Below are 72,089 nucleotides of genomic sequence, written 5' to 3' on the forward strand. Positions count from 1 at the left end.
AGAAGAAAGGTCTTATGGCAACCTGGGATGAGTCAGAAGATGATTCAGACTCTGAAGATGAGCAGGCTAACTATGCGCTGATGGCGACAGAAGATGACGGATCAGAATCTACATCAGAATCAGATTCTGAAGAGGTATTTTCTGAACTTACTAGAGATGAGTTAGTTTCCAGTCTAACAGAACTTCTGGAATTCAAGTCTCAGATTAGTCTCAAATACAAAAAGCTGAAAAAGCTATTTGAATTTGAAACAAAGAAGCTTGAGTTGGAGAATTCTGAATTAAAAGAAAAACTTTTAAAATTATCCAATAATGTTGGATCTCCTTCTGATTCAGAAAAATCCACTCCTAGTCTAAACCATATTCTGAAAGAATATGATTTAAGTTTCAGGAAGTTCTTATCTAGAAGTATTGGCAGAAGTCAGCTAGCTTCTATGATATATGCTGTGTCTGGAAACAAAAGAGTCGGCATTGGTTTTGAGGGTGAAACCCCATACAAACTTGAACCTGTTGATGAAATGAAAATCACATACAAGCCATTGTATGATCAGTTCAAGTATGGCCACTCCCATGATATTAGGCACACTTCACATGCTCAAAGTTTTCACATAACACTCACCAAAAAGCATGTGACACAACCTAGAAAATATCATGAAACTCATATTAAGAATTATCATGCTGTTCCTCCTTCTGCTTACAATGTTAAACCTAAGTTCAATCAGAACTTGAGGAGAACTAACAAGAAAGGACCCAAGAAGATGTGGGTACCAAAGAAAAAGACTATTTCTTTTGCAGATTCTCTTGGCGACAAAGAAGATAAAAGTCAACATGTCATGTCACCTGGACTCAAGTTGGTCTCAACACTTGAAGGGAAGAAGGACTGTCTTCCAAGTTCTGGTACTTAAATCTGTTGAAGAAACTATGTTTGTAGGAGATCAGAAAAGAAAGTTTATTAGTCTTGGAACCATCTGTTTTGTTTGTTTCTAAAGCAATGGTGTTTCGTTCTTGATTATTCTGAATGCTCTAAATGCTACAGAATATACAATATTGAAACATGATTGTAGAAGAATCAATCAATATCTGGTTTGATGGTAAACTTGGTTCCGATGAATCAAAGCAGCTTAAGAATTTCTGCAGATACAGTTTTGTCTTATCAGAAGCTGCAGAACAAAGAAGTGAATCTCCAGAAGCTGTGTATATCAGAAGTAATGGATCAGAAGATCATTCAGATTTACATCAGCACACTTCAGAAGGAGTGTTTCCAGAAGAGAAACTTGATCAATTCAGAAGCAGTGATCGGAATCAGAAGGCGTAAAGCCTATTGAATATTTCACACCTGTCATCCATTATCTGATGATGAACACGTGTCTCTACGGTCAGTACGAAGCGTGCAGTTGAAAAGACGCCGACCTAGGTAACTGCTTTAAATCATTTCTTTTACCACGATCTCTCTCCTCACGTCACTCGTCATTTAATGAAAATGATTTCTTTTGATTCTGAAACTATTCATTTTGTTTATTTATTCTTTTTCATTCTCTATTTTATATTCGTCTCCTTATATTCTTTTCAAATCATATCATATATCTTTTTCGCTCCCTTGTCTCTCTTTCTTCTTGCATTCTCTCGTTTGAAAAGTTCTTAGCCGTTTTCTAAAACCCTAATCGAAAACCCAGTTTTTCTTTTCTTGTTCATCTTTTGTTCATTCTGCATCCATGGCTGCCTTCTCATCCCAAAATGTTGATACATCTGTTCCTCACCATCTCCAAGAAGAAATTTTGCAACTTACTCCTGTTGTTGCATGCTCTATTCCCAAGGACAAATTAGAAGTTCTATGTGAACTTATTGTTGATTTTGACAACCTTGAAGAACATGAATTTCATCTTAAAGAAGACATCATCTTTCAAGGATGGACCTCGTTGTTTGCTGAGTTCGTTGGCCCAGTTTATCCGGATCTTGTCAAGGAGTTCTGGGCACATGCTGTGGTTGCTCCAAAATCAATACTTTCTTTCGTCCATGGAAAGTTTGTTGTTATTACTGAAAACATCCTAAGAGTGATGTTTGATCTGAAAAACCCTGAAGGGGCTTTTGAGATTGATCAAAGGGCAGATTGGGGAGATGTTCTATCCACTCTCTATCCAAATGTCAAGAAAACAAAAAGCGTCAAGGATTTGAGAGATGTCTACAAAATCTGGACAAAGATCCTTCTTGGGTGTTTCTACCATAGGAAAGGAACACATGCCTCGGATTTCATCAATAGTGAGCAAAGGTATATTCTTTATTGCATTGCCACTAAGAAGAAGGTTGATGCGATCTACATCATCTTCAACCATTTGTGGAAAGCAGTAAAGGATTCCAGAAACGCTTTCAGAGAAAAAGGTGGAACAATCATTCCTTTTGGAAGGATTATTTCAAATCTTTTGGTGCATTCAAAGATTGTTGAAAGCTTGGAATCTGAAGGTATTGTGAAAGACCTTGCTGTCACATCTGGGGCTTGTCTGAATGCATTCACTTTGAAGAAGATGAAAGTAATTAAGGCTATCAGTAAGACTCCCCAACCTCTTGCTGATACAAGAATCAGAAGAGCACCTGTTCTTGCTGAGTTTGAAACTTTCTTCAACTGTGAGGTACCTGTAGTCAGAACTAAGTATCTGTTATCACAAGAAGAAAATAAATATCTCAAAAATCAAGAGAAGGGTGCTCCAATGAAAATAAATAAGAAGAAGGAAGAAAGGACTAAAAGAAAGCATGATTATCCTTCTGCTGTCTCTAAGAAACAAGATGTTTCTAAAGAGGTCATTGCAAAGGTTGCTAAGTCTGTCTCTGATGAGTTTGAGAAGAAAGGGAAAGAAGCTGTTGAGAAGAAGAAAACAAGAAAAAGGAAGATGATTCTTCAAGAGTCTGATGAAGAAAATGTCTCTCAAGAGGCTGAGAATCAATCAGAAGTTCTGGCATATGTCAGAAGGAAAGAAATCTCTAGCGGCAAAGCAAAGATTATTGAAGAGCCGAAGAGTAAGAAGCAAAAGAAGACTGAGGATGTGGCCAAAGCTTTTCTGAGAGGTTCCAAAGGTATATGCATTTCTGAACCTGATTCTGCTCCTGCTGTTCGTTCAGAAGTTGCACCAATAGAGGTTGTCCCTACACCTGAACCAGAAAAAGCCACATCAGAATCACCTGTTTTTGTCCATGTTCTTACACGTCCATCTTCTCCTATAACCATTCCTTCCTCTCCACCTACCATCAATCCTGTTCTGGATATACCACCCCTTCAAACTCTCTTTCCATCTCAACCTTCTCCCAATGCCACCTTTGAACATACTCCCTCCACCTCTCAAAACAACCTTTGTGATTCTCCTCTTCCAACCTCTGCATCACATGAGCAGCTGCTCCGTGATTGCAACTACACTCCCAAGCCTCGTCCTGAAGCTGAAGTGGTAGTGTTAGATTCTGATACTGAAGCAGAATCTTCTTATAGGTTGGATAGAGAACCTCATCCGTACTTCACTTCCAACCCTGCCTTTTCAAAAACCCAAATAAAATTCCGCCCTGTATACCCTATTGGTGTAGTTTTTGAAAAAATAAAGAGGAATCTCAGAAGTATCTTTGATACTCTCAGAATTGCTGAAAGTTCTGGATTGAATGATGTTGCTATGCGGAACTTCTGGAGGATCTTTCGCAGAGAATCAGATGCTCTGTTTTTAGAACTTCAGGAAGCCTGTGTGGCTGCTGCCCCACGGCCTCGTGGAATTCTGAGGAATTATGAAGACTTCTGGTTTGCTAGTCTCAAAGGAAGACATCTGTTGGAAGAGAAGCCCTTCTTGGATGAGATGGAACAATTAAGACTGGCTGCTGAAATGGAAGCAAATCCATGCAGGGATATTGTTATCTTTATTCCTGATTATCCTGTTCTGCTCGGAGACTTCAAGACTCTCTTTAACTATCTGAGGGAACACCCTTCTGAGAAAGACCCAAGCTTGGTCATTCCAGAAGTTGTTAACCCACCAGAAGTTGAAGGTCCTTCTGCTCCCAGAAATCTAGCTGCCATTCTTCAGGCACTTGAGAATGGAGACTCGGAAATTCTTGCTGCAGAATATGGAGATGCTTCTATGCAAGAAGCAGATGTTGAAGATCATGTTGCTGAATCAGATCCTGTTGAGGAAATCCCTGCAAATGATCTATCCATGGAAGCTACAGATCAAGTTGCTATTCCTGTGGTTGAAAGCGGTGAAGCTTCTTCTGATGAATCTTCTCGTCTTGCAAGGACTCTGGAAGAAATTCAGAAGAGACAGGATGAGCAAAGCTCACTCAATGCTGAGTTTAGAGCTTTCATGGTGAGGCAAGATGGACACAACAATGAGGTTCAAGAGATGCTGGCCAAGATCCTGTCAAGGCTAGGGCCATCTTAGATTGAGTCTGTGTTGTTTCTTTCTTTTCGTTGCATCTGTTTTTTTGTGCATCTGATCTTACTTATCTTCATGTACTTCTGTACCTGATGTTTGAACTTCAATGAAATCATCTTCTTCCTCCGTGTGTTTCTTTTTGTTTGTCTCTGAATCTTTTCTGCTTTTTGATGATATGACAAAAAGGGGGAGAAATATGTGATAAATGATTTGATTAATCTATCAGTTGCTGGGTAAAGCTCCCACACATTTACTAACAAGAACTGCAAGTTCTATATGGTTTAAGTGTTTTGCAGGTGTAAAGAAGTGAAGAGAATCTTCAAAGCACACAAGAAGCAAAACCATAAGAAGCGTTATTCTGTAAAAAGAATAAGCTCATGGAAACTGAAGCAAGCTGAGTGCTGTCAAGCTTCAGAATCAGAAGCACTGATAATAGAATTTGATCCATATTTGTCTATTTGTTCTGACAAAATTCTATTTGCTCTGATACATTATTTTAGCCTATATGGCTCTGATACATATTTTGTGTTCTGATACACATCTTATGTTCTAACTCATTCATGCTGACTTTTGTCGTTTAGTTTTGTTCTGTAACATTTCAGGATGTAGAGATGCTCTGATGATGCTCTGGTACATTCAACAATGTTCTGATACAAATCTAGCATGAAGTGATGTTGGTAGAAATTCAAAGCTCTGAAGCTATCCGAGGGAAGCAGAAATCAGAAGCTGTGAATGTTCTAAAGATCCAGAAAACTCAAGTTCTGAAGCTGTCCTAAATGGAAGCAGAAATCAGAAGCTGTGAATGTTCTGAAGATCAAAGAAATTCAAGTTCTGAAGCTGTCCTAAATGGAAGCAGAAATCAGAAGCTGTGAATGTTCTGATGATCAAAGAAATTCAAGTTCTGAAGCTGTCCTAAATGGAAGCAGGAATCAGAAGCTATGAGTGTTCTAGGGATCTAAAGAAATTCAAGTTCTGAAGCTGTCAAATGGAAGCAGAAGTCAGAAGCTATGAATTCTCTGAAGACAGAAGCTTATGTGATCGTCTCTACCGAAATAATCAGGGAAGTCTTTTATTAAAGTTCTTCGAGTATTTATTTCAGGGGGAGATTATTTATCTCAGGGGGAGATTGTTAATCTCAGGGGGAGACATATTCACATGCTTATGCTATAGCTGTGTAATTTGTCTTTTGCCGTCTGCTCTTTCTGATCGCAAATTCATATCATTTATATATGTTTTTGTCATCATCAAAAAGGGGGAGATTGTTAGAACAAGATTTGTTCTGATTAATTATCTTAGTTTTGATGATAACAATAATATGAATTTTGCTTAAGATAATATGGTACTCTAATCCAATGCAATTTCCTTTTCAGGAAATATATAAAGAGTATGCATAATTCAGCGCTCAGAAGCTTTGTCTCAAAGGGTTCAGCATGCAACATCAGAACATGGTCTGGCAAGACATCAGAAGATGGTCGAAGCAGAATCAGAACATGGGTCTATGGAAGCATCAGAAGAACATGAGATCAGAAGCACTGAAGTTCTGATGGTATCACGCTCAGAAGCACTTCATGTAACATCCCAAAATTTATTATTTAATTAATTTAATTAAGTTTTAAATTAATTATTCGAAGTTAGCATTTTATTGAGATTAATTGGAAATAATAAAATGTTAGTTGTTGGGCCATTGGTGGAGTTAGTAATGTGGGGGTGTTAATATGAAGGAGCCCATTACTAAATTATATGCTATGTTTTCATAAAATAAGAAAATAAGAAGAATTTGAGAAATAGAAGAGAAAAACCTAACATGGAGAGATGGAGAAGTCATGGACAAGAGCATTTTCGTATTCATGATGCAGCCCTCACAAAATGGGTCATAACTTTCTGCTCGTAACTCCAAATCAGGGAGGTTCTCTATGAGGGAGAAAAGCGGGTTTAAAGATTGGAGATTCTTGCTGAAAGTGAAGAAAAGAGGCTTACGGGTTTGATGGAGAAGAAGGGAAAAAGTCCAGATTCTTGGCTAAGGTAAGGGGGGACTCTTCCGGTTAATATCTTTTATCGTATTATAGATGATGGGACTGATTTAGATGCATTGTTTGTGTCAAATTGTTATATGTTAGGTTGGGGTTTTGGGATGACTTTGATGGGAATTGTTTGACGTGATGAATTGTATGATCATATGGCTGTTATAATGATTGAATGATCCTCTTTGTGTGTTATATTTGTGTTATAACATGTATGTGGCTGATATGGTGGTATTTGAGGTTCATGATATAACTTGATTTGGGTTTTGGGGATTTTGGGATGAATCCCGTAATGCTGTCAATCGATGTGAGATCTCTGGTTTTTGCCAGTTCGCGCCGCGAAGGTGGGTGCGCGCCGCGAAGGCGGAGTAATTTTCTCGTTCCGCGCCGCGAACCTGTGTTGCGCCGCGAAGGCGTGTTTTCTATTCGTTACGCGCCGCGAACTGTGTGTGGCGCCGCGTGCTGTAGCGATAATTAATTTCTTTGAAAAATGTAAAAATGTGTAACTTTCAAACCGTAAGTCCGTTTTAGACGCCGTTTTGGACGTTGTTCCTTAAAGTGAATGTTCTACCATATGAAATGAATAAAACAATAACAACTTGATTTTATTTTAAAAAGTATCATTTTCTTCAAATGTGGTTTATTCTGGTTTTGCATAGCTGATGAGGTGCAATGGTTGTTGTGTGCATAGTTGAATATGTGCAATGATGTATGTTGTGATAATGTGGTTGCTCCTGTTAATTGTGCAAATGGGTGTTGTTCATGGTAAATATGGCTATCATGTGTTTTGATGAATGATGAGGTAAATACTCTGTCGTTGACGAGTTGCTTTGTTGTACTTGGTACACGATTGTAAGGGATGTTATTGTTGTTGCACTGTATGATGAATGATTTACCTGTTATGATGTTGTGGTTGTAATTGGTATTTGTTATACATATATGGTTGATGTAAAATATGTATTTTATTATGGTTGAGAAATGGCATAACTGTGTATGGCTATTGATTATTGTGGTGGTTGATGATTATGACATTTGGTTGATTTATGTGGGTGATGAGCATGTTATGGTTGATACATGCATTCATAATCATTATGTGGCTGATCCTTGACGATGGTGGATCAGTGGTAGCTAATTCCCATTGTGTGGAATTAGTGAGTGGGTGTTGCCGTATCCTTGACGATGGTGGATCGGTGAGTTGGGTTATCCCAGATTTTGGTACCACATGCATATAGTTGCATTTGCATTAGGCTACTTGTGTTATTATAACATGAATGGAAGATTGTCCAATGTTATAATATGTGATGAATGTGTAATGGTTATGATTTGTTTGGATGAATTATGGTGTAGTCTCTTGGTAGTGTATTCTATTTGTTGTTATGTGTTGATGAGTACTTCCTGACAATCTGAATATAATGAAATTGGATGAATAATGTGACTATGACGTGTTATTGTTTATGATTCGATAACATTTGTTAATTGTGAATGAGACTCACCCTTACTTTGATGATTTCAGATTGGCGAGTAGCGGCTTTTGGCTTTGGTGAGGATAGCTCATAGGCCAGTTTGTTTAAGTATAGTGTCGGTGTCATGCTCTGATATTGTAACACTGGGGGAACGCTAGTTTAGAGTTGATGATGATACTCTATTTTGTTGTTATTGGAGTAATTTTGTGAGATATTGCATAGATGATGTTATGCTTATCTGTTGATTAATTTTCCGCTGTGTAAACATGAGATGTTTATGTATTATGACAGATTGTTCCTTAGTGAAAGCATGACAATTGATTTATGATAATTTGTTTTAAATTTTATTGTGGCACCCTTGTTTTCATGTTTTACTCTGAATTATTTTATTAATTTCCGCGGGGTTTAGAAGGGTGTTACACTTCAAGGTCAGAAGATCAGAAGATGCTTTGCACCAAGCTGTTTGACTCTGATGATATTCAAACGTTGTACTCACAAACATCAGATCAGAAGGAAGTACATGTGGCAGGCTACGCTGACTGACAAAAGGAACGTTAGAAGCTATTAAAGGCAACGTCAGTAGACACAGCGTGAACAAGGCTCGAGGTAGTTGACAAAAGCGTATAACATTAAATGCGATGCTGTACGGAACACGCAAAGCATTAAATGCACTCAACAGTCATCTTCTCCAACGCCTATAAATATGAAGTTCTGATGAGAAGCAAGGTTAACGATTCTGAACAAAACAACTCATATTAACTTGCTGAAACTCTGTTCTATTCAAAGCTCAGAATCTTCATCTTCATCAAAGCTCACTACATTGCTGTTGTAATATATTAGTGAGAATAAGCTTAAACGATAAGAGAAATATCACAGTTTGTGATTATAGCTTTTAAGAAGCAATTGTAATACTCTTAGAATTGATTACATTAAGTTGTAAGGAACTAGAGTGATCGTGTGGATCAGAATACTCTAGGAAGTCTTAGAGGTTATCTAAGCAGGTTGTAACTAGAGTGATCGTGTGGATCAGAATACTCTAGAAAGTCTTAGAGGGTATCTAAGCAGTTGTTCCTGGAGTGATCAGTGTGTGATCAGAAGACTCTGGAAGACTTAGTTGCTGACTAAGTGGAAAACCATTGTAATCCGTGCGATTAGTGGATTAAATCCTCAGTTGAGGTAAATCATCTCTGCGGGGGTGGACTGGAGTAGTTTAGTTAACAACGAACCAGGATAAAAATAACTGTGCAATTTATTTTTATCGGTCAAGTTTTTAAAGCTACACTTATTCAAACCCCCCCCTTTCTAAGTGTTTTTCTATCCTTCACCTATATATTAGGAATCATGATCTATAGAGATAGATCACAAAAACTGCTCGGCCTAAGTCATAGTACATACATTGACAAAGTGCTGAGACGCTTTAATATGCATGATTCCATGAAATGATTCATACCTATGCAACATGGCATGTGTCTATCAAAAACAAAATCCCCTTCAACTAAGGAAGAAATGGATCGCATGAATAAGATTCCATATGCATCAGCAATAGGATCTATCATGTATGCCATGTTATGTACTCGACCAGATGTCTCATATGATTTAAGTGCAACGAGTAGATACCCATCTGATCCTGGTGATACTCATTGGGTAGCTCTCAATAATATCCTTAAGTACTTGAGAAGGAGTAAGGACTCATTCTTGGTATATGAAGGTCAGGAAGAGCTTGTTGTAATTGGATATATAGATGCTAGCTTCTAGACATATAAGGATGACTCTAGGTCCCGATCTGGTTATGTGTTTTGCTTAAATGGTGGCGTTGGGAGCTGGAAGAGTTCAAAGCAAGATATAGTTGTTGATTCTACTACCAAGGTCGAGAACATTGTTGCCTCAAATGCAGCAAAGGAAGTTGTTTGGATCAAGAAGTTCATTAGTGAACTTGGCATTGTCCCTAGCATTGTGGATCCCATTGATCTCTATTGAATGGTGCTATTGCACAACCTAAGGATCGTGGATCTCACTAATGATCCAAACATATACTTAGGCACTATCACCTCATTCGAGAGATAATAGATATGGGAGATGTGAAGATATGCAGAGTACCTACACTTGACAATGTTGCTGACCCACTGACAAAGCCTCTTGCGCAACAGAAGCATTATGGCCATACTAGATATATGAATATTAGGGGTATGCCTGATTGGCTCGAGTGCTAGAGGGATATTGTTGGTGTAAGCCCTAGAGGCCAATACTTTTGGTACTTGTATTGAATAATTTATTAATAATAAAAAGGCATTTATTTATTATGTTTTCGTTTAATGAAATGTTAAGTTTGACTTAATCATGAGAATTATTAAACATAGAGACACTATTTTTAAAGTATCTGTAGTCGAGCTTTATTGTGAAGTGGGATAACATTAAAGCATTGAGTCTATTATGTAGATAAACTGATGATAATGTCTCATGGATCATGGATAAAGAGTTATCAAGTATTAACATAGGTATAAATATTAGGAGTAATATTTATACTTGATTGACCTGCTATGAGAATACAAGTCTTAACATAGGTATAAAATGTTATGCAAAGTGTCATAAGTTATTCTCATGGTGATAAGTGGTGTATACCACCCTTAGACTTAAAACCACTATGAACGATAGATGTATAGTCGAATATTTTATTGTTGATCAAACATTGTCCGTAACTCAATGACCGTAAAGACAGTTGATGGGTACTCCATAAAGCATGCTGAGGGACATGAGTGACCTAGATGGAATTTTTCCATCATGCGTAACAGGATAAATGTCTAACGGCCCAATATTGAACTGGACAAGGGTGACATGGTCTATGATTTGTGTTAAATATAGACATAAGGGTAAATGGGGTAATTGTACACACAAGTATTATCACATAAAAGGTTTTGTCAGATCACATGACATTTTCGTGACTTAGGTAGCAATGATGTGTTGCTAGATATTGATCACTGTTTATTATGTTAAATACGTGATTTAATATAATTGCCAACGTCACGAGAACCTACGGAGTCACACACAAGGATAGATTCATGAGAGATAAAATAAATAAGGAACACCATAAGGTATGATACACTTAATTAGAATACAAAATATGGTAAGGTACCACGCGTTTAATTGTGTAATACGGTGGGAGAACTGACCTTTTTGAAAATGTTGCGGATAGCAAGAGTCGCCATCGACTTTTATTTTATCCAATTGGAAAGGCTAAAAGATTAGAAAAACACCTTTTAAAAAGACTTTGAGTTCGGGGGGTAGGTTATACAAAGGGAAGGTGTAAGCACCCTTTGTATCCATGGTTATCCATGGGCTCTTAATTGCTTAGCTCACTTTTGTTTTCAAAATGTTTGAAGTGTAGTGTGTGAATAGGAAAAAGATTTGTTAAGGACTTTAACTTGTAAATAAGTGTAGCCTTTTTGAAAGTAATTTGAAAAGAAGGTGTGAAAAGTAATTTTGAAATTTAAGTTTTGAATAGAGCGAGCAATTAAAAGCAACTACCCTAAGTTTAATTTTTCTGCTCTTTAAGACTTTTGTTTGAAAGGGCAGGTAGTCCTTTCATTGGATTGCGGGTCATCAAAATTATCGTTCGCCATAAAACTATCCCTACCATAAAAGGGCAGGTAGTCTTAGGGAAGGATATAATAGTCATTTTAGGCAACATGCGAGGATACCTTAGCAATTGGGACAATCATCATTTACAAGGCAACCTCGAGGGACAAAATTGATGATGATAATGAATTGAGGGAAACATTTGTTTTGCTTTAGGTATCCTCGGAATCGAGGGACTTTGACTATTTCAGAATCATAATAATAAAAAGGCAACCGGCAACAAGGCAACAAAAAGAGGTTACCCTAAAGGTGTGTGTGTCACAATCAGGTGATTCAATTCAGTCATATTTATCTTATAATTTAGGCAAACTAAATTTATTAGCAGGCTTGCACTCCCTAGGATTACTAACCACACAGTTAAAAAAATAAAGGCAGAATTTAAAAAGTCATACGCTATTACAATAAACACCTGTGGGCAGAAAATAAAAGGCAGGAAAAGAAAACCTAAACTATTACAATAAACACCTGCAGGCAGATATAGAGATAAAAATAGAAACCCTAAGCTATTACAATGCTTTGGGGGCAAATACAATATAGAGGAAGAATTGAGCGCGAAAATAAAGTCTAATTAACTATTACAAGCCACAAGGGCAAACCACAAAAATAAGACAGGATAAACTCGTATGATTGAAAGATAAAGTCTAATTAACTATTACAAGCCACAAGGGCAAACCACAAAAATAAGACAGGATAAACTCGTATGATTGAAAGGAAAATTACAAAGGCGAATTAAAAGGTATTCGAAATCAAGGCTAACAAACCTAAAATTAATTATAAACCTAATTAATTAAAATTATCTAACCTAAATCTAAATCCTAATTAACTAAATTAATATTAAATTACAAAAGAGGTTAATTGAGTAAATAAAATCTAAATTCTAATTTTATTTTAAATAATTAGGATTAAATTAAATTTAAATTATTTAACCTAAAATTAACTAATTAAAACCTAATCCTATTTATTAACCTAATTCTAAAAAAACTAATTAATTTTTTAAAAAACGATTTAAGGTTTTGAAAAGACAAAGAAAAAAAATATTTTTAGTATAAAAACACTAAAAAAAACACTTAAAGGCAAATAAATAATAAAAGAAAGAAAAAAAACCATGGTGGTCCTTCGTCCTCATAGGCGTCGGATCTGCAATGGAAGAGATCCTGGGGCTGGTGGCTGATGGTGCACCGTACGCGTGCACACCTTCGTCACGCTGAATCTGCAAGTGATATTAGCCAAAGAAATAATATGCAGAAAAAACGCCAAGGGGAGGGATCGAACCCTGGCCTCTTGGGTTATGACACTCTCCTTTTAGCCACTGATGCTGAAACGTTATGCTGTTATTATATCACACGCAAAGAATAATATATAAAACAAATTGATTAGAAAGAATTTTAAATAGGAACGCGCGCCCAAGGGACCTTCTTCTTCCTCGTTGATATTCTAAAAAGGCAACGCTTTTTTGGCCACGGTCTTTGTGCGTGGCCTTAGCTGCCCTTTTGTAAAACCTGCAAATCATCATAAATCAATTCCAAATAATAGCCCAGACTAATCATAAACACTCTCCCGAGTACGATAATGCCCCTAATTTGGCCCAATTTTGTCTAGAGCAGAAACCCCCTATTTGAGACCTTCGTGACTTAACAATGGCGGATTATAGTTCCTGCACCTAAAACACAATTAAATTATCCAGAAACATCACACAGCTTCTCACGATCATGAATATATACACCAAACATGTTTATGATGCGTATATAATCGAAATCAAATTTAAAAAAAGAAGCCCAAACCGTGAGCCTTGATGTAGTGATTCTGGATGCTTCGATCAATGGAGATGATGTGGTTAACTTCAGAAAGCCACGAGGAATTGATTGGTAACCTTGGAATGGCCTGAAACGATTGAATTCTTGATCTGCAAATCCCTTGAAAGCTACCAATTTTTTTCTCTTGAGTGAGGTTCTTGAGGCTGCCAAAAACGTGTTTTGTTCCCCTTATATGATAGAACACAATAGGGTTAGAATTCTGGGCCAAATCCTTTTGAATCTTGGATTGCAAGTTTTGAAAAATTTGATTTATGGAAGCTTCTAAATTTGGCAAATTTGCTCTCAATCATGCCAATCTTGCTTGTCACGAAATTTGATAGAAAATATGGAGGTTATTTGATTAGATATGATTGGGAATTAGATTCAAAACAAATCTCCTTCATAAATCTTTGATTTTTTTTAATTTTATTGACTTTTTAAATGAATAAAAATTCAAATAAAATTAAATAAACCAAATAATTTTGTGGCAATTGGATTTTGGGCTCTACATATCATGAGGATGGAGATTGGATCTTAAAAATATGGGCCTATTTGCAAAGAAATTCATTTTGAGGCCTTTTATTTCATCACATTTTTCCCTTAAAAATGGTCCAACTTTGACAAGGCATATCTCCCTCAATTTTTAAGATATGGAGGAGTTATAGGACTTTTTGGAAATCTCAAAATGTCCTCTATAAGCCACTTTGGAATCGTTTTTCCATTTGAATATTTTATCTTGATGATATGGGCTTTGACAAAAAACTGATTTTGGTTGACTTTTAAAAAAGACCTGTAATATTTTGACCCATATCTCTCAAATGAAGCATTTTTAGACTTGGCATCTGAGAGACAAAGTTGTAGAGAATTCAATTTCCTTCAAAATTAGCTTTGGATGGAGAATTTCTGATGTTCCATGTGAAAGTTATGGCTGGTCAAAGTTCAGTTGACTTTCAGATCAAAAACCCTAATTTAGAAACTTTGAGTTTTGTTGATCTCTGAACTTTCCTTGATGAATCATGATCAATCCTTGATCAAATGATGAATGATACTTTAAAATGAGGATGTTGACCAAAAATCAGGAATTTTGACTGTACTTTGACCACAATTGACTTTTAGGTCAAATCAGTCGACTGTTGACCATTTGAGCTGTTTTGTGCATCAAAGCTTGAAATATAGTGGAAAAATTTTGGGGTATGACAAAGTGATATACGGTACATCATAAGGTATGGTGCACTTACACTTAAGTGGGCTTTTTTAGCTTGCAGCCCACACAAGTGGTTCTATAAATAAAACCTTTGATTGGTGATTGGTGACCTCATCCTACCAGAATTATTGGTTCACTCTTGTCATCAAGCTTCCTTCTTATTACATCAGGAACATGCTTGTAACACATAGAGCCAAAGACCTTCAGATGACTCATTGATGGTAGTTTGCCACTCCATACTTCTTTAGGAACCTTATTCTTCAACTTCTTGGTAGGGCACCTATTCAGAATATAAACCGCAGTTGAAACAACTTCACCCCATAAGTACTTTGGCAGATTCTTCTTCTTTAGCATGCATCTCGCCATATCCAGTATGATTATGTTTCTTCTTTCTACAGCTCCATTATGTTGAGGCGTATAAGGAACAGTTACCTCATGATTGACACCATGTTCTGCACAGAAATCTTCAAACATCTTGGATGTGTATTCGCCACCTCCATCTGTTCGTAGAACTTTGATCTTATTTTCACTCTTATTTTTGACAAGCATCTTAAATCTCTTAAATATTTCAAATACTTTATCCTTTCTCTTGATCACATAGAGTCACAAATTTCGACTAAACTCATCGACATACGAAGCAAAATATATGTTTCCATCAAGAGTATGTTCTTCGAATGGAACATAGACATTTGAGTGTACCACTTCGAGTATACAGAATAATCTCATTGGCATAGTCGAAGCAAAAGAATTTATGGACTACTTTCTGACTAAAAAACCTTCACAAAATTTATCAGGCATCTCAAGACTTGGAAAACCAATAACCATATCTTGAGAAATTAGTTGATTGAGTGATCGAAAGTTCAAATGTCCAAACCTCAAATTCTACAACCAACTATCCTTGTGGTTGACAACAGTTTTTAGACATTGTACTTCAGTCGAACTAATCATGGTCTTAAACATCTTGAACAATTTTAAAACTCCATCTTTCATGACAATAGAGAAACATTTCTCGACTAGTTGTCCAACACTTATCATGTTTCACTTTATTCCAGGTACATAGAGCACATCTTTGATAATAGCTTTCCCTCCACTACTCATTTGAAAAACTATGTTGCTAGTACCTTCTACTTACAAAGAACTATTATCCACAAGTTTTACCTTTCTCTTCTTCGACTCATTGAAATTTGTCAACCACACCTTTTGACCAGCTATGTGATTCGAGCATCCTAATTCGAGAAACAAGATCTTGGAATCGACATGGTTATCTGCAACTGCAGCCATAACAACCATACCTTCAGAATCATCTGAATCTTGGCGTGCAAGGTTCACTCCTACGTCCTTGCCTTTTGTCGATCCATTGTCTTCCTGTACCAACAATGTTTAGAAAAGTCATCCCACTTCTCACAGTTATAGCACTGCACACCTTTCTTATCTTCTTTGTCCTTTCGATAGTTTCCTCGTCTTCTTTTATAAGTTTTATCTTTGACTTGCTGCTTGTGAGGGTTCGAACAAGGCTTCTTGCCTTAAGTCTTGTCAACTTTGCCTTTGAATTTGTTGGAACCACCATTCTTTTTCCATGACTGAGCCTGCAAAGCATGTATCGATTCTTGAACTCCTTTCCTTTCAACAATCCTAATCTCATGTGCCTCCAACGAACCAACCAAATCTTCCAATTTTAGGGTTTCAAGTTGATTGGATTCTTGAATAGCTACGATAACGTGATCAAAGTGAGAGGTCAACGTACGCTTTAGCTTCTCAACTATCATCTTATCAGTTAGGGTTTCACCACTACCCTTCAGGATATGGACGAGTTTTTGCATCTTCGACACATGCTCTACAATCTTTTCGTCTTCTCCCATAAAAAACAATTCATATTTTCGATGCAAGGTCTGCAACTTGAAAACCTTGACTTTTTCACCTCCTTCATAATACTTGTCAAGAATATACCATGCCTCCTTCATCGATTCATCATGAGAGATTATGTCGAAGTTAGATGTATCGACCGCCATCTAAATGCAATACGCAACCTTGCAATCCTTCTTCTTGGCTTCGGCGTGGGCAGTTTTTGGTGCGTCAGATGCATTTGCAGCCAGCACAGGGACGCCGTCAGGAATCACTTCTAGAGTTTCATAAAAACCAAACGGAGATTGCATATGTTTTCTGCATCAAATCCAATTCTTGTCGTCAAACATTGGAAGAGAATTCAGAATGTCATTAGTACCATTCATCTTTGCAGCAATTGATTTACGTTCCTTGGAAATACGACCACTGGTGTGAAGTTCTTGAAAACACGATCAAGAACAGTAAACGAAAGCTCTGGATACCAATTGGTTAATTTGTGAAGCATTTTTAATGAGGAGAGAATAGAGAGAATAAAGGAAATAAGGATTATATTATTGAATTGAATTGAATTGGCTTATGCATATCTGTCCACTAGTTGAAGGGGATTGGGAGTGCAAAGTGGAGTATGAGTAGGTTTTTCTCGAGCCATGTCAAATTTTTGTTACAATTTCTTAATATGTCCATGTTGAGAGGGAATCAAACAATTAATGGTAGGTATAAGTTCAACACCAATGAAGTAATGTGGATAGCCAAGATACTTGATGGAAAATTGATTTGACAATTCCTTCATAAATAATTTGAGGAATAATGGATGGCTTCGGATGAGAATTAAGTCATCAACATAAACTAACTAGCAGAAAAGCTTGTATACCTTCTTTGTTGTAGATGAACAAGGAGGAGTCACTGAAACTCATAGTAAAGACATATTATAATACAAATTCTTTGAGTGCATCATGTAATTCCCCGTATTGCTTTCAGGAATACAGACTGACCCTAAAAATCAACACGGGTCTTTTTCAGCATATTTTGTCCTCACTCACAAGCTTTCTAGGAAACTTTCAAGAAGGTAACCCATCCAAATACTACTCCAAGTCAAACACTTTTAACTATGGAGTTCTTATCTATTAGGCTATCGAAAAAGAAGATGCATTTTATTTTCGGTAGCCTAACAAATAAGAACCCCGTAGTTAAATGTGCTTGACTTGGAGTAGTATTTTGATGGACGACCTTCTGGGATGTTTCTCAGAAAAGCCTGTGAGTGAGGACAAAGCATATTGAGAAGACCCGTGTTGGTTTGTAGGGTCAGTCGGTAATCCTGAAAGCAGTTTGGGGCGTTACAAATGATCTCAGAGCAGACCTCTCCAATTACGATGTGGTTCGGGGATGAACCAAGCAAAAGTTAGTAGGCATGTAACACCCAAGGCCAACAAGGCAAGGAGTGGTCGTCGAATTCACATCGGAATGAGAGAGATCTTGAGGCTTTGCAGGTATGAGAATGCATGGTCGAAGAAAGACTTATAACGATTGACTGGTACTACCTATACCAACAAGATGAATCTTCTTTTCAATAGCCTAACACAAAAGAACTCCACAATTAAACGTGTTTGACTTGGAGTAGTATTTGGATGGGTGACCTTCTAGGAAGTTTCTCATAAAGCATGTGAGTGAGGACAATGCATGCTAAAAAGACTCGTGTTAGTTTATGGGGTCAATCAATAATTCTAAAAGCAATCTGGGGTGTTACATGTCATGCACAAGATGCTTGTTTGACACCATATATTGCTTTCTTCAATTTACAAATGTGACTGGAAAAATCAACATGAATGAAACCACGTGGTTGTTGCATATAAACCTCTTCACTTAGTTGACCTTGTAGGAAGGCATTATTAACATCTAATTGAAGCAAAGACCAATCTGAGGAGAGTAATGGTAAGGATAACTTTGATGGTTTGAGGTTTGAATAGAAGAGAAAATGTTTCATTGAAACCCAATCCTGGTGTTTAAGTGTATCCTTTGGCTACTAATATGACTTTGTACCCAGATATACTACCATCTGGGTTTCTTTTGATACGAAAGAGCCACTTGCATCTCCAGAACTTTTTTTTTATGTTGTTTAAATGGTTCTGTAGATGGATCTACAAAAGAATTTAACGTAAAATTTAAAAAAAAATGCTTTCGGAAATATACCTCCGAAAACAAGGGACAAAAATGATATTTCGCCAGATATCTAAGAATATTAAGGAATGAATGGAGATATATTTTTTTTAACATGAATATTAATTGGAAGTCTAAAATCAACACCCAAAAAAATGGACGTGCTATGCTGTTATAAAAATTTCTTATGAACCAAAAAACAACAACAGAAAAATAGAAAACTATAAAAACAACATATTGTAAGGAAAACAAACACCACCTGCCTGCTTGAGGTGTTGTCTTGTGTTGTGTCTCTCCTTCTTTCCTCTCCGATTATTCCTCTTTCCTCTGTAAAATTTCAAAAGGAAACAAAAATAATTATTCTTCAGAAAATCATTTCTGGGTTTCTTCTTCATTTCGGTATATTTGCTTACCTTTCATTTCTTTCTCTTGTATTTTTATTTATCATTGTTATAATATATAAATGCTTTTCTCTTGTTTCTGAATGTGCATTGTGTTATTCATGGTATATAAAATGTGTTGTTTTGAATTTTAGATCATGTATATATATGTTCTCTTGTTTACACCACATTCTTGTTTTGTAAGCTTTTATAGTTTCCTATAATATTTTTGTTTTTGTTTTTTCTTATTTTCTCATTTGGAACTGTTTCATTGGATTCAGGTACCCTCTAACCCAAGTTTGAATTTTTTGTTCTTTTTTTGTTTTGGGGTTTATATGGTTTTTTCTTTTGGAATTAGCTTTTGCAAAATTTTAGGGACAATTTGATCTATGAATGCTTTTACTTTGTTGTGGTTTTTCCTTTTTCTTCTCTCTCTCTTTCTCACTTTTTCATATGATTACTTTGGACCATTTAGATTCCTTGTGCATTGTTTCACACATTGCGCCAATTGATTCAAAAATTGATTTTCTTATGGTATTGTTCGGTTCGTACAGGAATAGGACATTAGTAGAACTTGTGTTGGTAATGGATATGGTTGCACTTAATTAATGTAAGGTTCTTCCTATCCTGGGGGGATTTGGATTTGAGATTAGTGTGTAATTCGTTGGGAAATGGAAGATAATTGAGTGATCTTCTCAGAGACTCCGCTCTACTTGTATTCCAATCAAGCGGAGCTACTCTGAGAGAGTACATGTGCAGGCAAGATGATCGATCAATTCATCAATTTTATTATTCGGCCTCCCAGGTTAGAGATTAAATCGATGGTTTATTCTTTCATTTACGTTACACTTTATTGTGTTTGAATTTCAATTGAGTTACAGTTTCGGTGTATGTAATATGTCACATATACAGGGCTCAGTATAATCCAGATCAGTACCTATGGGAAAAGGAATTCATCCTTGCAGGAAAGAAATACCTAAGGAAGGATTTGGAGGCAAGTATGGACATGTTTTGTTTGATACTACAATTCCAATTGATTGTTTTTTAAAGTTACTTAACGGTTACAACTTATTAGTTTCATTAAAACCTTGCAGCTCAAGAATGCTAGAGGATTTACGTTGCAGTGTAGTCATTACCTCCCTTTCTCTGTCCCGGAAGATATTTCTCTTCCTTGTGTTGTATATTGCCATGGAAATAGGTATTCCGTTTTTTGTGCACACTGCTATTGCTTCTCTTAAGAGTCTCTATTCTTCTCTGTATTGATGTTTCATGTTTGTATATACGTTCAATTATGCAGTGGATGTAGAGCAGATGCCAATGAAGCTGCGGTGATTCTTCTTCCATCAAATATTACTGTTTTTACGCTTGACTTTTCGGGATCAGGCTTGTCTGATGGTGACCATGTTAGCCTTGGTTGGCATGAAGTAAGTTTCCTTTTCAGTTTCACATGTTACATCTTTCATGGACGGACAATTCAACACATTCATAAACTGGCATGCCTATGAGTGTAATATGTCCGCTCAAGTTTAAGTTAACTTTTCGGTTACTTTTTTTCTCTTCATGTAAACTCTTTTTGTTTCTATCTTCTTATGTCACAGAAAGAAGATCTCAAGATGGTGGTGTCGTATTTAAGAGAGAACAAACAAGTATCTCGTATAGGTCTATGGGGACGATCAATGGGTGCTGTCACTTGGTATACATCTTCTAACAACTTGTTTGATTTTAGTATTATGTTCTATATATTTATATTCTAAATTGCACAAAAAAATGAAGAAAGAAAACAAAGTCTCCTCTATAAAAGAAGAGAAATTTTGCTTTGTAGAGAGATTGAAAGAATAGACAAAAGATACTGACATACACAAGCATACTTATACACATGAATAGATAGAATGCGAAAGTTTATATGGCTCCGAAGAGGTTTCTAAACCTAAGACTTAAATGCTGAGCCACCTGTATGCGAGATTCTCGCGTGTAATTGACTTCTCATTTTGCTTTGGTATGATATAGCCTTCTTTATGGAGCTGAAGACCCTTCTATTGCTGGAATGGTGTTGGATAGCGCCTTTTCAAACTTATACGGCTTGATGATGGAGCTTGTTGATGTCTATAAAATTCGACTTCCAAAGTTCACTGTAATAATCTCTCCCTCCCCCTCTCTCCCTCCCCACGTCTATCTGAATCTATATGCAGAAGTGATTCTTTAGTTTGGTTAAAAGTTCTAATATTTTATTGTATTTGGTTCATTGTTAGCTTAAAATGGTTGTACAATACATGCGGCGAGTTATTGAGAAGAAAGCAAAGTTTGATATTATGGACCTCAACTGTTTGCAGGTATGGATAAAATTATGATTAAAAAGTACAATACTCGTTGTGGTAACATTTATTTTCTGGCTATACAAATTGTTGAGTAGAGTTATTTCCTTTCCATAACTTTTTTGAAGTAATTAATTAAATGTTTACAGGCAGCACCGAAGACATTCATTCCTGTTTTATTTGGACATGCTAACGACGACGATTTCGTTCATCCTCACCATTCTGATCTCATTTCCGAGTCCTATGCGGTACTATTTCAAACATTTGACCTATTCTTAAGCAATTTGCAATTTTGCACTCTCTTCGCATAAACAAAACGTCTTTGGACTCTAAATTTGTAGGGAGATAAAAATACCATAAGATTTGAGGGCGATCACAACTCTACTCGACCACAGATCTTCTACGATTCAGTTTGTATTTTTTTCTATAATGTCCTCCGCCCTCCTCACATTCCTAAAGCTCGTAGATTTGAGACATATTACAGTATGAGGGATTCAAGAGTCGGTTCTGCTGTGGATGAGGTAATTCGGCTTTTATCAGGCGAGTTTTAGTTGAATAATAGACACTAACTTGTTCTTGGTATCTTTCTAGGACGTATTATATGATATAGTCTCTAATTTACGGTCTTCAAGTCTTGATGATGCCGCTTCATCATCTGCTTCTACAACCATTTTAAATTCGATTCTATCCCCGGTAAGTGAAGTTCTTTAAGGAATTTGCTAAAATCACGGTTAGAATAAGACAGCTCTTCAATGAGTCCGTGTTATTTTCTTCCAAAAGCTTTTTTGTTTAATTCGCGAATTGCTTGTAATGCAGGAGTCTGAGATTAGAGAAGAAACAACTCATGGCTGTGGTGAACCAGTAGATTCAAAGGTGATTTTAGTAAGTACCATCTCTGAAAAGCTGTTTGTTATCCGCGTGCCGATTTTGTATGCTAATTATTTGTTATCAACCTCATTAGTGGTTTAAGCATATTGATATGTAAGTCCTGAAAATACTTTTGATGATTCTGCAGGATGAGCCAAATTCTCCATTTGAAGATTATTTCTCATATTGTGGCTCAACAAAAGAAAGCTTGGGTGGTGATAATGATTCTGAGGTATTTGCAACACCTTTGGGAAGTATGAGAGAGACATTGGAAGAACAAAAAGAAGATGAAAAGAATCAAAAGAAGAAGAAAAAGAAGAAAGCCGAAACAGTCGGAAAGAAACCGAAACCAGACAGGCTTGAGAAGTTGGAGTCCTTTAGTCGACGCCTGCGGCTCTGTATTTTGAGGGGATCTTCCCATCGAAGAAATAAATCCTCTTGATTGCTGTTGTGAGATCTTCATCTAACATTACCGTTTTCATAACATCGATGTAATGATACAGAACATTTTTAAGGCAATCCATGAAATTCAACTTGTATATGTAGCTTGATTCTGTCAAAAAGGAAAAACTTGTATGTAGCATGATTCTTTTCTAGGAAAATATTCTACATGATTTTATGTGCAAATTATTGATTAGTCTTTCTGGCTCGTTTTATGTTTCTAATGCAGCCTCCAACCCTCCATTAATTTATTCGCTATCAACTATCAAATATAAGTTAATCTACTATAAATTAACTTATCAATTATCTACTTTATTTTTACCAAACATAGCCTTAATTTTCAAGAAAGTATAGTATTGAAAATGAGTATTTTGAAAGTATAGCATATGATAACCTTTCTATTAACCCAATTCAAATCAATTCTCTAAAATAATCAAATTAAAGGCTGTGTATTTAGTCAAGAGTTCAACTGAACTAAAATTTGAAAATCTATGAAGAACAAGTTCCTCCATCAACTAAGAGTAATACATATAACACAAACTAAGATACTGCATATTCTGCAGATTACACCTCCAAATCACATATTCCGGCCACCAAGCTTGTCCAACTCCTCGCCATTTCTAGTAGGCATACCTAAGGCAGAATCAAAGTGATCTCGGCTAAGGAAAACAGTGGTTGGTTGCTGGTATGACGGCAAGCTTGACTCTAGTATCTGATGTGGAAGCATCATGTCTGGATTTGAATACTCTCCTTCCACGCTTACTCGTTGCTTTTTAGCTGATCTCTCGCCGTTAGGACTGTCAGCAGGAGAGCCGACTTGGCAACCGGAATCCGGTGTCATCGGTTCGTGGTGAGATGAAAAAGATTCGACTGAAAGACTCTTTGCTGGTGCATGATCTTTAGCAGCTTTTTCTGGGTCGGGGGTTGCCGGTTCAGTCTTATTGTCTAGTTCTTGTTGGCACATATCTCCTGGAGTTGGTGCTGCAATACCAGAGCCCGGTGCTTCTGAAAGAACCCCGCTGAGTCGCTGTTGCTCTTCGATTATCTTTTTCAAATATTTTCCCTGAGCTTCTATCCTTAACTGTAGCTGTCTCTGCACCTGTTTCACGATGAATAAACAACAGTTACAACCTTGACATAATACATAGTTGACGGATCAGTTCGACAAGGAGGTATACCTCTAATTGTTCGTGTAGACGCTTCTGCACCTCCATTTGAAGCTTTAGTGCTTCATTAATTTGCATTCCCCTTAAGACATTTAACATTAGTTATTTATTTATACCGCCAAGAACTCATCAAAACAAATCAAGATCCTTTGATACAAAAAGTAATAGATTTTTTCCCGCTAACAGGTTTTGAGGCATTGAATGCCTAACAAAAACAGAAACTTTTATTATCAATAAGCTTCCTTGTATACTTATGATAACCCAAAAGCAAAAAAAGGAAGCTATACTCACGATGAACCATCTAGATTGGAAAGCATATCCCCCGTTTCTTTCTTGTCGGCTTTTTTCCCTTCTATTGACAGTTAAGAGTTATCAACGAATTTAACGGTGAAATCAAAGTAAAAAGGAAGTTTAATACTTTAAATGGACTGAGAACAACAAATCAGTAAGGCCAAGTATTATTATATATATGAACATATGAAAGTGTAAAACAATGGAAATCAGATTGACGTACCATCGGATGAGGATTCAGGTAAGTATTTTGCTAATCGGTATTTCTGTATGCAACAAAAAAGTAGAATGAACACTAAGAAAATGAGAATAATGGAAATCAAGTTAAGAGGCGCTAAAGTGCACATTACCTGCAAATGGCTCTTAACATGGTAAATGGTTAAGCCTTGTACACCCATAACTCTGAGAACACCTTTGGGTGTGGCACCTAGGGAAAAGAAAATTTAGAGATTTAGAAAACTGTTACGATAAGGAAAGTTAAAGCTTGATATATTCTTCGTCCAAATTAGGATATTGAGCCAACAAATGTAACCAATTCTACACAATACATTTTCAGCTAATGAAAAAGGGGTATATATACTCACGATCGGGCCCACCAAGTTGAGCCACAGCATCAACAAATCGTTCATGTAGCTCATGTGTCCAGCGCAAACGTTGTTTTGAGTTGTTGGCAAGACTGTTTCCTCCACTACCAGCATCCATTGCGCTCCTACCACAATCTATGTTTTGATCATGAACTAATGAATTGCTTCCAATTAAACTCGAATTAGGAACATTCTTTGGATGATACATTGGTCATTTATCTGACAGCACACAAAAAAGTGAACCGAATTTTAATAATATGAAAATTAATACAAGCATCTCTAACTTAATTGCATATCGTATTTGGATATCAACATGATCTGATTTCAATTCTTAATCAGAATCAGCTCAACTCTCATTAATTTTCCTGAAAACCAATGGTTCATTTGACCATAATTTAATAGATTAACACACCAGTGACTTCCATCAAACAGCAGTATCCATCATTCATAGTTTTCTTGCAAACTAGCATTAGTGAACCCGTGCATGCGAAATCACGGTAAGGTGAAACCAAATATCATGCAGGAATCTAAATAATTCTAAGATGACACATTTCACAATGGATCATAACTTTAACAATAGTGAATGGAATAGAAGTCTTCTCTATCTAAAGCATCTTTCTTTATTTCTTTCTTCATTTCTTTCATAAGGCGAGTCTTGAGAAAAAAGTCAAGCCTCGTAAAATAGACACACTAATACCATGTCTAAGAAATTTAAACTCGGTCAATTAAGAACTAGGTAAAACTTCTCATATTTTCAGTTGGCAAAAGTAAAATATATAAGAATGCGTAAGGCAAAGCAACAGAAAGTTTGAACTGAATTCAATATCTAGACACAAGACAATGAACAAGCTAGCACCATCTAAGATTTTGGACTCAAGTAGCAAAATATCTATAAAGTTCCCTTCAAATATCATCTAATTACAGCTATAACTAAATTACCATTGGTCTAGGCAATATTCTTTCTCTAGCACAGACAACCCTCAGCCCCCAAACCCTAAAAAAAGGAGTTGAAATTAGAAATTGATTTTTGTTTTATTTGTATATGTCATTTTTTCTTATCCATTAATAAAGTTACATAGAAGGCAAACGGACAACAAACTGCACATGCGCCTCTAAGATACCACGTATAATATACGTAAAATTAAATTTTCAATTATCTAGCTAACATGAGTGAACTAGGAAACAGAGTTAAAGTTGACAACTTTTCATCACATTAATAAGTTAATAAGTCTAAATATCAGATAATTTGTCACACCCTAAATATGTTAAAAAAATGCAATACTAACAGCAATTGGGATTAAGACCCACAACAGAAAGAAAGGGGTAAAAACCAGTAAAACCTCCACAATAGCACCAAGAGGTGAAAAGTTTACATCTTTGACACCAACTCTGAAGAATTCCCAATTTCTCATGACCAAGCATAGAACTTCACAAAAGAAAAGGGCAACATAAAAATTGAAGTGAAAGCTTAAAAAAACAAACTTGAGACTGAAGCTGAGACATTAGCACCAAAGAGCTGAAGGTCAAACTAAAGATGTCAAAAGGGTCACCAAAAATTCAAAAATTACAAAGAATCACAAGCTAGAGAGAGAGAGAGAGAGAGAGAGAGAGAGAGAGAGAGAGAGAGAGAGGAAGAGAGAGAATAAACTATAAAGAGAGTGATGACATACCCAGATGAGAAGAGATGAGATCTAGGAAATCCAAGGAAGCATACAAATTTTCGCCCCCTTCAATTTCGGAGGTGTGTAGTGTATTGTGCGTCTTCTCTCTCTTCCTGTACAGTGAGATATGAGTATGATACCCTCCAATAAAATTTCTCTTTTTTATTTTCTGGGGTTGCTATTGTTATTATCATCAAACAAATGGACAAATATAGTTACTTATAAATTCTTTTTATTGGAGGAAAATTTTAAAAATAGTTTTTTTTTTATTTTCATAAAAATCATTTAAATTATATACATAAATAAATAAATATTTTTATTAGGGAGGCAGGTTGAAGGAAGAAAAGTTATTACTCATACGCGTTTTATTGTTTAAATATTAGTCCATCATATTCATATATACCCTTTTGAATACATTTTTCTTCAACTAATTCAATGTTTGTGATACCTTTATTTTTAAAGTGATTTGACCAATCAAACTATATTTTGTAGATATTGTGCTTTTTACTATTAAAATACAATTTTAAGCTATACAGTTGAAAAGTGATAATGGAATGAGTAGCATAACTCTTTCTCAACCATGCATGATACAGAATCATCTTTAAAACAAGATATAATATTATAGACAATAAAAAAATTTAAGAGATTTAAGAAGAATGTATTTTTAAGATTGAAATGGGGTCTAAATTAGGGGTGATCAAAACCAAACTAACCCAATAGAAAACCGCAAATCAAACCAAACCAAACCGAAACCGCAAAAAACCGCATTTGGTTCGGATTAGTTTGGGTCATCTTTTAACAAAACCGCATGGTTCGGTTTGGTTTGCGGTTTGTATTTTATAAACCGAACCAAACCGAATCAAACCGCATTATGTTACAACCTAACTTTTACTTAACTCACATCCAACCCAAACTTAAATCTATAATACCTTAACCTTATGATTACGAACAATTTTCTCATCCTTACACATGATTTTAGTCCCGATCTTCTCAAATCTCTAATAGCATTATCGCTTCTTCTTTGTCACATACATCTTCCCTCTTTTTCTATAATCTTTACTCTCTTATATTCGTTCTTTTTCACCTTCTCATTTTTATGCAAATGTTCCCTATTTTAGTTTCGTTTTTATCGCACATTTTCTTCTCTAATCTCTCAACTCTTTTGTTTTTTCTTTTTCACATTCACTAATCTCTTGTATCTTCTATTTTTTTGTTTCATTCTAATAATTTTTATATTATTTTATACTATTATTTTATGTTTATTATTCCACTTTTGTCTAATTTAATTTTTACATATTAAATAGAAAGTTATTGTCAAAACATGACGGATTTTGTTGTTATTTGATAGTGTATGAATGTCTAATTACAAAGTTATGTTATCATCTATATGTATATGAATGGTTCAATAAAATATTTCTAAAAAACCGAACCAACCGCACCGAACCAAACCGCATTAGGTTGATTTGGTTTGGTTCGGATTTTTTTTAAAAGCCAACCGAACCAAACCAAACCGCACGATTTTTTCTCTTGCGGTTCGGATGATTTTTTTCGTCAAAACCGCCCAAACCGCACCGCGATCACCCCTAGTCTAAATGGATAAGTGTGAAGCGTAAAATTCATTTTAGAGTTTTTAACATTTTTTTTATTTTAATATATATATATATATATATATATATATATATATATATATATATATATATATATATATATATATATATATATATGAAGTTATGGAAAAGAGTGATTGAACGGAGATTAAGAAAAATATATTCAAATTATTGAAAATCAATTTGATTTTATATTTGGGAAGTCGACCAAAGAATCAATCTATCTACTCTGATTAATGGCAGAACTAGGAATTTTATGCAGTCTGGGCAAAAATTTTACACCATGGATTATTCATCTGTTTTAATTTTCACATCCTATTTTTACTAATTTTGCCCCTAACTTTATTCCTGATTTTTTCTAAAAATTGACTATTAAATTGGGAAAGTATAAAGAAAATAGGGGTTGAACCCGGGTGCCTGTCCAGGCTAGCCGGGCCTTGGCTCCGCCCATGACTCTGACGTGTGATGGAGCAAGAACGGAGGAAATAACACGACTTGCACTTGATTTTCATTTACTTAAAGAAGATTTATGATAGAGTGTCTAGAGAGTTTTTGTGAACCATCATATTCATGTTGAGTGGTTAAAAGGGAGGAGGACATCAGGAATTTTATGTGACATAAAATTACCGCGCAAGTTGAGAGAACAATTGTATTGGACAATGGCTGAATGTTCAATGGTTAAGAATCAACATAAGAATAAAGTAAGTGTAGTAGAAATGATAATATGTGTTGTAGGAATAGACCAAATAAGATTAGAAATGACAATATTATAAAGTATTGGGGTAGCATCTATAATAGAAAAGATGGTGGAAAATAATCAATAAATGATTTGAGGGTGTAGAAAAAATATTTGTAAATTCTATTGTAAGGCGAGTAGTTCTGATGAAAATGATGAGTCAAACAATTAGATGTAAAGGAAGATCTAAAAAACATTAAGAGAAACTATTAAAAAAAAACTCGAAAATATCGAATTAGATTGAAACATAATATTAAATAGAATATTATGTCAAAATTTAGTTTCATAATTGACTCAAATTAGTAAGATAAGACTTCCCTATTGTTTTGTTGTTATATATTTTTAAAAAAAAATTGTGGATGAGAAGATGTTGTTTTATATTTTTAAAACATTTGTGTGGATTAAGTTGTATTTATATTATGATAGATAATGGTTTGAAGAAACAGATTTGATGATTTTTGATTAAAATTAATAAAATAATTAATTATTTCAGTTAACAATTAATTTTAAATTTTATATTCCATTTTTAAATGAAATTCATTATGTATAAGCTTTTGTTAACACCACCACGAGTTTAAAGACCTTTTGTTTTCCTTTCTTTTTCATGTATTCAATTATCCGATGTGTCTTTTTTTACTGTAATTGGTTAGGTGTAGTTGTTTAATAGCTTTTACAACTTATTTAATGCAGCTGCACCATTAAAACGTGGGTATGAACTATATGAAGCATAGGGCATTTTGACTGAGAGAAGGTGGATGCAGTTTGTCTCCTAGGTTCATGTTGGTAGTGGCTTTTTTGTTCTTTTTTGTTTTTTTTTTTGTGTTCTCTTGAATATAAACTACCTTTGGTTATTTTATCTTTGTACATTACTCTCTATCGGTTTCTTTTATTCATGATTCTCTCATTTAAATCTATCTTTAAAATGCACTAGATATACCAAAGCCTCATCCCAAAGTTGTTTGGAGCTTTCACAGTGCATCAACTGTGTTGCAATGTCGATGGTCATTGAATTCAATAACCACCCAAGCATCATTTGATCATCTGCCATCCATTCTTCAAAGCTTGGATTTTTGGTTTTGTTAGAACCATCAGTGATGATGAGTTCTTGAGGACATTCCTTTGTTCCTAGTGTATAGCCATCTAGTTTACAACCCCTAATGACAGGTAAAACTAGTGATCTCCACAAGGGAAAATTATTTCTGTCCAGCTTGACAAAAACTGTTGTTGGTAGCTCATTTTTCTTTGAGTTTGCAGCAGTTGTCATTTTTAGGGTTTTAGTGGATCTAGAGCTTTCAGAGCTTAAAGCTCTGATACCAAGATAAAAATATGAACTGAATGGTTTTAAGGATATATTTTATTCTCATTACACGATACTGTACTTATACACAAGAGAGAGGATCATTTGTGATCCTAGAATAAAGGAGACTTAATGTACATGCTACTAATATGGTAACAGATAAAGACCAAATCAAATATTCTAATCACATATGATTTGTATGGTTAATACTATTAAGTCTACATTAAGTGACTTGTCTAACTTTGCGAACAATATCATGGTCACATCAATAGGAATGAGGATTATTCTTGTGAAGAAGAACGATGGATAGGAAACTATCATATGTGATGTGTTGTATGTTCCGTCTATGGCAGGTAACTTGATCAACTTAGGTTAATTGCTTGATAAAGACTACATAATGAGGCTACAAGATAAAGAGCTCAAAGTGTTTGATGGAAATCCCAAGTTAATCGTAAGGCACCTTTGTCAACCAACATGAAATTCAAGATTATGATTAACACGCTAGATCAACAATGTCTTGCATCAACCATGAAATTTTAACAAAATCCTTGAGGGATTATAATTAGAAAAAAATAGATGTAATTAAATATAATAGTCATATTTAAAGTTTCGACACATTAAATGGACGTGTTCTAAAAAAATATTTTTATAAATATCTTATTAATCTGTATCTTTCGGACACATGTTAACTTTTTCAAAAAAAATAATAATAAATCGACAAATATTAATTTCTCATTTGTTTTTGCATTTTTTGGGAAATTAAACTTTGGTTGTGGTTTATTTTTTAAAAAAAAAAAAAAAAAAACTTCGATTGTGGTTGTGGTAATTATATTTTTTTAAACAATTCAACATATTAGTTTAAGTTCATCGCATGTGACACTTATTTTTATAAGCACATTTAATTTACCTGTTATAAAGAAATCAAACACCTAATATTTATGGGAAATGATGGTCTGGAGAGAATCCTTTCCCAATATTCATAGACAATAGCTTTATTATTCTCTTTTAATGTTTAGTCAAACATGTCAAATTATTTACCTATATTTTGTCAAATTCCTCACACTAGTCCCTAACATCTTATTATTAAAATCATATATTTGACAATTACGACTTATTAATCCTATAAACAAACAGTATTAATACTAGAAGATAAAGCTATCATCAACTATAAGTAAAAACTAAAAATGGAAAATTAAATAAAAGGAAAGGGGAATCAAATATTGTACTATCTATTTGAAGAGGAAAGTGCATACCTGGGTTAATTAGCATAAGAAGATACAGTTTGAAAAGTTTGGTATCAACAATATAATCTCCTTAATTGTGTGTGGTTAATGACTTTCTTTATATGTTTTCTATTGGTTTTTATATTTTTGTTTTGGTTATTGATTGGTACATGTGTATATATGTTAACATGATGTGAACATCAAGTTGTGATAATGAATTAGTCTTGTGGAGTGAAAATGACAACAATGTCGCTTAGTAACCAGCTAACATGGAATCTTTTACATAATATTCCGATCCTTCACCAATGAAAATTTTAAAATTAATATTTATTTGAGTTGGGATGAAACAATGATAACAATACACTCAACAATATGCCTTTTCTTTTTCTTCTAACAATGAATGAATCACTCTTTAAATATTTTTAGTTTTATTCATTACATCTTGTTAGGGGTGGCAAAACGGGTCTGTCCTGCGGGGAAAGTTCGTTTTACCCGCACTTTTTTGTGGGGCGGGGGAAGGTTTTAGGCCCGCTCCCTTGAGTATGTTTGCCCCGTCCTGCCCCGTTTTTTTGCGGGCTTTTGCGGGCATGAGCTTTTTCATATAATTTTACTATTTTTAGGCCTAAAAGGTTCAATGCCCGCGGGCTTTCCCCACCCCGCCCTCACTTTTTTGCGGGGCGGGGCAAGGTTTTAGACCCGCACTCTCTAATATGTCCGTCCCGCCCCGTTTTTTCGCGGGCTTTTGCGGTGCGGACCTAAATGGGGCGGGCATATCCGTTTGCCACCCCTACATCTTGTAGTTTCTTTTAAATTCTTATAATTTTATACTTCATTATTTAATTATTATTGACAGTTAAGAGTGATGGCGAACCAATGTTTCAGAATTACAAAAGAAAAAATATTAATTTTTTATGTAAAATTCCTTTTTTATTGCTTTACTCATTTCAATTTATTTCAATGGTTCTTCTATTAAAATTGTTCAGAAACAAAAAACGAGGAAGAACCCGTGAATTTGTGCAAATGTACTCGTTAGTTACTAGTTTATATTTAAAACTTTAAGAAATATAAATATAATAGTAAAAATATATCAATGATAATTCTACCATCAACAACCAGTAAAGTCGCAGTTTAATGCTCTTGATTGATTGTCAATTATGTGAATTATGTATATGCTCTTTCGTCTGGCCGTCTTTTTGTACAGCAGTTCTGACTAATTTTATACTCAAGGCCATCAAAGACCATTTAAGGTGATTGTCCCTATTAGTGTGATTTTCATAATAGTTGGTAATCAGACTTGATTTTCTGATATTGGGCAATAACATTCTCAATCAAACATAAATATGTTATCTTTCTTAACTTTAATCCAAATATTCCTTATGTATTAGTTTTGAGTCGACATGTGCCACACCTGGCCCATTAGTTGCCTCAACTCGAGCATGGTTAACTAGTTAAATGACTATTCGAGGCTGACTTTATCAGATCCTGGCTATAATCCGACTCACTCTAGATTATCCTACCTAACGGATCAGACATGTACACAACCTCTCAAGCATGAGGCGTGTAGTGGAGAAATGCTTTTCTTGAGACCTACCAAGAGACCAGACACTTACACAACCCCTCAAGCATGAGGCACACATGAGCGTAATGCTTGTTTAGGACCGGTTAACCATTGTCCAACGTGCCTTAACAAACGGTCTTTCTTGGGAGAGCTTACTATTGTTTTTCGGTAGTGGTGGCCTTTGACCGTGACCAGCCAATGGTGGTTGCTTGACTGTTCCAGTTACACTTGTTGTAATGATTTCCAAATTCCTTAGGAATACCAGTAACTCATGACTTATCCCTACTTTCTGCAGCCCTATAAGAATATCAACAAATGCGATCATTCTTTTGTCAGCCACTCAATCCCATGAATAAGTTTACCTTTTTTTCCACTTTTTTAACCTCTTCGCTTCATCTCGTATTTTTTGTAGCAAGTACCTCATGCACTATCAGGGAGAACCTACCACTATCAATGACGACCTAGAGGGAGAAAAGAGAATATACCAGTATCTCCAAAAAATATCAAGGAAAAGGGATAGCCATGAAGCTCAATGTCACTTCCCTCATCGGACAGTTCAACAGGATGGAAATCCATCCTCCAAAAAGTGGTTGAACTGACCATAAAAAGTAAACGAATAAGTGGCGGCTAGCCCACCTGATTATGTTCCTTATTCGTTGATTGTATAAAATACTATACTTAAATCATTTTGAATTTGTATACTTGTATACTTACTAGTGACGAACTCTTGCACCTTCTCTAAATGGCTTAAGAACCCTATCATCTTCCTACAACTTTAGCAAATCGTGTGTTTACTCAAAGGTAGGTTATGGTTTTGGTTTCTTTGGTGTTCTCATGATGAGATATGATTTGTTGGTGGTGGATTTGGAGGCTTGGGATCTAACCTGATACCAGGTAAACTTTGTTAGTAACTTGGACCTTTTTTCGAGGGGATCTCTTTATTAATAAAGTTGGTTGGGTTGTTTTTGTTGTCTACTTCATTCTTTATTTGTATTTGCTTTTTGTTGTTCGATTTTTTTCTTACTTTTTGTTGTCTTTTGTCACTTCTTGTGCTTAGAGATTTTCTTCGTTGTATTTTGGTGATATTCACCCTTTTTTATTATAATATATTCTATTTATCATTAAAAAAATGGATTAAATATGTTTTTGGTCCCTATAAATATCTCAATTTTGGCTTTTAGTCCCTATAAAAAAATATTTTGACTTTTAGCCCTATAAAATTACTTTTGCACTCACTTTTGGTCCATCTACAAGGACTAAAACTGAGTGCAAAACTAATTTTATAGGGACTAAAAGTCAATATTTTTTTTTATAGGGACTAAAAGTCATTTTGGATAATTTTATAGAGACTAAAAGCATATTTAACCCTTAAAAGATTCATTCAATATAATGGTTTTCAAAGCTCCATTTATAATTAATTATTTATAATGCCATTAAATATAGTAGAGTACTCGATCTGCACTTTTATTTTCTTAAACTATCAATACTTTATTAGCATGTACTTCAGTTAATTGTTAGGATATCCGATCAAATAAGCACAAATTTAAATTCTCTCTAAACCTAAAACACCTATGGGAAACAATGAAACATGACTTATAATACTTTTGTATAACTTATTTAAAATCAAAATCTGAGTAAAAGCTTCTCGCACGTAATTTATGTCCAAACTTTAGTTGATTCTAAGCTATGGTCCACTATGGAAGGAAAATGATGCCAACAAGAAGAAAAAGATAGAGGAATAATTTTGAAGGTACACATTTAACAAATTATAAATATTGTCATTCAAACATACACTTTAAAATAAAATATTGTTCAGTAGTACACTTCTATAAATATGTTCAAACAAAAATGCGATGGAGTCGTTGAGACTTGAAAATGTAGCATGCCATTATTGATATTATCATCATTCAATTATTAATTAATTAATTTAAATAAAAAAAAACTATTAGTGACAAAAGACCATACAAAATCAAATGAATAATGGCCTTCCACGTGTCTCACAAATAAGCATTATTTGTACCTACCAATTTTTATATTGTCTTGCTACTAAATACTCTTAGGACATTGGTCATACATGTCAATCAATCTCCTTCATGAGAATTCTACTTTAAGCAATAATCAAATTTTCTCAACTCAAAAAAACTCTTGTTGTCATATTCCACCTATCACTATCATCATACAACCAAAGGCAAAACAAGTTGCAAATTTCATTTTGTTTGACCCATATTGACCACAACATGTGCAAATGTATATCAATTTAGTGCTAAATAACAAAAAGATGGCATTTGTATGGTCAAAGCTAGTTTTATGAAATGCTTGAAGCCATAGAGTAGTTTTAATTTACAAAATGGATAAAAGTAATGAAGCAAAATGGTGTATCTCTATATTATGAGATATTGAACCCTTTCATGCTTACATGCCATACCTAGTTATTCCAAGATGATGATTACCTTGACCTATATTGATGGCTTGAGCTTTCATCTTTGCTTCACTCCAAATCAAAGGCGCCGCCATTGACTCCATGCCTAGCATTCTTCTTTTCCCCGCACCTGGAGATCCTTCTAGAGTCAATCCTCCAGAGCTCTCGTGCGATGTTAAACAACTTTCGGTTGAGCAATCGGCTCTTTGGGGTGGGATGGTTGGAGGAATTTCTTCTTCAGGAACATTCACTCCGGCTGTCTCAGTAGACGGCAAGGAATAAAAGCCAAGAGGGTCAACCAAGGGAGCTCTTGGTGCTTTATTTTCAATTCCTTGGAACTTTTGGTTGTCTGTGTCTATAACAGAAGCACCTATAAATTGATCAGCCAGCATCTTGCAAGCTCTTTCAAGCATAGCCATGTATCTTCGCTCTGCGTCCTGACGGATTTGCAAGTGCTTCTCTGCCTATAATGTGAATGTTTTTGAAATTAATATGTATTATCAACCAATGCGGTACAAAATTCATTAAGCAACATTTGATACACGACTTGCGCTACAAAAATGAAGTTACCTCCACTTGCAAATGTAATTTACTTTGCACTTCCATCTGTGCTCTTAACGCCTCCTTGATTTCGTAACCCCTAGGCATAAAATTACTCACTCTTTCAATTTGGTAATTCAAAACCATTGAGACATCCGTAAGAAGATGAAAAGCAAATGTACGAATAAATGAAATTCCTTACTCGTTTGTATCGGATGTAGGTAACTTTGGAGATGAGTTATCAGTGCCAGGGCTTTCTAAAAGATAGGAACCTGTCATCCCTACCATGAATTTTCAACAAATCAAACCAAGACTGTAACGGAAAACTTTGACATAATTACCATTTACCAAGTCCTGGCAAGCTTTCTTCCATTATAGGAACCTCTATCGACAATATAACCTAAGTTGCTAATGTATTATTACGGCATTGCTTCTTATTTTATGCGTAAAATATTAAAATGAAAGGATGATAACTAGAAAATCTATAGAGGGGAGCGGCAACTATACCATCTTTGCATCCCTCCCCTATATCTTTTCCTGATTGCTTACCAAGTCTGTATTTCTGCAATGCAGCAAAGAAAAGTTTAGTCTTCATTCCATACCTTAAAATTGGGTATATAGTATTATTCAAAGAATCGAACAAACCTGAAGATGACTCTTTAAATGAAATAGAGTTAAACCCTTGACGTTCATTGTCCGCATGATTGCTTTTGGCGTAGCTTCTGCAGACGATATTCAGAACCTAGTCAGAAAATTGTACCAAATATTGATGATAATCTAAACATTATGCTTTAAACTGGAACTAGACACGAAATGGAAAAAAGGCTTTGACAGCTTATGTATTCTAGGAAGAATAGATCAAATATATCAACAACAGCATGCTGTTAGTGTTGAGAATGCAATAGATCAAATCATAATATCCCGCACCATTCATTCAAAACATATATAGGCCTTGTTTGGATAAATAACTTAATCAAGCGCTTATAGAATAAGTGTTTATAGCATAAGAGTTTATCATATAAGTGTTTCTTTGTGACAAAAAATAAAATCAAGTCAAACTATTTTCATATAATGTAATAATGTATAAGCAGTTTTTATAAGCTATCATGGAGAGCTTATGGAAATAAGCTGAAAATAGCTTGTGAATATGTAATAAGTTGTTTCCATAAGCTCTGTCAAGCAGGCTCACAAGTGCTTATACCAATAAATAAGCTCAAGTAAGTCAATTCAAACAGGTTCATCAGTTATGACTACAAAATATACAGTTATGACTACAAAAACACAACATAAACCAAAAGAGTATCCCTGATTAATTGTCTTCAGAGTCACAACTCAGCCAAACAAGTTAATAAATTTACAATTGAAGTTAGAGATCAGTTAGAATCTTTTAGTACTAAATAGCACTTATTAATGTATCAAACATTAGAAAATCTCTCGATATATCTTCTTGTATACAAGAAATTATTCATACCCATCATGACTTCAGTCTCTTTCTTTTAGATTTAAATATAATCCTACCGGTAAACAAGAAAAAAATTGATGTCTTGGCGAGTTGGTGTTCCTAGATATATTTCCTAAATAGAAATCTACAAGAGTGTTAATTTTTCAATTACATTTTCACCCGTCAAATCATATCTGTGCTTCATACCCTACATGTTCATCAATATGTCACGTTCCTTGTATGATTGTATCGATTTTTTTCTAGAACAACCTAAGAATGCGAAAAAAAATCTAGTATTTATATTGTTTAAGTACTAAGTACTCACATTTCAGCCACAAAGGTTGCAGATGATAATTATTTTCCCTACTTCCGTTAGGCAAGCAACTCCGCCTTCAACTATACCACCGAAAGTTCCATAAAACATCTAAAAAGAACTAGAAGCTCTGCAACTGCTAAGCTATATCTCGACGAATATCAAACTCAAACCGTTCTTCAAATGTTTTTGAGTTTTCATAGTGGCAAGCAAAAGAGGAGATTCAGATTATCAACAAACAAGGTGATCGAAAAATTCGACTTTTCCACCTACATTGTTACAGTAAATTCTACTAGGAACACTAATTGCTCTTGACAAACAACTAATTCAATAGATGAGATTATTCACAACCAAGATAACGCCTAAACAAAGGAATCAAAACATAAACAAAGCCCCTCATTTTCCTAGCTTCCCAAAGACATAGCATGATCATTTCAAACAAAAACCTTCAAAATCTATCCCGTTCGTGAACCAAACGAGCCGAATTATACATAACTCGAGTTCAACTCATTCATTTCACAAGCTCAATTTCCATCTCAAAATCACCTTATTTGGTTCATGAAACCAAGTCTAATGACTTAACAGTCCAATCAAGTCCAAAAGTAACTTCCAACAGATTCAATTCAAATTCATCACAATTGACATAAATACATAACAAAAAAGGGTCAAAGAAATGAAGAATGACTCACTACTGGGACCTCCAAGCTGAGTAACAGCATCAACAAACCGCTCATGGAGGTCTTGAGTCCAGCGAAGACGAGGCTTTGGATCAGCAGTCAAAACAAGACAAGGATCACCCTTATGATTGACAGCAGCAACACCAGATTGCAGATCATCTTGTCCAACAATTCCATCATGGGGGTGTATCAATCTAGGATACATCTTGAATCTAGAAAGTATAGAAGAATGAATCAAAAGAAAGAAAGAGCAGATCCAATAGAAGTTGAAGTAAGAAAACTACTAGAACCCATTGGAGTGAAGAGGTGAAAAAAGAGAACTTTAGGGGAAAAAAAGTAGAAGATGATGAATGAAAGTAGCGTACGGAGTAAATTGAGTCTGAAAATTGGCACGCCTTTCGGGGATCTTGTCCCTTTCTCCTCTTTTGGCTCAAAAAACAAAACAAATCAAAAGGACCAAATTTTTAAGACTTATTGTCTCTCTCTCTAACCCTGTCTTTGATATTACTAAATAAATAAATGTATTTTTGGTTTAATTTTTTGAGGAAGAAAATAATTTTTTTTTGGAAAGCCAGGAAGACAATAAATAGAATTGATTTTGAAATAATTATTTTTTATGTATTTTGTTATTTTAAAGTAGAACTGATTTTCTTTTTAAAATTAATTTTATATGAAGATAAAGTTTGTAACTTTTAAATTTAAATATCATTTTAATATTAAAATTTATTTTTTAATTTATTTTTATATAAATATATAAAAGATATAATCAAAATCTTTCTATAAAATCAATTCACTCATAAATGAATTATGGTAGTCGTAAAATCAAACACTCACTAAAATTTCTTACTTATAAATCACTTTTATTAACTATTTCCTCCTTCTTTGAAAAGTGCTTTTTTTAGAGAATAGTAAAGAAATATTAATTGGCAATATACGTATAAAATATAATAAATAATTAAATATTATATTAGTTAATTATTTAATTAATATTAATTGTATTATTTTAAATTTAGTATTTGTAATTTATATTTAGACTTAAGAATGAGTAAGGTAATTCAACAATTATATGTTAGTTGACTTAAATAAATATAAGTTAATAATATAAAATTTAATAAATAATCACAATATTTATTTATATTTAATAAAGTACATATTTATAATAATAATCACCAATATATGATAAAAATAATTTATACAAAGTAAGTATTCATTTTTTCATTTTATTTCCATACTTTCATTAATATTTGTAAATAAGTGAATTTGATCAATCACTTTGAGAGGAAGCATTATTATTATTTAAATCATCATACTCCTTGAGTACCTACTACTATAAGTAAAATTTTAACATAAAAAATTATAATTATAATTTCTGAAAAACAACATTGATTTTGATTATAAATTCTTTTTCAATTATTTAATGTATTTTTTACAAAATATAATTTAGATTAATATTACTAATTTGTTTTAATATTGGATTACTTTTAACATATTTTTTAATTTCTTTTCCATTTTCATAATTATTTCTTTGGCTTTTTACATATTTCAAGACAACTAAGAAATTTGATTACTTTTAATACAATTATTTATAATTTTTACATATTAGTCTTAATCATTAATATTTTATTTCATATGTTTTTTATCTCTTCAATAAACACTAAAAATATATATTAAAAAAATATTTAATATTTTATTAAACTTCAAAATGCTAATAAAAAATCATTTTTTCTACTAGTACAACAACCAATAAAAATCAAATTGAGTACATATACATTAAAACTTATGAATAAAATGTACACATACATTGCTTTTATCAATATTATAAAAAATTAATATTGCATAAACTTTTATATATATATATATATATATATATATATATATATATATATATATATATATATATATATATATATATATATATATATATATATATATATATAATTTGATTGATAATGTAAATTTGAGAAAAAAATTTAAAAAAAAATAGTTAATATTACATAAAACAATATTTATTGGATGACAGGCGAAATATTGTTACTATTTGTTGTCTGTTTCTCACTTTTTCTCTCTCTGATGCATATGGTGTCTATGTCATTCTGTCCTTTTTATTTTGGTATGCAAATGGAGTCAGTGGAATGAGTGAAAAAAAGGTTAGAAAGAAAAGCAAAGATGGTGATTTTCAGATAGCACGGCAACACACTCAGCAGTCAGCACTGTCACTATGCCAAATTGCAATGAATCTCAATTCACAACTTTTCTTTTCTTTTTGTATTTTTTAACAATACTTTTTGTTTTTTACTTTAATTATGGTTTAGGTGATGTGGAAAAGTTATAAACTATGGTTTATGATGTGTTTTTTGGATTGTCAACTTTCCCCTCTCATAATTGATGTTTTATTTACTGTTACTAATGAGTTTGATCTTTTTTTATGTTTTGTAAATGAATCCTCTTATAACAACCCTTGATCTTTCAATCGTTGAAGATATAAATTAGGGAAGCAAAAATAAAAGATAGGAACCAAAGACAGGTCATAATCAAAATAGCAACAGCATTCCATTCTCAACCGTTAATATCTGGCACTCCAACACACCCATGTGTGGTGACGGTGGAGGATAGAAGAAAACACAAAATTTGTGACTATTTAGAAACTTGTAATTGCCAAATTTTCAAATTTATCAAATTAATTATCCAATCCAATCATATTACATTGCTTTGAGTTGGATAAAAAAAAAAAACTTTTTCTATCTTAAATGTCTGAATTTTAGTGTGTGTGAATGGTTAAATTCATATACGTGATGCTTTAATATTTTGGACGGAGATGTGACAACTCTTTATTGTGGCTCATTCTTACTCTTAATTTATCTAAACTCTTCAATATTTAAGTTATGGATTTATTTGGTGGTGGAGTGAGACCTTGTTATAGGATGTGGTGATTCACACTTATAAAAGAAATTGTTAAATGTCAGTGTAAGTGATTAAGTTCCACGTTAAATATAAATGAATGAGATATTAAATTTATAATAATAAGAGAAATGATGTCTCTCTTGTAATCTAGGAATTGTGGCACATTGTTGCTGGTGTTTCTTTAAAAATAGGTAAAGTTATGATTCATTCAAACAATAAGCAATAGAATCAATATGAGGACTATTCACTAAAACTTTTAATTTAGATATAGTGTTGCACGAGGATAAGCATGTGATTAATGCGTAGAGCATAGTTGAACAAAAAAAAACATATGTCGAAGTGGGAGAAAACTAGGAGTTTGAGTCTGATTACTATCAAAAGAACTATCTCTGAACATATTTACGGTGATTTGCTTGAGAAAATGTTGAGTTTGGATGTCCATTAAAAGAGTTAATTGACATAAAATATGATAATGTTTGGGGTGTGAAAAATGTTCATTCTGAAAAATTATTCACCTTCGAGTCAATGTGAAAAATCCATAAGATTAACTTATATGATAAGTTTATATTAGAAAGATCCTAAAAAGTCTCATATTGATCGGAGATAGAGCATTGAAAGAGTATATATAGAAGGACATCTCACTTTACCAACCGATTTTGTAAGGATGAATTAGGTCAAACTCTAATAATTTATAATAAGTCAGGCTCTAAATTGTATATAATACTAATGGGATAAATTCACCAAAAGTATTGATGAGGAAGAGAAATTTAAGAATGAAAAGAGTGTGGTAGCCTTACTACTTGTCCATGCCAACCTCATTATGGCAAGAGCAATTTGAGAAACAAAAATGCATTCAACGTTTTTTACAAAAATAAGAATTTTAAGAAATTATGTATAAGTCAGGACCACTTTGTAGGAAGTCTAAATTCAGATGCGATTAAGAAAGCTACTCAGTTCTTCTCGTGTAAGGAGGGGGAATAAGAAATCTGATTGTGCAAATTTCAAAATTTGGCTTTAGAACAAGCAAAAGTCTAGAGGTGATAATTTTTATTTTGTTTGTTTTAAATATAATCTACTTGATGTTCTTGTAGGTTCTTGGTGGTTTGATAGTGGTTCCTTAACCCATTTTGTTGTGTTTTGCAGAGTCAAGTCCAAGCGAAATCAAGTTGAGGGTCGAAAATGATGCAGCAATAGTGTTGTAACAAACGACACCAATAACGATGCAATTCTTTAAGAAAGAGATAGTTTTTTGATTGACCAAGAAACGATTTAATTAACAAATGAGAAGAAAAGACAAAAGAAAAAGAAAATGAGATTGGTTAAAACTGTTATTCTTTACTCTCTCATTAGGGTTTATGATTACAAATATTACATAATAACAACCAATCACAACCTCTCTCAACAATATGAGAGATCATCCTATTTATGGACTACTAGTTATGTATGTTATGTACGATGATAACACACATACATACATGACATACATAGCTAACTTAAACAACAAGCTAAATTATATAACTGCATGCTAGAACAAGCTTCGATTATAGCACGCACATCTTAGACCACTACATGCTAGAACAGACTTCGACTACAATATGCACTACTCTGTCGAACCATGAAGATATCTTGTCGAGACTAGAGTTCGATGCAAATACCACAAATCTCCACCTTGGAACAAACTCTACCATATGAATGGAACAAACTAGCTTTCATCATGCAGCTTTATCAACTGCGTACAACGGAAAAATTTGTTGCTTGGTGATCATATATGCATCATTGAAATCAGTCAAAATATTTATCACTTTGAGTTATCCACTTTTGATTTTCTCCCTGAAGAAATATAGCCTAACATTAATGTGCTTGATTTTCTCATGATAGGCTGGATTCTTCGACAGATGCATTGCACTTTGACTATCACATTTAACAGTGATAACTTGGCCTTGAAGTTTTAGTTCTATGGAAAATCCTTCAAGCCACAATGCTTCTTTAATAGCTTCAGTAAGGGAAACATACTCAGCTTCAATGGTTGATAAGACTAAAACCTTCTGAAGCGTTGCTTTCCAACTGATTGTTGTACCAAACATAGTGAAAACATAGCCAAAAAGAGATTTTTTTGGTATTCATACATCCTTCTTAGTCAGAGTTAACAAATCCTTCGACTTTAGACTTGTCATCTGCTCTGGCTCCACCATAAACCAGGACCCTACTCAGGGATCCTTTTATGTATCTCAGCATCCACTTCAAAGCTTGCCAGTGTGCCTTCCTAGGATTGGCCGCATATCTGCTTACAAGGCTCACCCATAGGCTATGTCTGGCCTTGTATATACCATATCATACATCAAAGAACCTGTTATACTAGCATATGGAATGCTATTCATATAAGCTCTTTCAGCTTCAGTACTCAATCTTTGAGTCGTACTGAGCTTGAATTGAGGATTTGTTGGTGTTACGACAGGCTTTAAATTTGACATGCCAAATTTGTCGAGAATCTTTCTTAGTTATGTCTCTTGAGATAAGCATAATATAAACTGCTTTATATCTCTCTGGATGTCAATTCGAAGAATCCTGGTGGCAGCTCCCAAGTCCTTCATTTTGAACTCCTTATTGAGTCCACCCTTCACCTTCATTACATCCTCGACATTGTTGCATACTATGAGAATATCATCCACATAAAGCAACAAAATAATAAGTGAAATTTCAGGTAGAAATCTTAAGTAAACACAATGGTCAAACTGGCTCCTAGTGAAACATATGTGTTCCATGAACTTATCAAATCTCTTATTCCACTATCGAGGAGATTATTTCAAGCCATACAAAGACCTATCCAGCTTGCACACATAATCCTCCTTAACCTTTTATGCATACTCGTCAGGTTGCTTCATTAGAATTGTTTCATCTAGATCACCATATAGGAACACGATCTTCACACCCATATGTTCAAGTTCTAATTTAAACTTCCCCACCAAGGCCAACAAAATTTGAATGGATCTATGGTTTACAACAGGTGAGAACACATCATTAAAGTCGACTCCTTCTTTCTAAGTGAACCCCCTAGCAACAAACCTTGCCTTAAATATCTTCGACATCACTCTTTTGATTCCTTCCATGACCTTAAAAATCCACTTACATTTGACTAACCTTGCTCCTACAAGTTTCTCGATCAACTCCCAAGTGTGGTTATCTTGAAGAGATTTCATATCATCATCCATGGATTTCAGCCATCCAGTCTTGTTTCGACTCCTCACAACTTCCTTGTAATTTATAGGTTCTTGATCAATTACCTCACTAGCAAAGATTAGAGTGAACACTATGAGATCTACATAACCAAGTCTCTGAGGTGGCTTGATAACTCTTCTCGACCTATCTCTTACCACTAAGTAGTCATCAACAGTTTCCTCAATTTCTTCAACATCATGTGCTTCTTCCTCGACTAAATTTGGGTTATGCAATTCAGCATCAATATGCTCCACCTCAATAGGAATCTCTTCTTATTCCATCCCTTCTTCAGAGTTCTCTGCATTTCGACCAGCTTTATCAGTTTTCTTGAACGCTATTTCAGCTTAATTGAAAACTACATCACGACTTGTGATACACCTCTTGTGACCTGGTTCTAGGAACCACAACCTATAGGCTTTTACTCTATTAGGATATCCTATGAACATGCATCTCAGAGCTATAAGTTTGACCTTGTCTTGCCTAATGTGAGCATAAGCTACACAGCTAAATACTTAAAGTTTGTCAAGATCTGGTGGATGACCCAACCAAACTTCTTCAGGTGTCTTCATCCTCAAGGAAACCGAGGGACACCTATTAATCAGGTATGATGTAGTCGCAACAGCCTCATCCCAAAACACCTTCTTCAATCCAACACTAACCAACATGCATCTAACCATTTCCAAGATTATTCGATTGAACCTCTCATCCATACCATTTTACTGAGGAGTATCTACAATAGTCTTGTGTCTTACAATACCAGACACAACACAATAACTGTCGAAAGCTTCATTGCAGAACACAAGGCAATTGTCGATTCTCAGCCTTTAGACCTTTCTGCCAGTTTAATTTTCGACCAGAGTCTTCCAACTTTTGAAATTTAAAACGTTTCATCCTTAGTCTTCTAAATTGTACCTACAACTTTCATGAATAATCATCAACTATGGATAGGTAATACCTTGCACCTGAATATGAAGGACTCTTTGTAGACCCCGAAGGCCAGCATGAATGTAATTAAGAGATCCATGTGTTCTTTGTTTGCCTTTATTAAACTTTAATCTGCAAGATTTTCCGAAAAACACATGGTTAACAAAACTCCAGCTTTTCGACCTTGTCACCACCAAGTAGATTTTGTTTCCCTAATTCGACCAGACCCATTTCACAAACATGGACCAATCTCATGTGCCGTAGCTCTGTCTTTGACAAAGGTTTCATGGATGCAAACCACTTACAACCTCAACCTCAAGGGTATACAAGTCTTGTTTCTTCACACCTCTCAAGACTTCTTTCTACCCTTTTATGACTTTCAGGATACCTTGCTCTCCTATGAAAACATATCCTTTCATGTCAAATTTACCAAGAGAAATCAAATTTCTCTTAAGATCAGGTACATACCTGACACCAGTCAATAGTTTTTATTGACTCTTATGGAGTTTGAATCTTACCAATACAATATATGAAATCTTGCAGGCTTTGTTTTTTCCCAGTAACACTGATCCACCATCTTAATCAGATAATTCCTCAAACATGTATTTGCATGGAGTTATGTTCCAAGTGCACCCTGAATCCATAATCCACTCCTTACTAGATTCGCTGCTTGAAACCACAAGAACATCAAATGATTCTAAATCATCTTGCATTATAGTTGCGTTGCCATTATCCTCACCTCCATGATTATTCAGGCGTTCATAGTACACCTTTCTTATGAGATCTTCATTCTTACAGTGATAATACCTAATTGCAGGAGTATTACCACAATTCGACTTGCGTTGATCTTTACCATTCTTCTTCTTCAGTAGCATACCTCAAACTAACATCTGCAATTACATCATTCAACTTCATTTTGTTATTGTTCTTCATCCTATCAATAATGACTTTTGCAACCCAATCAGCTTTGGCACTCTTATTTAAAAAATTGTCTTCCACACTTATGTTTAGCATACAATGTCTAAATTCTAAATGTTGTTGATGTTAAGACTTTACTACACAACACAATGGAATTACATTGTGATTTTTCCTTACAAACAACCACACATCTCACTGCCTCATTTTTCTCAAATCTCGCATCCCTCTTATTCAATACATTATGTTCCAAAATAGAACTTTTGAACTGAATTAATGATGAAAATTCCATTCCTGCCTTGAACTTAAAATCATTTGTAATTCCATCTTCCTTATTAAACCTAACAATATTTGGCATATCATCACCACTGTCATCTTCAGCACCACTATCAAGCTCATCAATCATGTACTTATCTTCAATTACATGTTCCTTACCCATCTTTAGTGTAATAAAAATATGTTTAACTTCCTCTCTAGAGCCTGCACCATCTGCAACAGGTATGTTTGTGGGCAAACCATCAAAAGCCTCATCAAAAGCATTAATCATTTCTTATTCACTATCTTCAAATTTTGATATCCTTCACAGAATCATCACTAGAACCCTCATTAGTACACGAATCAACATCATCCTCACCTTTTATCCCCTTGTTCCTCTTTCTTGCATTCTCCATAAATGTTGCATCCCCTTTAGTTAGTTTGAGCTCAATGTATATTTCAACCTAAAAAAAGACCAACAATCAGGATCTTGACCATTAAATGCGTAAACTTCCCCACCCTCATACTTTAACATAAGGTCTTTTACAAAACAACTCTTTGTGTAAAATACTACCTTATAGACACTCATGCATACACAATAGAGCAAAAAAGACAGTCAACAATGGACCCGCATATTTGCCTTACTATGCAGAAAACCCTATTAACTAAATACACTGCAAGTAAAATACAAACCCTACACCAAACTTCAATAAAATAGAATCTAAAGTTAAACATGTGGACCTACCTCAGATTCAATGTTGAGAGACCACAAGCATGTACCTTTCAAAATGATTCTGGAACCACAAAACAAACATGAAAAACTTGGAACCAAATATCTACAACCAAAACGAAAAATACACAATGTGTTATGATGGCTATGTTGGACCAATTGGAACCATTCTTTTAAAGAAGAAAGGAAAGTAGAACGAACCTTCTGCTCAGACCTTGCACTTGAACAAGAAAGTGTTTGACCCGGTTAGGGTTTTCAACAAGAAAGAAAATCTCCTTTGTGTGCCAAATGAAATTCTAATTTTACTCTAAGTGAATATATGAGTGTTTCAAGTTATCCAATTGATAATAAATACGTGGCATCTAATTATTCACCATTACTTATTTTAAAAATTTTAAAATAATGCCAAATAAGCGTCCACGTATGCTTTCGTTAAGTGGAATAAATGGCAGAGATGAAAAATAGGGACAGAGAAAACTTTATAAGATCATCCTTTAAACAAAAATGTTCCAGACACTAAAACTAAATTTTAAAATATTTATAAAAACAAAAAAGATATTTAACTCATAAGTTAAAATGACATTAATGACTATTTATTATAGATCTGTATGGACACCTAATAAGTACTACATACTTTTGTTTCAATAATACTAAAAGATTCATCTTAACTCAAATCCATATTATTTTTTATCATATAAACTATAAATTTCATGAATTCGATGTTGACTTTCATTTATCACAAAAATGTCTAACAAGTCGACATGTATTGTCATAAACTTTTTTTTTTTTAAAAGCAACGTTAATTAATTAATAGAGGTGAGTACTAGGGGTACTCACAACCCATTACAAATACATAAGCAGAATTCATAACAATGTTAACAATGTTTTATGGCCTCCACCGGAGCTTGAAACCAAGAGAAAAAAGGAATGAAACTGCATTTTTTCATTCCAATTGAAAACCAGAGCCAAGAAACAAGCTTAATGCCAGCAATAACGTCATCTAGAACAATAGCTGTATTGTTGAAAATGAAATTGTTTCTTGCGTTCCAAATCGACCAAATTGTTGATAACCAAATCAGGCACCGCTTCTTCTTTTTAAACTTTCCAATCAGCTGCTGAATGAAACCAGAAAAATGCGAAGAAACTGTCCCCGTACCCCCCCCCCCCCATGCCCACATCCAGCCATGTACAAACATTTTCCCACACTCTGAGTGAAAATGAACAATTAAAAAACAGATGATCCAAATCTCCAGCAGCTACTAAACACAAAGCACATTTTTTATCCTCCTCCCTATGAATTATATTTCTTTTTGCGAGTTGATCTTTTGTCGGTAGCCTGTTTAGCATCACCCTCCACCCAAATATCTTAATTTTTGAAGGAACATCGGTTACCCAAAACCAGTTCCACAAAGATAACTTGGATTTCAAGCTGTTTATAACAGAATTCCATGCGTCACCACGTCTTGGATTAATCCCGACTTGAATTCCCAAAAATTTGAAAGGTAATTTCTCCCTGTTGCAGCACAAAAATTGTGATGCTGCCTCCATAAAGCTCTCCGCCAGATTCACACCAACCACCCGACTCTTGTGGAAATTCACTTTTAAGCTGGAAATCAATTCGAAACCTCTGAAAATTGCTTTAATGCTTCACAAATTCTGCCAACAGCCTTTTCCAACGATAACTGTGTCATCTGCAAATTGTAACAACTTGATATCCACCTCGCGACTTAGATTATAACCAACAAAGTTACCAGCTTCTACTGCAGAATTAACTAAAAATGCCTGCCCTTCAGCGACCAAAGTGAAAAGAAATGGTGACAATGGATCGCCTTGTCGCAATCCTCTTCCCACCGTAAAATCTTTCGTTGGACTCCCATTAACCAAAATTGACAAGGAACTATTGAAAATACATCTATTCCATCTTTAATATATTTTATTCCTCCTTAAGTTTAAATGACTTCTACTTTTTATCCATTGTATCATGTATGAGCATAGACAGGATGACTTCTACTTTTTATCCATTGTATCATGTATGAGCTTAGAAAGGGTTTATGTATATTTGCATCTTTCTTTGCCTTCCTTTCTTTTTTTACCGTCTTTTAACCCATTAGATGCTCTATTGAATATGTTGAGTTATATGCATAACTTAACTTGAAAGTGTCTTTAAGTTGCTATAATGACTAATTAGATACTTCATTGAAGATGTTGAATTATATTCATAGTTTAAAGGCGTCTCTATGTTATCTGATGATGATGCGTATATCCTATTAGCATAAGTCGTGTTTTTAGAGAAGTTTTAGCTTATACTCGCATCAACTTAGGTTCATTTTTTAACAACCTCTTTGCATACCAAAATTTGAATAATTTCCTTTGATTGTGAGAGCAAAGTTGAGAGTAATATTTTAAAAGATGACAATTTTTAAATAGGAATATGAACTAGAATGTAAGAAACTTGCACTTATTCTGAATTCATAGAAAATAACTTCCACTGGAGTTGCTTTAAGCATTCAAATTATAATAGTTTGAACTTCACAGGAATGAATACATTGGTTCTATATAAAAATAAAAAAGTTGAAATTTCAAAGTCTATAACCATGCAAATACTTAGCCCATCTTCTAGCCATATAAGGATCATGAAAATCCCAGCACTCAACACTACTATTCCTACCACCTGTGTTTGTAGTGTTCATATATCTTTCACTCTCATTCTCTTCACCATCTTCATCTTCTTCACCTTTATGTTCATCTCCAACACCTACAACTCTTTCTCCTGTTCTTCTAACACACTCATCAATTTCACCTTCAATGTAGCTATACTCTACATACACATGACTACAATCGCCTAAGTCTAATACAATTCTTCTCTCTTCTCCGCCTCTTATCTCTCCTATTCTTATCACTCTTCCATTTCCGCCTTCTTCGCCGGCTCCGCAGATTCTTAGTTGGATTTCCCTAACAATGCCTCCTAATATCTTTGCCAGAAACTCCTCAAACTCTTGCATGACAAATCCACTTGAAGTGCCGAAGCCGAATCCTACATGAAATCGATGAATTGGTGTGGATGGAAGTTCCATGCTGATTGCGTGGTATGGTCTTGTAGGGTTATCGGATAGGTGGAGGATACAGGACTCGGGGTTCTTGTGTAATCGGTCTTCTAGTATCTTAATTCCTTTTTTCAACCCTTCGACTGGATCAGCTTGGCCCATGTAAAACAAACGGTCGATAACTTGAAGGGCTGTGCGTTTTCCGTAGGTTGTCATGCGTCTTAAGGGGAAGACACGAGCTGCGGCTGAGGAGTATGTGACAATGGCTAGTCTGTCGATGTGTCTGAGGGAGAAAACCACCAGAGCCATTGCTTGTTTGAGAAGCCTTAGGTGTGGTCCATTGGGGCTAGCAACTAAGACCAAGTCGGTTGCTCGTTCGTGGGCTAGTTTTACCGAAAGATAAGCTCTATTAGACGAGGGACATGTGATATAAGGCGTTTGCATAGGTGAAGAATGTAACATCGATGAGGAGCTGCAAGGACATGATGCATGGTTGCTCACTTGCAAAGCCGGATGGAAACTAGTTGCTGCATTTGGTGGAATAGGTTCTAGAGAGAAACACAACTTAGGAGTGTCAGGTGATTCATTAGGCTCGACAGGATCATCGTCATCATAGCGAGCAGTACGCAGAACAGAACGGCGATGAACACGGAAGGTGGCAATAGAATCATCGAGAATTCTCAGAATAGGATCACTTTGGTTACTAGAAGCAAAAGAACCAGAAAGAGTGTTGTTAAGGTTGCGAGGGAGCTGTGTCCAATGCGCGCGGCAAATGGGACAAGTGACACTACCGTGACGGACATTGGAAGAGATACAGGCAAAATGGAATGCATGAGAACACTGAGCTGTGAATATAGCTTGGCCTGGACTGCTTCCCTTGCTGTGGTAACTCAGAGGATCTAAGCATATAGCACACAAACCCTGCAAAGTTACACAAAGCGACAAGTCAAGTGAACCGTCTATGAATGAGTACAAGTGCACGTTACCAAGAAAAACCACTATTATAAAGTGACCAACATTTCAATTTGATCATAGAATAAATGAATCAATAAAATGAATGTTAAGGTATTAGCAAACTAACCATACAAAAAAAAAAAGATAACTACCATATTCAATTTTCAAAATATATATTGGAACAAAAAGCTTCTACTAGAAGTACTTTCAAATGAAAAGAAAAGTGGCATGAAGACAAAGTTTGGCTAAACTCAGATGAAGATGAGGACAAATGCATAGTTGTCAATTCCTCCAGTGGTAGATATAAATACCAGTACAAGCCCTTGTCAAAGCTGGTGGATTTTCCAGCAACATCCAAACAGAAATTAATGATTTAGGCCATGATTGGATAAATAGCTTTATTAAGCACTTATAACATAAGCTCTTATCATAGTGCTTATGTATGATCTACTTCTGTAACAGAAGATAAAATGAAATAAAGCTATTTTCATATAGCTATAAGCTGTTTTCATAAGCTATTATGGAGAATTTATGGAATAAGCTGAAAATAGCTTATAGATATGTCATAAGTCGTTTTCATAAGCTCTCCCAATTAGTAGTCTAATAAGTGCTTACATCAACAGATACGCTCAAACAAGTCAATCCAAACACGCCTTTAATCAATTTTATCTCACTTTTAACCAGTGTTATCGATGGCAGAGGGCAGTCCATGCCAGAGAGCCAAAATCCCGCCATACCAACCGCTTTATGGCGCCGTTATAGCGGATTATGGCAGAAAAACCCACAATATCACAATATTTACCATTGCGGCAAGCCCAAAAACTGCCATGTATATCCGCCATAGCGGCCATGACGCTGCTATTTGATAAAATTGTTCTTAACCAATTGATTGAAGTAGGGGAAGCTGCAGTTAAACTTTATGGACATCAATAAATGAGATTCCAATTCAACACTAAAGTGACAAAAGATTGTTTCGTTTGCATCACAAAAGCTCACTCCCTTCATTAGGAAGCTACTGAACATGTAGATAACTCTTTAATGCGTCCAGAAAGGTTGACACAACAGTAGAAGGAAAAGCATGAGCATGCATGTTGTAGCAGATGAAACTTCCTAATGTAGGGTCTCCCTCCATTAATAATGAATTGATTATTGGCTTCATTTATGCGCCATGTGCTAACATATTCACATGCTAGTATCCTCTATTCACTACTTTTCAATTCTAAACAAATTTCAGTACCAAAATAATAGCTTTAACACTGGTACAAAAGAAAAAAAAATTAAGCATCACATTAAAAAAGTTCAAGTATAAAAGCAAAACCGCTCCATAAGGCTAATCATCATGGTTCATTGGATTCTAAAGTATTTTCTGAAGTATGTGAAAAAAGTCAAGAGATACTTTAAACAGGGAAACTGTCTTTAATCCTAAACTTGTGAATTTGTTGATAACAATTATAGAATGTTAATAATACCAAACCTAAAAATAACAATTAAGGTGGTTGAAATTTTAAGGAGCTACAAGTCAATTACCTTGTTATGAAGCTCATTGTTGTTGATGTTTGTGGTTATAGTTGAATCACTTTCTTCAATTATCTCTCCTGAGGAATATTTTGTTGTAGATGGAGACACATATGAGGAATTTGAGATCTGCAAACATGTTTGAAAACCTAAGTTAATGTCAAATTCTCTTGTCACAAATCTTCATATATCACACCTTAAGACTTAGGACAAAAAAACACACTCAATTAAAAAGTAAATTAATCAGAAAAACTGAAAAAATATATGTAATGACAGTACTAATAAACACAAAATTCATGAGTAACCCTCTAACAAACATCATCAATTCCATAAATTTGACATTTTTATGGAAACCCAATTGGAAAAAATTGAAGTTGATTCTAAAATGCAGGTAAAGTTTGCAACTTTATCCAAAATGGTAAAACCCCAAGAAGTAAAAAATGCATTTTGGTAGAAGAAGAAGAGGGAGATTGGAAGGGTGTACATACAGTAGCAGATAAAGCACAAGAAGTGTCAATGGAAACTGGATCCACCAGTGATTTTCTTCTGGAGAATGAACCACATGCATAGACTGCAGCAACTGCAACTTTCCTTGCTACTTCTCTAAGCTTTGATTTTCCTCTTCTTCCTCCTCCTTCCCTCATTCTCTCTCTGTGTGTGACCCTTTGAGTCTGAAAATGAGAGGGTTTTGTGTTTGTTGTGTATGAGAGAGGGAAAGAGAGAGAGAGTGTGTGAGAGGGGACAAAGGGGTCTGCAGAAATCAGCAACGGGCAGGTTGTGTTACCATCGTTGGTGTTACTTTTTAAAGTGACTATTATTGTTGTTGTGTTATTTTCATTCTTTGTCAATATCAATATCAAACACGCTTATATATAAGTCAAGTACATTTTACATTCATATGCTTTCAAAGTTCAAACTACTGCTACAAATATACATTATTATATTATATTTGTGGTTTTGTTCTGATTTACCATTAGAGTGTTACTATGGAGTGGAGAGTTACTTTTTTTTTACCCTCTTGTATTCATACAAATAAACTAGCCCAATTGGGTAGGAAAAAGTATGTGTCTTTTGATATTCATGTGCATTTTTAAAATGAATGTGATAGGGAGTTTAATAAAATAATTTATTATTAGTTTAATTAGTATTTTGATGTATTAGATGATATAATGTTTTCTAGAATATTCTAATAGTTTTTGGGCTTTTAATAGCTTTTGGGCTTTTAGTTATTTATCCATTAGGAGCATATTATATATGTAGTGTCTTTGACACATTTTAGAGTATCAAAAAGAAATCAAATGAAGTTTAATTTTTCTAGTTAGTTTTTATTGTCTCTTTTATTTTACAGCTTTTCTCTAAGTTTTGTTAGGGTTTAGAGTTGCTTCCTAACATTGGTGCTTTCATCTTTGAATCTCAATCCTTCCATGACATACTCATATCCCTCATCTTTCACTACATTTTATCCTTATCATCCCAACACCACCACTCTCACTTCCTCATTCCCCTCTTATCCATCGGAAAGTTCTCCATCTTATTCCCCTAACATACCTTTCACTACCCCATCACAAAACTTCTCTTATAACCATGGATACACACCACATCAACAACCACCATTCACCTTGCCTCCCACAACAATACCACTTACAACATCTCCTCCATACACATCATATACACCTTCACAGAACCCACACATTTCATACCAACAACAACCTCAAAATTTCAATTCACAATCAGAAACATTTTATCAAGATCTAGAAACTCTAAAACAATATTTGATTGAAACTCATGAAATCCAAAAAAAATCTAGAGAAGATTTGAAGAAACATATTCAAAATCTTTCTGATTCATTCAAAGAGTCACAAAAGTTTTTGAAAGAAAGATATGTGTTCAAGAAATATGTAGAAAAACCTAAAGCAACAGAAGAAGAATCAAAGGTTGAAGATATTGCTTTCATACAAAAATCTGTCAAAAATAGAACAACTTCACAAGAAACAAATTTCAAAGACCTGATTCAAAAGCCACATCTTGCGCCACCACCATAGTCTTCACCTCTGTCTTCATTGAAACCACCAGATCAACTACGTAACTCATTGTCAAAACCCAGATCTGGTGCTTTCATTTTCGATCTCACTTCTGCTTAAATCCATGACAATATTATTGTTTGATGGAGAAGAAGATGTCTATTGGTGGATTCTTTGTTTTGAGAAATTTTTCAAGGAGCATGAAACACCCAAGTCATTGAAGGTTTTGAAAGCTGTTGGAGCATTGAGAGGTCCTGCTTTCACATGGTGGATATGGTGGTCTCGTGTTCATCGCAGATATAATTGGGATACTTTTACAACAGCATTATTATGGAGATTCAAGCCGGAATGGAGACCTATTTTACCGCTGGACGATGAAGAAGAAGAACCACACCAGGAGCTTCAACTAGTACATACGGAACAAGAGGAAGAGGAACATGTTGCTGATATAAGCTACAAACTTACTAGTTGGGATAAATCGGAAGGTGAGTTGCCTATAAGGTTAAATACTTTAGACATAGTCCCATCCAATGTTAACAATCTCATAAATGTATCTTTACACAAACCACCCTCTTCTATTCAAAACCCTAACTTCCTAACTTTCGTTCAACATCCATCGTTAACACTTTCCACCCCCTTCGTCACAAATTATTCTCTAAAACCCATTTACTTTGAAGCAAAACAACAAGATTTGGACAACCCTATTCTTCTAATCGATAAAGAGAACCCACCACTGGAGCCACCCTTGGCAATGCTTGCCGATCAATCTCCGGTACCGCCACCACCCTTGAAACCACCTGATCAAAGTGTTGCTACAGATCTAAGTCGTGCAACCATTGAGGAATATTTAGAAGAACCACGAAATATGTGTAGAACACAATCGGAGCAACCCAAAGTGTTCGCGGAGGAGTCGAATTCGGAGTTGAAGTTTTGTTCCACTTCTCCATCACCATCGAAGACATCATGTTTCAACTCGTTTGAGACTGATGAGAAGTTATTGTTGTCTCTGACAGATTCAAAAAGATCCATAATTGTGTGGGATGCTGTAATCCCTAACACCGAGCCATATGACGCAGGGCCACCTAAAACTCCACTTACATCCACAACAATGATTATCACAAGGTATTTTTCTTCAAGATTATTTGCACATATCATTTTTTTGATGTCAAATTTAACACATCTTATGGAGGTTGAACTCAAGAAATGTAGTATGAACTTTGCAAAACTGCTACTAACAGCCACTCTGGTTTTTGACCCTGGACCACACCACTCGATGAAAGGTCGTGTCGCTGTTGGTGTTACATGTTTCTCGGGGAAAACCATATTTAGAACGAAAACACAGTTAAGAGATGGAAGACTCGAGATGATTGGCAGTGATAATGTTGAAGGAATTTTGATTTCTTATAAGCAATTTCCTTACAAATACTTGGAGTTCCTACAAAGTCAAGGGCCTTTAGTTGGTGTTTTAAATGATAATTATATCCAGGATGGACTGCTAATTCTTTGGGAAGTTTCTGAAGCTAAAATTGTGTTCCTTGATGGTAAAAATGATCTAGAATTGCAATATGATTGTGATAACAGTTCTGAAATGGACACCAATTTCCCAACAGATAATTTAGAGCAAAGTTTGGGAGACCAAGAGATAAGTGTTCTTTATTGGGAATCTTTTGATGGCTTCATTTTCTCTATAGAATACTTAGGAGTTATCCTTTTATGGAACATGACAGTTGCTGTCTTTTATTGTGATGGGAGTGGTCTTCCCATGCCGTACCTAGTGAGTGTTCTGAAGCATGGTTGCTACAGATATTTTTGCCAAGCATTAGGCGCTGCATGCTGCTGGAAGAGTGCTAAAATGTTTTTGCTTGCAGAGGTTTATGAGCATAAGATTTATCCATATCTAGAGGATCTGTTGGAGTCATTGACTTCAATCAAGGATGAAGAACATATTGTGGCCTATCGATTCAAGAAAACAAACTTAGAAATAGTGCATCAACATTCGGATAATGTGAAGGGTGGAGACAAGAAGATCTTTGGAACTCCCTTAGTTACTTGTTTGGTAGAAGATTCTCAATATGGAGCAAACATTGAGACATTAGGTATGAATGAAAACAAATGAAGTTTATTTTTATTAGTTAACTTTTATTGTCTCTTTTATTTCTCTTAGTTTTCTTTAGTTTGTTAGGGTTCCAAATTAGCATCCTAACAATTTAAAATTTCAAGCGATGAACATGTTAAAAATATATTTAAAGGTTATCAGAAATCAAAAAATAAAAAAACAATAAAAATGTCTCGAAAGATGTCGAAATTCCAATGGAGGCGGACAGACAGGTGATTAGAAGTCAGCGAGCATCGTAGGTCGACATAGGAACCAAGGGATCTAATGGAGGTCTAGTCATTTGACAGTGGAGTCCGGCACCAATCTAGCAGCGACAGAAGTCGGGTTCGACATGAAGTTCATGTTTGTTAAGCATCAAATTTGATCCAGTCGGTTCGCTTGTATCGGGCTTGGTCATTTCGATTCACATATTCATTTATTGATGGGTTGTGTTTTTGACTCGTTAAGGATTAGTTGAATTTCATCTATTATAAATATGTATTTCTGTCATTCATGTCTTTACAACCTTTGGAATGTAGTCTGAAAGACAAAGGATAAATGTGAGAATCCTATGTGAAACTTAACGAGGCAATGGTAGAAATTTATATGATTGTGTTCTTGAAATTTTAAAAAGTTTTGGAGTAGAAAATAAAATTTATTCTTAGAAATTTTTGTGACTATTTTTTATAACTCTGATGTAATCTCTTGTAACAATTCTTCCAAGTATAGTGAATAAGTGAGAGTTTCTTTGTGTTTTTGTCTTTTATCTTCCTCTTACTTGTTATGGATTGACCTTCACTATTAACATGTTAGTGAATTTGGGACCATTTATTTTGGTTGTCACTATTCTTTTTCCCGTACATCAATTTTTTTATGTGTTTGAACCAATAAACAAATTCGCTAGAACTATTAGAGTTTTAACAAGTGGTGCCCACTCTGGAACAACAAGATTTTATTTTCCAGTGAGAACCATGGGTTTTAAATGACAGATCGAGAAGTTTTCCAAAGATAATGATTTTGGGTTATGGAAAGTGAAGATGCAAGCAATCTTAACTTAAGAGAATTGTATTGAAGAATTAAAGGATAAGACATCAATGCATGCTTGTCTAACACAAGTAGAGAAGACCAAGATGATGGATAAGGTCAGGAGTGTCAATATCTTGTGCCTCATGGATAAATTTTTAAAGGAAGTTGCTAGGGAGAAGACTGCTACTTCGATGTAGGAAAAACATAAATCATTGTATAAGACTAAGTCTTTGTCTCACTAATTGTGTATGAAATAACAACTTTACTCATTCCAAATGGTATAGAACAAATCCATATTGGAGCAATTGACAGAATTTCACAAGATCATTAATAATTTGGAGAATATTGAGAAGAAGATTGATGATGAGGATAAGACTATACTCTTGTTAATCTCATTACCTAGATCCTTTGAGTACTTTAAAGGTGTCGTATTTTATGGTAAGAAAGATACTATTACTTTGGATGAAGTTTATACAACTCTAAGATCTAAGAACTTTTCAAAGGTGAAATATTTGAAGGCTAACGATAATGGCGATGGTTTAAGTTTCACAAGAGGGGGAAATTAGCGTAGAGGGAGGACCAAATCAATGAGGTTTGGCAACTCGAGGTTAAAATACTTTACTTGTTAAAAAAATTGATCACTTCATGAGGGATTATCCCGAGAGGAGGGACAATGATGATTATATTCATACTTTTGTTGCCTTAGATGAGGATATTTATTTATGAGAGTTTTAGTGCACTATTGGCGTTAGGTTCTGAGATTGGAGAGAGTTGGACGTTGGACTTGGGTTTCTCTTATCACACGTGCCCAAGTAAAGAATACCTTAAGATCTTGAAGTAGAAGAAAGGTGGATTAGTTTACCTTGGTGATAATAATTCTTGCAAGGTTCATGGCATTGGTACGCTTAGACTTAAATTTTTCAATTAATGTGAGTTTCATCTACACAATGTTAGGTATGTTCAAGAGCTTATGAGAATTTTTTATCCCTAAGAATGTTTGATGATTTAGGCAGTTGTAGTAGAGTTGAACATAAGGTGTTGAATATTTTTCATGATGGAGTGATCATGGATAAAAGGTCTAAAACATGTGAATTATAAATGACCTTTAGCGAGACATTTGAAAAGAGGTGGAGTCAAATATGGTTGAAAAACAATGCATGTGGGTTTGTTAGTTACCTAATCGGGAAAATATGGTTGGAAGCAAGTGACTAGATCAAGGTTGCTAAAGGATGATTCAAATTAGAGAGAAAAACATGGTGGTTGATGGGAAAATCGCTATCACTACGTTTTAAGTCAAGGTGGATAATTGTATAAGTATGTCGTAAAACCTTGAGTGATAAAGAGAAAGAAATTGTGTTTCAAGATTTCTAGAAATAAGAAAGTCAAAATGCAGTAAGAGTGTCGACAGAAGATGCTGGAGCCGTTGTAACGCCCCAGACTGCTTCTAGGATTACCGACTGACTCTACAAACCAACACAGGCCTTTTCAGCATTTTTTATCCTCACTCACACGTTTTTTGGGAAACTTTCTAAAAGGTCACCCATCCAAATACTACTCCAAGTCAAGCATGCTTAACTATGGAACTCTTATTTGTTAGGCTACCAAAAAGAAGGTGCATCTTGTTGGTATAGGTAGTACCAATCAATTCTTATAAGTCTTCCTTCAACCATGCAATCTCATATCTGCACAACCTCATGATCTCTCTCATCCCGATATGAATTCGTTTTTTTCCTAGAAACTCCCAGGAGCCGCTCATTGTCATGCCCTGTGCACCAACAACCAGGTACGGATCTACCCTTTTAATATTGGGGTCAAGTGACCCCACTTCTTTTAATGAAAATCAACCAATAATTTAATATGTATATGCTTTGACCCCACATAAAATATTAAGTTGCCCCCCTCACCATTCAATTAACTTACACGCTGCAAACAAATTACTATGCGCATTGTCCGGAGAATTAAATTCAGGTTTTTAATTTACAGAATAGACTTGAATTTTCATTAAAAACAAGAAATAAATGTGGAACATAAAGCAGATTTAATTTTTAAAGCCTTGAAACGACAATAATAATATGCATAATTTAACATATCTTGATATATTAAGCACATAGACCATAGCATTTTCAATAAATAAAATAATAAGTACATGTTCATTTCATCATTTACACTATTTCATAGATATTTATTTATACAATTGAATTACATATATATAATAAAAAAGGGAAAAATCGACACAAGGGAGAGTTAAAAATCAAAATGTGATGAAAAATAAATATGTTATACCACATCTTACTTTAACTTTATAATAATTTAACTAACTAAAATTATGAAGAAAAAAATGGTATTTTATAATTTTACAAAGTTTGCCATACAAATAATTTAAAATTAAATAAAAAATACTCATTTATATTTTGATGTGTATACGAACTAAAAAAACGGATAAATGAACACGGCCCATATATATATATATATATATATATATATATATATATATATATATATATATATATATATATATATATATATATATATATTGACCCCAATTACTAAAATTTCTGGATCCGTCCCTGCCAACAACCATCCCCCCTCATTGGTCTCAGGTGTTACATGCTCACCAACTTCCGTTTGGTTCGTCCCCTGACCACATCGTACTAGGAGAGGTCTACTCTGATACTATTTGTAACGCCCTAGACTGCTTTCAGGATTACCTACTGACCATACAAATCAACAGGGGCCTTTTCAATATGCTTTGTCCTCACTCACACGCTTCCTGGGAAACTTCCCAGAAGGTCACCATCCAAATACTACTCCAAGTCAAACACGTTTAACTATTAAGTTCTTATTTATTAGGCTACCGAAAACAAGATGCATCTTGTAGGTATAGGTAGTACAAATTAATCCTTATAAGTCTTCATTCAACCATGCAATCACATGCCTACACAACCTCAGGATCTCTCTCATTCCGATGTGAATTTGATTTTTTGCCGAGAAGCTCTTAGGAGCCGCTCATTATCATACCTTGCACATCAATTACCACTCCCCGCCTTAGTCTTCCCCAGGTGTTACAGCCGTCGGGGTCCGATCATCAGCAGCAAATGTATGGTCGTTCGAAGATGAATGTCTAGTTGTCTAGTAAAGGTATGGACGCCCGTAACGGGTCAGGTGTGACATGGTAGTTTGTGTCTGTCGGGCATCGAGTATGATTTAGTCGTTTCACGTGTATTAGACTTAGTCTTTTTGTTTCACGGATTCGTTCATTAATAAGTTAACTTTTTGGCTCGCTAAGGATTTGTTGGATTTTAAAAATTATAAATATGTATCTTACCATTCCTGTCTTCACAATCTTCTAAATGTAGTTTGAAAAAAAAAAAGGAAGATGTGAAAATTCTAAGGAAAACTTAGAGAGGGAATGGTAAAAGTTCTAATGATTGAATTTTTGGTATTTTGGAGGTATCTAAGGGGATTGAGAAATACTTACAAATACTTTGAGCTTATGATTCATATATAGATAGTTAGAGAGATTGAGAAACACTTGGATAATTAAAAATAGGGTTTGTTTTAAAGGTAATTGGATAAAATTCTTTCGAAACAAATGTGGATTACTCTCTTTCAAATTTCATTTAATTGTTTGTTTTGTTTTGTGTGTTATTGTATGTTGAGATACAAATGTGAATTGGAAATTTCACATTGATTGAAAAAATAGATGTTAGACACTTTATAAGTGAGATGACTCATATATCCAATATCCAATGTCTTAAAATTTTAAATGAATATGTAATGTCTCTCATTAGAGTATTTGCCCTTGATCCAATTTGAATATCCCTCCTCATTTTCCATTAATATACTCTTTTTGCCTTCTTTGGATTTTATCCCACTAGATTTTTAAAGGGACACATGTTTGTATTTATTCCTTTATCAGATTAGACCAAATCCGCATTCACAAAATGTTTTTTTCTTTTGAATTTTTAATAGCATTTTACTTTGAAGTGTTGCTTCTAATAGTAAAGAATATATGTTATTAATACTATTAAAATTTAAAAGAAATAACTCTTAATGTATTTAAAATCCTTGAAAATTATTTACTGTTACATGCAAAAATGCTGGAAGTATCGGGCCCGCAGAAGTTCCTTTCTAATTAAAAAATAAATGCAACTATAATAATTAAAAAAACATAAAAATAAAATTATGTATTAATTAATAATATATTTAATTATAATTATTTTAAATTTTGATCTATTTCAAATTTTTTTGGTTTATCACCACCCGGTTTGGGGTCAGTTCTGGCATCAAGTGGGTCCAGCCTCCTCCCGATCGCAGATGCGGATCTATCTCAATTTTTTATATGTATTGAATTTTTGTCATAGCATTTTTTTATTTATTAGATATTTATTATAATATTTCATTTATTTCGATTAATATTCATGAAAAAATTAAACTTTTAAAGTTTGGACCTCCTAAAATTTAGGACTCTATATTGTAGTATTTCGTGCACTTGCACAAGGCCGGCCCTATAAAATATTCAAATTTTAGTATGCCGAATATATTTTTTAGTGTTTGCTTTCAAAAATCCAAAAAATATTTTTAATGTTTTTGAATATTTAAAGATTGGAAAAAGAAACTCACTGATTTTTTTCCCCACATCCATTCAATTTTTTGTACACGAAAATTATTCAGTTTTAATTTACCAATAAGTAAAAAAAAAAAAAACAAAAATGGAGTTGTTTAAATTGGTGAAATTGAGAGCATGAGATGAGAATGGAAGAGTGAAAGGACCATTAGAGCAATGTGGCCCTTTAGAAAGACAATGATATTATGGGACCATCCCACTCAAACATGATTGTCAATATTAGTTGCTTACAGCAATATTGCTTGGAGGACCATCTTCATTTTCATCCATTTTTCTCATCCTATCTCATTCATATGGATATATTAATTTTAAAAATAATATATAGTATAAAAAAGTGCAATACAAATTAAACATTTTTATGTAGACCCTAACCTAAATCTAGATTGTTTAAAGTGAGTGCTTATGAAACATAATGAGAATTTATAAGATGAGTTTAATGATTATAAGTTTCCATTAGATTTCAAGTATTGAGGTCCACTAGCTTGTGGCTTTTTTTGCACAGTCACAAAAAGCATAGGAGAGTGGGAATAAAGAAAAAGAAAAGGGTCAAAAGAGTGTTCCAAGAGGTAGGGAAATGACCGTTTTATTTTGAATTCCAAAAGTTCACTAATCAGTCCAGTCTATCTTTCAGTAAGTTAATTAATTAATAAAAAAAATTCAAATAAAGAGGCATGTTTATATTCAACCCAAAGTAGAGAGACCAGTGGGTTGGAGCTGAAATGCTTTTGTTGCACTACCTTATAAATCTTACTATTTCTATTATTTTTGGCCATACTCTATTGTAGCTTATGCATACTCTCACTTTAGCTTTTGTTTTTTATTAGATATCAAAGGGATGATGGGTTTATAAGTTTCCATTAATTTTTTTTGTTACTTTCTCATTCATTCATAGGGGTGGAAATTCCACTATCTTCGGTACAACGTTTGTGAAACAAAAGAAACCTAGTAAATCTAAATCTTAATAGTACAAATTTGATGAGATGTTATTATTCTAGAATCCTAGGAATCTTTATTTATGCTCATTCCTTCCTTCACTTGTAATCTTGAAGATATTCGAGCCTGTTTCTGATTCTTGAGGGTTTTGCTTCACTAACATATGACTTTATGTTATTGGGCCTTCGAATTGATTATTTAGTGTTAGTATCAATAATCAGTGGGGTGCTAACATCGCCCGTGATTGAGAAAAACACCCTGTCCTCAAGGTGATAAGAATTGCAAAGTTCTGTCCAGGATTCCCGAGTGGTGTCTTATGTGCTTAAGCCTTGTCACTGTACTAAAACCATACTAGCAGGAGGTGTCACCGAAGCATCCCATTTAGAAGCAATGATGGACAAAGGTGTAATGAGAGGATGATTGTTGATGGTAGCAGGTGGTAAGGAAGGGATGATGGGTTCTGTTTAGCCATGGTGGGGTTTTAATAATGAACAATGAAATACTCGATGGATCTTGGAAGATGGTGGTATGTTAAGGCGATAAGCTACATGTACGATTCTTTCTAGAATTTGGAAAGGACTATAGTATCTTTGGGAGAGTTTGGTGTAAGCGGAAGTGATGGAGTATGTTTGACATAAAGGGCGTAATTTGACATAAACCCATGAATTAAACATGTTGAGATGAAATGTTTCATCATCTGGAACAACATGTCGGACAAGATGTCCTATGCAGAGTTATTCGACATCGTGAATGTTTGAGTTGTTAGATCAGTTTAAGATTTAACAGATGTAGAATATTCTGGGAATGTTATGCAATCCTATGTGGTGCGAATTTTAAAGATATGGAAGATTCAATTCAGAATCATGAAATATATGTAATTTCTAATTATGGAGATAAATTAGGAAGGATATGATTGAAGACCTTTTTTGTGCAGAAGTTTCTGCTGATTTGTAGCAGCTGATACGCTGTAATTTAAAAGCCTAAATCCAATTGGAAAAAGGTTATAGATAAAAGCTTTGTAACCTAGGAATGGAACCAGCCAAAGATATCAAAGTTTATATTTATTAGGGTTGAGTTTTTAAGCCACTCTCTAGGAGAGTTGGTATATGTGAGCCTCTCGAATATCATGTTGATATGAGAGTAGGATTGATTTTTAGAGTTGTAATTATCTATTGTTCATTCTTAAGCTTTTAAGCATAGAATATGTATTGTTCTTGGAGGAAGATTTTGAGCAACTCTAATTATTGTCCTTAGTCAAGTCTTGGCTAGGTATTGTCAGGGAAGTGTTTCTTCCTGTTTTATTCTAAGTGTTTAGAAGTATCTATTCACGGTTTATGGTTGAAGGGAAGTTAAGGAGGGCCTCATGCCTAAGTGAGTCTTAGATAGAAGTTATCTCGAATAGTGATTAAGTGAGAAGGCATTAAATCGGAGGTTGTTTACGTGTGAACTGGAGGTTGTTTGCATAGTACTTTGATTTGATACTATCATAGTAAACTTGATCCCTGGCTTGGTAGCCCCCATAGTAGGTGTTGTTGTACACCGAACTAGGTAAACAATTATGTGTGTTGTTTACTTTCCAGTTGTGTATGTTTGTTTTTACCTTGCCTATGTGTTATGTTCAGATCATATATCTCAACATGTCATAGGACATATGAAGTCTGATATACCATAATTTTATAGTTTATCTCCAACGAGAGCTTCAACATGACTATGATGATATCCTTGCGTCAGAGGAGATTCCTTAGTATCAAAAAGCTAGTGATGATTGAATTGAATTAGGAGATCATAACACCAAAATTTTCATACCAAGACAATAATCAGGCAAAAGAGAAATAAAATCCATACCTTTCATCTTCCCAATGGTGTTTGGTGCATTGAAGATACTATTTTCAAGGAAGAACCACTAACTTTTTCTAAAGGTCTGTTTTGCCCTACATCTCCTATACTCCCCGCTAGTATGGGTGACTAAATTATGGTTTTGATCCTTATTGAAGAATCCAAACATTATTTGAATCAAAAGGTGACGATGAAATAAGTTGTTTATGCATTGAATCAAATGCACCCTTTCAAGGCGCCTGACCCCGATAGATTCTAGGGTATTTTCTTTTAACAGTTTTGGCATATAGTTGAAGATAATGTTGCCCAACTTATATCTGATGCTTTTGTGACAGGTAGACTTCACTTCTCTCTTTTTAAGACTTTTATTGCATTGATTCTTAAGATATTCTGCCCCTAAAATTTTAAGGAATTCAGGCCCATTAGCTCGTGCATCACTATTTACAAGCTTATTACGAAGATTATTGTTAACAAATTACATTCTACTAAATCAGATAGTTCGACCATTCTAGAGTAATTTTTTGCCTGATAAAGGGACAACTGATAATGTCATTATCCTCCAAGAAGAAATTCATTCTATGTGTAAATCTAAAAAGAAAAAACTGACACGGTGTTAAAAATATATCTTGAAAGGTCTATGATCATGTTAATTGGGATTTCTTAGAATTTTGCTTTAGGTGAAATGGGTTTCCTTCCATTACTATAAAGTTGATCAAGCCCTGTGTAACTAGCTCATCTATGTCTATTCTTTGAAATAGGAGACATCTGCCAAATTTTGTTATGACTAAAGGATTACAGCAAGGTGACCCCCTTTCACCCTATCTCTTCATTATCTGCATGACTTTCTTATCACAGACAATCATCAAGACAGTCAATGAAGGTCATTGAAAATCTATTAGGTTATCTCGTAATGGACCTTATTCCATCGCGTTTATTTTTTGCTAATGATGTTCTTCTTTTTGCGAAGGTTTCTAACTCTCAGACAGGGATCACTTCTTATATCTTAAATCATTTTGTCATGTTTTTTGGCCTTAAAGTGAATGTTGCTAAATCAAAGGTGTTATTTTCCGCTACCATTAAGAGGAGTAAAATGAGTTTAATTGTCTCAAGCATATGTATCAAGCAAACTCTTACTCTAGAGAAGTACTTGGGTTTAATTGTCTCAAGTGAACTCTTTCAAGGGGATAGTTTATATGATTGGATTAGACATAACATCAATGATGGTTCTATCTTTTTAGCTGCTTGGTGGTGATTGTGGCGCGCTAGGAACAAATTATGTCTTGCGAATGAAGTTGTATCTTTCTATACTTTGAAACTCATCACAGTGAATTATGCTAATCTATTAGCTAAATGTTTTCTCAAGTACAATATGTCTCATCCAACGAGAACGATCACGTGGAATACATACAAAGGTAGTAATATGATCTTGAACGATGATGGTAGTAGCCTCGATAATTCCGACGTCTCGGGTTCTTGTGGATTAATTCAAAATACTGATGGTGCTTGGGTTCAAGATTTTGCGCGTAATATTGGTTATTCCAACATCCTTCATGCTGAGTTGATTGCGCTATAATATGGTTTGTGTATGGTCTTAGAACTTGGCATCAAAGATCTGATTTGTTATTCTGGCTTCACCTCTACTATCATACTTATCTCAGAGTCTAGAGTCTGTTAATGTTTGACATCACTATACTACAATTCTTCACAATATTAAAGAGTTTCTCTCTAGAGAATGGCGAGTTCAAATATTTCATACTCTTAAGGAGAAAAATATTGATATCGACTATCTAACAAAACATGGCGCTGATAATATTACGGTGTACTAGTCTTCTGCAAAATCTCCTGTTAGAATCATCAGTCTCCTCTCTTCTGTTACATGATGCTTGACTTATACCAATGTAAAAAAGAAAAAAGAAAAAAAAACAAACAAGACCTTATTCTTTGAATACTTTTCTCTTAGTCGTTCTCATCATGGAAGGGATCCTCATAGTCACTACCAATTGTTATGACTTGCAACCAGTAAAAACAACAAGGACGTTGAAATTAAGAAATCAATTACCAACAAAACACAAAGAAATAAAGTCAATGGAAAAACAACGAATTGAAAAAGAGAGAAGGAGGAAGATAACACGAAAATTGTAGTGGTTCAATCTTAAAGACGTCTAACTCCACTGTAGAGAGAGTGTATAACAAATACAATAAATTTTTATGATTAAGAAATAATTTAATATTCAAAATTCATTTTACATATATAATCCATTTAGTAATATGTTTGAGTGCAAATTTGAATTTACAATATTTCTTTTCCACATCTAAATTTAATGGGTGTTTCATTGTTGGTTTTTAAAACAAAACAAAAAAAAACTTCTTTAAGAGATTTTATTAAATATGTAATTGAGAGCGAGACAATTGATTCATTGGTATGGTCATAATGTATATTTTGAGTTTTCAATATTTCGAATTGCAGAATGAAAAAAGGAACAATAATTTATGACATGATATGCAAGGCATGTTGTGAGTGAAAAAAGAAAGATAAGGTAACTCAAAAGTGAATTATTCTGTATAGTACTAGTAGCTTCATTTGCTTTTGTGAGCTTTTTGCTTTCTCTTGTTCGAATTACCTACATATTAGGTTATGTTATGGAGTGACCTATCTTCAAATGGGATGAATACCACATAACCATCTATCACCAAATGCAAATAAGAAAAATTAAGAAATATGCAAGTGTAAATAATACTATTAATATACACTCATCGTTATGTACCACATTCTCACATTAGTGTAAGATGGTATTATAGTCAAATTTAAAATATGTTAATTATTTACTATTAAATTTTAGTTGTCGACTCACCTAATATTTATATATACATATTAAATCGGATAGTATTGGATGTGAAATAGTGTGTTAAAAATATCACATCCGACATTGTGACCTGAACATATGTTTATAAGTAAAAACAATCATCACTTTATAAATTGGGAGAGTTCGAGAAACATCGAAGAGAAGCATCTATTAAAGAATTTAAAGAAAGTTGAAAGCGTTAATAGAATAAACATACAAGATCAACCAGAGTTCTGGATACCATGTCTTCGCTCAAAATTTTATAATTTAAATATTTTAGCCACTTTATTATATCTCAACATTTCATCTACTTTTAGTCGATATGGTATTTATCGACTCAAACTAGAATTTAATATTTTCTAATATACCTAATACTTAAACTTTTTAAAATTGTCATTTTTAATTTTATTGTGTCATATCTAACTCTTAATATTATATTTATACTATTGTTCTTAATTTATTTTTGTGTTGATTCTTGCTGCTTAATTAAATTTATAAAATTAACTTATAAAATGGGAATGGTTTTCCACTTTAAAAATATACACTCAAATTATTTCTCTTCCGTGTGAAACTCTTAACAAATATTTAACTTTACTTAAAATATTAGAATTCATAATTAATTACTTTTAAAAAGTTTCATAAGCGAAGATGCATGATTAGTTGTCGGCATAAAAAAATAGTACATAGACAAATGCATCGAAATTTTTAGATTCATTAGATAAAAAACATAAGCATCTAAAATTAAGCAAAAAAAAATAAAATAAAGTAAGAGTCCAAATTCAAGTGAAACAAGTTTAATAGAATCTGCATGACAGCACCTGAAGACAAAATCTAACCTGATAGAAGGATTTAGAATCACAATCTTCACCTAACTTTGGATTATTTGAGTTAATTAACTAATGTGCATAGGTCACAATTTAAGCAAAGCAATTAAGAAATCGTCACGCTAGGATCAATGATTGTGATTAGCATGAACATATTCCTTGAATAGAGCAAGTTTGTGACCATGAAAACATAATCAAATTTATTTTTCTGTCTGAGTTATTTGGATTATGTAGATAGAGGATGCTTCCGTTCACATGTATGTTTCAACCTAAACATAGTATAAGTTATAATAAGCAGACAAATGATAAAAAGCCAATAATGTTAACATGATTTGTCCAAGTTTTATCAATCATCAAACTTGAGTGTGCTGATTTTAATGCAGATTCAATGTTAATGATTAATAGGATATGTACATGCACAATTTGACTGATTTAAATCATATATAAGATTTTTCATTCAAAAAATAAACCAATTATGATTTAGGTTATGTTTGGTAAGAAACATTTTTGACCTTATAACTTATAAGTTCATTTGACAATTTTAGACTTATTTGATAACGGTTGTTTTATCACGAGTTTATAGTTTATTTTTCAGAAGCTATTTTTAAATAACGTTTTAGCTTATAGTTTATTATTTTTTCTTCCACTTTTATCCTTATTATTTTTTTTAAAAAAATCACTTTTATTTTTTATAATTTATTTTAATTTAAGTTAAAAAAATTAACTATTAATTATTATTTTTTATTATTTTATATTTATAAGTTAGTTGAACCGTTAATTTTACCAAACACTTCAATTAGCTTATCAACTATCCGTCTATAAATTATAAATTATCAGTTAATTATCAGTCATAAACTATAAAATATTAGTTAGCTTATCAGTCAACTGTTATTTTTACCAAACATACTCTTAATGTTAAACATTAGAATATGTGATATCAACTAATACCAATTAATAGGAACCTATGTTTAGCTTAAAAAGACTTAGATTAGGTTATATATTTTTTTTAAATAAAAAAAGCTTAGATTTTTAAAAATGTATATTTGATTAAAAACACTGAACTACAAGTCATAATTTTTTGTTTAAGTATGTGAGATCAGCTTAATTAAATAAATATAAATAAATTATTATTATTATTATGTATTTTTTTTGCGCTTTGAATTAAAATATAAAGATAAATCTTAACTATTTTAAAGAATTTGTGAAAATAAACTGAAAAAATTTATAAACAATTCAAACAAATATTATTAGGTAAGATCAAAGAAATCAATTCAAACAAATATTTAGTTGTGTTGTTCTTTTAATTTATTAATCTATTTAAACATTAGTTGAATTGCTTATTTACATAAATTCTAATAAAATAGACTCGGGCTTAAAATGAGCCTTTAACAGGCTATAAGTCATTTTTTTAATTCATTACGCCTGATATTAGTTTTCTATTTGCATTCCTAGTCAACATTTTGTCAACCCAACTGAAATATATATGCAAGTTGCTTTGAGAATCATACACTACATAAAAATGCACTAGCTTTTAGACTATACTTCAAGAACAAGACAAACATGACCTATCTAGCTTTACATATTCTGATTGGGGAGACTGTCCCATTACCAAACATTCAACAACGGGATTCTAATTCTTTTTGTGTTCTTCCCTCATATCTTGGAAAAGCAAGAAACAACACATTGTCTCCCGCTCCTTCTCTAAAATAGGATATAGAGCATTGAACAACACCACCTGTAAGGCACGACAATTGTGATATCTGCTCAAATATTTTCACATCCAACTTCAAAAACCAGTCCCCGTGTACTGTGATAATAGAAGTGCAATACAAATAGTCATCAACCATGTCTTCCATGAGCGAACAAAGCACATCGAAATGGATTGTCATGTGGTTTGTGACAAAATATAGGATGAGATAATTCATTTGATGTCAATCGACTCTCTCAACTAAGTAACATACATATTCACTAAAGCATTGGATTTAGACCATTCAAAAATCTTGTCAACAAACTAGGACTGAAAGATATTAATTCTAACTTGAGGAAGGGTATTGAACTATAAGTTCTATAATCTAGCTATTTTAATTATGTTTATTAGCCTTAATTTGCTAACTCATTCTATTATTTTTAGTGGAGGTAGTTAGAGAATTTTTCTCTCCATGTGTTAGTCAGTTATTGGGCTATTTAACAGTTATTCAAGTTATTGTATTGGCTAAACATTTAGTAATTTATTGATCTTTTAATGTATCAATTTTCTAGTTTTTTATTTTATTTTTTTATCTTGTAAGAATATCAGATGTTAACAGATTATTTTTTTTAGTTGTTCCAACTTGTTTTATTTAGCTTGTCGCTCAGGCTAGCGGAGTTTTTGGTAGTTATTTTATGGTGGTGGTTCTTTTTGTGCGTTGTTTTTGTTCTGATACTTCAAAAGTTTTACATTGTTTTGAAATCAGGACTAATAATAATTTATATACAACTCTTACATTTCTCATCTCAACAAAACATCTTTTTCAAAGGACAAAAAAAATTCATAGCTTATTATAATAACTGGTATGAATTATAATAACTGTTACGAATTATACTGACAAAAAAATTACAAAAAACTGTTATGAATTATAATAACTTATTCTTAAAAAAAAACTTTACAAACTATAAATTTCTCAATAATAACTTTTACCTAATTATATACACCTCTCTAATAGATACATAATTGTAGAAATATGTTTTAAAATCTCGAGTAATAAAGAGAAAGAAAACATATTTTGGTATTGTAAGAAATCATAAAGCAAAAAGCACCAAAAATGTAGACAAAAGACGTACGAGCCACGTGGATGGTCCATCGGGTGGTGGTCGGGAGCCACAATGGTGGTGTTTCAAAGGTCAGATGGGGTCTAGGCGGCGATGCAGACGAAGTCTATCAAACATTCAGGCAACAAGTCTGGTACAGTCGATTCGTGTGTATTGGACTTGTTTGTTTCAGTTTGCATATTTGTTCGTTAATGAGTTGTGTTTTTGGTCAATTAAGGATCCGTTGGATTTCAGATATTATAAATGTTAGACGCTGGCCTAAGGATCTAGAGGGGGGGTGAATAGATCTCACAGAGTTTTTCGGAATTATTTCGAACTAATGCGAAAGCGGTTCTGAATCGACTTGCGTCTATTCCGGACCGTTATTGCAAGGGTCGTATATGTGCCAAAACCACAAGATAATTGAGATTAACGATGAAGTGATATGTTATCGAATCAATACGTTTCACAGCTGAAAATCGATTAACTTCTAAATTGATAAGCTTTGGTTTGCAATGCAGTAATAGTGAAAGAAGCAAAAACACAAACACTTGGTGATAACGATCAAATTGATGGTGATTCAATGTGTGATGAATTGTGATGTTTATGCAAGTCCTTAATTCACA

At 34.1% G+C, this 72,089-nt stretch overlaps 4 protein-coding genes across 6 annotated transcripts; 1 reads left to right on the forward strand and 3 right to left on the reverse strand.

Annotated features, from left to right (window-relative positions):
- Positions 1 to 17,720: 17,720 nt before the first annotated feature.
- LOC131597989 (uncharacterized) lies at positions 17,721 to 22,700 on the forward strand. The gene is made up of 12 exons (XM_058870644.1): positions 17,721 to 17,748; positions 19,866 to 19,882; positions 19,979 to 20,082; positions 20,182 to 20,308; positions 20,483 to 20,577; positions 20,892 to 21,015; positions 21,134 to 21,214; positions 21,346 to 21,444; positions 21,538 to 21,717; positions 21,788 to 21,889; positions 22,013 to 22,069; positions 22,212 to 22,700. The coding sequence occupies exons 1-12, from the start codon at positions 17,721 to 17,723 to the stop codon at positions 22,503 to 22,505; spliced, it is 1,308 nt and encodes a 435-aa protein (XP_058726627.1). The 3' UTR covers positions 22,506 to 22,700.
- Positions 22,701 to 22,914: 214 nt separating this feature from the next.
- On the reverse strand, positions 22,915 to 26,385 carry LOC131595353 (myb family transcription factor PHL7-like). 2 transcript variants are annotated; one of them, XM_058867691.1, is made up of 8 exons: positions 26,216 to 26,385; positions 25,485 to 25,539; positions 24,546 to 24,764; positions 24,312 to 24,388; positions 24,185 to 24,227; positions 23,962 to 24,022; positions 23,683 to 23,752; positions 22,915 to 23,603 (listed from the first exon to the last, which is right to left on the reverse strand). In XM_058867691.1, exons 3-8 carry the CDS (start codon positions 24,751 to 24,753, stop codon positions 23,082 to 23,084), a joined length of 981 nt encoding a protein of 326 aa, XP_058723674.1. In that variant the 5' UTR covers positions 24,754 to 24,764; positions 25,485 to 25,539; positions 26,216 to 26,385; the 3' UTR covers positions 22,915 to 23,081. The 2 variants fall into 2 exon arrangements, with proteins under 2 accessions (XP_058723674.1, XP_058723673.1); XM_058867690.1 differs by lacking the exon at positions 25,485 to 25,539 and having other exon boundaries at positions 26,216 to 26,383.
- Positions 26,386 to 34,865: 8,480 nt separating this feature from the next.
- On the reverse strand, positions 34,866 to 38,372 carry LOC131595354 (protein PHR1-LIKE 2-like). 2 transcript variants are annotated; one of them, XM_058867693.1, is made up of 6 exons: positions 38,030 to 38,372; positions 36,232 to 36,308; positions 36,136 to 36,148; positions 35,789 to 35,867; positions 35,617 to 35,686; positions 34,866 to 35,510 (listed from the first exon to the last, which is right to left on the reverse strand). In XM_058867693.1, the coding sequence occupies exons 1-6, from the start codon at positions 38,220 to 38,222 to the stop codon at positions 35,040 to 35,042; spliced, it is 903 nt and encodes a 300-aa protein (XP_058723676.1). In that variant the 5' UTR covers positions 38,223 to 38,372; the 3' UTR covers positions 34,866 to 35,039. The 2 variants fall into 2 exon arrangements, with proteins under 2 accessions (XP_058723676.1, XP_058723675.1); XM_058867692.1 differs by having other exon boundaries at positions 36,094 to 36,148.
- An 11,021-nt stretch (positions 38,373 to 49,393) lies between these two features.
- On the reverse strand, positions 49,394 to 53,319 carry LOC131595356 (probable E3 ubiquitin-protein ligase WAVH2). The gene is made up of 3 exons (XM_058867694.1): positions 52,960 to 53,319; positions 52,484 to 52,600; positions 49,394 to 50,923 (listed from the first exon to the last, which is right to left on the reverse strand). The coding sequence occupies exons 1-3, from the start codon at positions 53,113 to 53,115 to the stop codon at positions 49,538 to 49,540; spliced, it is 1,659 nt and encodes a 552-aa protein (XP_058723677.1). The 5' UTR covers positions 53,116 to 53,319; the 3' UTR covers positions 49,394 to 49,537.
- Between the last annotated feature and the right edge of the window lie 18,770 nt (positions 53,320 to 72,089).

Source organism: Vicia villosa, linkage group LG4 (assembly GCF_029867415.1).
Source record: "Vicia villosa cultivar HV-30 ecotype Madison, WI linkage group LG4, Vvil1.0, whole genome shotgun sequence".
Taxonomy (NCBI): Eukaryota; Viridiplantae; Streptophyta; class Magnoliopsida; order Fabales; family Fabaceae; genus Vicia; species Vicia villosa.

Excerpts from the sequence above, each read along its gene's own strand:
- LOC131595353 (XM_058867691.1), bottom strand. The coding sequence starts at position 24,753 with ATGTATCATCCAAAGAATGTTCCTAATTCGAGTTTAATTGGAAGCAAT. Across the intron at positions 24,389-24,545 it reads TCAACTTGGTGGGCCCGATC|GTGCCACACCCAAAGGTGTT; the intron begins GTGAGTATATAT and ends TCTTTTCCCTAG. Across the intron at positions 24,228-24,311 it reads ATGTTAAGAGCCATTTGCAG|AAATACCGATTAGCAAAATA; the intron begins GTAATGTGCACT and ends TGTTGCATACAG.
- LOC131595354 (XM_058867692.1), bottom strand. The coding sequence starts at position 38,222 with ATGTATCCTAGATTGATACACCCCCATGATGGAATTGTTGGACAAGAT. Across the intron at positions 36,309-38,029 it reads TCAGCTTGGAGGTCCCAGTA|AAGCTACGCCAAAAGCAATC; the intron begins GTGAGTCATTCT and ends TATCGTCTGCAG. Across the intron at positions 36,149-36,231 it reads ATTTAAAGAGTCATCTTCAG|AAATACAGACTTGGTAAGCA; the intron begins GTTTGTTCGATT and ends GCTGCATTGCAG.
- LOC131595356 (XM_058867694.1), bottom strand. The coding sequence starts at position 53,115 with ATGAGGGAAGGAGGAGGAAGAAGAGGAAAATCAAAGCTTAGAGAAGTA. Across the intron at positions 52,601-52,959 it reads CTTGTGCTTTATCTGCTACT|ATCTCAAATTCCTCATATGT; the intron begins GTATGTACACCC and ends ACATGTTTGCAG. Across the intron at positions 50,924-52,483 it reads ACAATGAGCTTCATAACAAG|GGTTTGTGTGCTATATGCTT; the intron begins GTAATTGACTTG and ends GTAACTTTGCAG.
- LOC131597989 (XM_058870644.1), top strand. The coding sequence starts at position 17,721 with ATGTGGTTCGGGGATGAACCAAGCAAAA. Across the intron at positions 20,309-20,482 it reads TTAGCCTTGGTTGGCATGAA|AAAGAAGATCTCAAGATGGT; the intron begins GTAAGTTTCCTT and ends CTTATGTCACAG. Across the intron at positions 22,070-22,211 it reads GTGAACCAGTAGATTCAAAG|GATGAGCCAAATTCTCCATT; the intron begins GTGATTTTAGTA and ends ATGATTCTGCAG.